At 42.9% G+C, this 62,738-nt stretch overlaps 1 protein-coding gene across 1 annotated transcript; it reads right to left on the reverse strand.

Moving 5' to 3' along the window:
* Positions 1 to 6,980: 6,980 nt before the first annotated feature.
* LOC310716607 (uncharacterized protein) lies at positions 6,981 to 56,431 on the reverse strand (the record flags this gene model as incomplete). Its single annotated transcript, XM_083523891.1, has 37 exons — positions 6,981 to 7,472; positions 8,629 to 8,731; positions 9,652 to 9,814; positions 9,977 to 10,222; positions 10,335 to 10,495; positions 10,602 to 10,786; positions 10,889 to 11,011; positions 15,041 to 15,067; positions 15,960 to 16,001; positions 16,119 to 16,142; positions 17,759 to 17,791; positions 19,079 to 19,120; positions 19,238 to 19,261; positions 20,878 to 20,910; positions 25,457 to 25,492; positions 26,783 to 26,818; positions 26,936 to 26,968; positions 27,692 to 27,727; positions 31,105 to 31,131; positions 31,855 to 31,890; positions 32,434 to 32,463; positions 33,181 to 33,216; positions 33,334 to 33,366; positions 34,090 to 34,125; positions 38,245 to 38,285; positions 40,487 to 40,522; positions 43,900 to 43,926; positions 45,976 to 46,009; positions 46,129 to 46,161; positions 46,885 to 46,917; positions 48,202 to 48,240; positions 48,358 to 48,384; positions 48,502 to 48,537; positions 50,018 to 50,047; positions 50,173 to 50,199; positions 51,785 to 51,856; positions 56,286 to 56,431. 31 exons carry the CDS (start codon positions 56,429 to 56,431, stop codon positions 11,002 to 11,004), a joined length of 1,155 nt encoding a protein of 384 aa, XP_083380017.1. The 3' UTR covers positions 6,981 to 7,472; positions 8,629 to 8,731; positions 9,652 to 9,814; positions 9,977 to 10,222; positions 10,335 to 10,495; positions 10,602 to 10,786; positions 10,889 to 11,001.
* Between the last annotated feature and the right edge of the window lie 6,307 nt (positions 56,432 to 62,738).

Below are 62,738 nucleotides of genomic sequence, written 5' to 3' on the forward strand. Positions count from 1 at the left end.
ATATATTTTTAATATTCTTAAATGTATTACTTTGATAGTTTTATTAGGCTGCTTTGGTTTTGATTAGTTCTAAGTATATTCTTTATTTCTTTTAGCTAGGTGAAAGTTCTCTACACCGTGCCAAACTCCCTGGCTTCCTGTGTTTCCTGCTGCAACCTCTACTTTTTCTGGAGACTTTGGTGTCAACTACACCTGCTCCAGATCCATGAATGTGGCCATCATATAGTCTTATGCATATTCCCCAAGTTGCCAATGCTTCTACCCAGACGGATATTTGCCATATCCTAGCCCTCTCTTGGATTGTGTTACTGTTTATGATGATAGTGATGGCGCAGCTTCTTGTGTCACAGTGAGTAGGTCTACTTCTACTGGTGGTGAAGTTGACAGTGGCAGTGATTGTTCTGGGGACGGGCAGATGCAGCCAAGGCCTACTCCAGCTGCAAGGAGGGGCGAATTTCACTGAAGATGTTTTATTCCATTTTATGTCATGTACTACTCACGACACTCCCCTAAATATTCGTGGAACCCAGGTAATGTCCTCCAGTGGAGTCAACATTGCCAAAATCAATATCTGCGCATCTCACCCCAACCATGACCTGTCCTACTTTTCCTTGCCTCTACTTAGATCGAAAGTCCTGAGACCCACAAAGGAGTGGCTATTTCTCCTGAGTATAAGTCCATCCAAGATGTGTTCAGTAAGCAGGCTGCCACTCGCCTGGCCCCGTCATCACCCATGAGATTGCGCAATTGACCTAATACCAGGTGCGAAATGACGTATCTATCCGCTGTCCATCCCAGAGCATTAGGCAATGGAGTCCTACATTCAGATTCAGACATTCAGCCTTAAAACAGAGCTTCATCACCCCATCATCTTCCCTCAGAGTGCATACAATCTACTGCGCATACGCAAGGGCGATGAATGGAAGACAGCCATCATCACCCCCTCGGGCACTACGAATACCGGGTCATGTCATATAGACTCTTTATTTCTCCAGAGGTGTTCCAGAACTTTTTGTCATCATTTTGTAATTTATCAGGATATCATCGATGTATACTATGGTATACATTCTATTCTATACATACTATTCAATTCAATTCAATTAATTTTTATCTGTATAGCGCTTTTAACAATGAACATTGTCTCAAAGCAGCTTTACACAGATAATGTGATGATTAAAAGTGAATATGTTCTTTATAAGTAAGTTTTTACCTGATGAGCAATCCGGCGGTGACTGTGGCAAGGAAAAACTCCCCAAGATGGCATAAGGAAGAAACCTTGAGAGGAACCAGACAATGATATCCTCATATATTCTCAAAGTCTGACCGAACATCAATGTTATGCCGCGTGTCTTCTATGTCAAGTTCTAGAATGATTACAGGAACACAACCTATACCTGAAGCTGGAGAAATGTGAGTTCCATCAGTCCTGTGTACAGTTCCTGGGGTAAGTTCTCAGCCGATGGGGGGTACAAATGGACCAGGGGAAAGTCAAAGCGGTCCTAGACTGGCCTTATCCAGACTCCACGAAAGAGCTCCAATAATATTTAGGATTTGCTAACTTCTATCAATGGTTCATCCTGTGCCATGTAAAAGACACCTCAACACTTACTAGTGGGTAAACTGGTTCCACTGCCGGGCCCACAAGGCCTTGGTCTCATATTGGTATCGATTTTGTCACTGATCTGCCGAACTCTGATGGTTACACCTGTATCCTGGGTGCTGTAGATCACTTCTCCAAGGCCTGCAGATTAGTTCCCCTCTGAGGTCTGCCTACAGCCCTAGAAATAGCTGATAGCTAATAGCTAATAACACTTACCAGCATGTATTTCATAATTATGGCCTTCCGAAACAAATAGTGTCTGGTCGGGGTTCTTAGTTTACCTCCTACATTTGGAAGGCGTTCTTTAAACTACTCGGTGTCACAGTTAACTTATCTTCTGGTTACCATCCACAGACCAACGGCCAGACTGAGTGGAAGATACAACAACTTGGACGCTACCTCCAATCATACTGCCACCAGGATCAGAACAGCTGGAACTGGTTCCTTCAGTGGGCCGAGTACGCACAAAACTCCCTGCGTCAAGAAACCACTGGCCTGACTCCATTCCAGTGTGTACTTGGTTTCCAAACTCCACTGTTCCCTTGGTCGAAGGAACCTTCCAATGTCCCCGTGGTAAATTACTGGTTCAAAGAAAGCAAGAGAGTCAGTGCATACCCAACTGAAGGAAGCTCAGCACTTGTTATATCGGACTGTTTACTATACAGAGGTGTATTAACGATGTGTCCTATGTGCATGACCTCCCTCCCAGGTACTGCAGTCACCCTATATTTCATGTGTCTTTCCTTAAGCACATGTCTTCCTCTACCACAGATAACCCCAGATCAGTAACCGATCCGCCTTCCCCTGAGGTGCTGGATCAACCCGTCGTTTATTTCATCCGAGAAATTCTGGACTTACGATGTCAGGGCCCCACGCTTGAATTACCTCATAGATTGGTAGGTGTATGGTCCAGAGAAACGCTCCTGGGTCCCTAGACAGGATGTCCTGGACCTGGCACTCCTAAAGGAGTTCCACCTCAATTAACCTGACCGCCCCGCCCCCAGATGCCCCTGGAGGAGGGGGTAATGTCAGAGAACCACCAGCTATGCCCCCCTCAAGCTCTCACTCCTCACGCTCAGCCGCTCCCTCCTATTAATCTCCCGCACCTGTTTTCCCTTATCAGCCCTCTTTAAAAGAGCTCTCTCTCCCGCAACTCGCCATCCAATCTACCGTACACTTACCCTTGATCACCCGGACTCATTACTGCTTCCCTGTGATCCTTGTTGCGCCCACTCCAGTTAATATCTTTGTTCTTTGCACTCCAGCTTTTATAGTTTCCTTTTGTTTGAATTGTAGGTTCAATAAAACTACACTTTATTTTACTCCCGGTTTCCGTTGCCTGTTGATATGTGACAGTAAAGCTGGCCTAAGACAATGTCCATTGTTAAACGTAATATACACATAAAAATGTATATGAGACTTTTGGTACAAACATTGAGGCAGTCACATAAATGAAAGCATTTCGATATTTCTTAACTTTTTTAGTATTGCTATAGTATTTGTTCTGTCCACTGTGTGCGTACTCTCCACAAAGTGACAGACAGCTAAACAGGTGTACTGGGCACTCAAAGATTAAAGATGACAAGGACGTGGAAGTAAAGTTCAATTCTTTTACTTGTTTGTCTTCATCACTTGTTTTTACAGTGCTTTTCCACTTACTTTGTAATACTAAAAACACAAGAAAACTTTCTTTCAGTTTACAGTTATATCGGTCACAAACACTCAATATCATAAGGTAAATATTGCATGTGAAAGCAGACGGCAGTTATATATCTTATCATACAATAAATCATGACAAAATATACAGCCCTAACCATTCACAATACATTAAATATGTCAGGTCTACTTACAAACATAGCTTCTTCAAGGCTCAACTCAGGCAGATGCTGCAGATTCACCAGAGGCCCAACTGAAGCCTCTTGCCATGCCAAACATACTTCTAAAATGGCTGGTCTCACCTAAGACTAGCCATGTGACCAACCCCAACCAATAGGAAAAAAGGAAGAATTAAGTGAGCTGTCTGCTTTCTCCACACAATCAACAGGTGGTGCTAAACACTCTACACATACATGAAACCAGTGACATCACACTCCCCGTCTGGTATTGCATACAATAGCATTATTAGGTATTAAATAAAACCTGACATCAGAAAACATGAAAATTCACTGTCCATGATAAACACTTACACAGACATAAGTACCACTACTTCTGTTATAGGCCTAAGAAAAGTCCTAAAAGTCCCACCCTTAGTGACTTTTAACTCAAGCTTCCTGACTTTTCCATCACCGTCAAGATATGCCTTAATGACGCGAGCCATAGGCCAGTAATTTCGTGTAACCAGAGTGTCTTTAAGCAACACCACGTCTCCTTCCTTGATGTTTGGATATGTGTCTTGCCACTTGCTGCGACTTAGAAGAACGGAGAGGTATTCTTTCTTCCATCTCTCCCAAAAAACATTCGCCAGGTGTTGGACACGTCCCCATTGTTGGCGATGCAGATCTGCATGTTCAAAAGATCCTGGCGGAGGAAGAGGGGTGCAGATCAACTTGATGGCCGCATTTGCAGATGACAGTGATTTGAAGTCCATCATCAACATAGAAGTTTCTGTGTATAAATCGCCTCGCATCTTCTCCAAATTCATCTTCTCCATATGTGGCTGCTTGGCGTAGACCATAAATTGCAACTGCTGGAGAAGGCCGATTGCCGAATACATGGACTTTCATCCTGTATTCCAAGACCCCTTTAGTTGGGTCATTGTCTTTGAACCATAAGAATCTGAGAAAGTTCCGATGGTCCTCCCTGACGACAAAGCTATGGAACATCTGTTCAATATCTGCTGTTAAGGCTACTGCCTCAGACCTAAACCGCATTAATACTCCTAGCAGGCTGTTGTTCAAGTCTGGGCCAGTCAACAGCACATCATTCAAGGAAACACCAAGGTGTGGGGCACTGGAATCAAACACAACCCGTATCTGACCAAGCTTACGTGGATGGTACACTCCAAAACTGGGAAGGTACCAGCATTCTTCTCCATCTTGCAGAGGAGGTGCCAATTCAGCATCATCTTGCTCAAAGATCTTTTGCATGAACGCCAAAAAGTGACTCTTCATTTCAGGCTTTCTATCCAGAGTTCGACAGAGATTGGTAAAGCGGATTAATGCAAGTTCTCTATTGTTAGGTAGGCGAGGCCTTGGCACACGAAAAGGAAGGGGGGCCACCCAACTGTTTCCATCATTTATGAACATCTCCTTTTCCATCAATCCAATGAACTGCTTGTCCTCAATGGATAGAGAAAATTTGTGGTCATCCTCTGTCCTTTCAAATATTTTCGCCCCTAAGGAATCATAATCAGTATGCTGGTGTAGGCTGTCAGCAAAGTCCGAGCTTTTTAGACTTGACCAACTAAGTGGCTTTGTTTTCGTCCCAACAGGAAATATCTCTTTTAAAATGAGATGGTTCGGACATGGACTTAGATAGGAATGCCGGCCATTTTCCAGGATATTGGTCCGGTAAGCACTAAGTTCTATCAGCTTGTGTGCTGCACCCAAACAGACATCTCCAATGATCACCCAGCCAAGATCCAATCTTTGCGCATAAGGAGCTTTATTTGGTCCATTACGCTGATCTCTCACCTTATGGACCTGTAGGATATCACGGCCGAGAAGAAGGAGAATCTGTGCATCATTGTCAAATTCAGGGATGAGATGAGCCATAGACTGAAGGTGAGGATGGTGTCTAGCAGCCTCAGGCGTAGGTATTTCTATCTTATCTTCTGGCATATAGTTACACTCTATGAGTGTGGGAAGAGGAACACTAATACTTCCATCCAGTGATTGAGCGATGAAGCCAGTCCCTCTTCTTCCTAACATCTCTGTAACTCCAGCACATGTGCGTAGAGTATAGGGAGACTCTACACCCTCATGATTGAACAAGTCGAAAAACTCAGACCGAGCAAGAGACCTATTACTCTGATCGTCAAGAACTGCATAGGTTTTTATTAATCGATCTGGTTGACCCACAGGATACACTTTTATAAGACAGATCTTAGAACAGGAACGAGAGCTGTTGGCCTCACCACAAACCGCAGTGCATTTGGAAGTTATACTCGGAGAGGCCTCTTCCCTTCTCTCCCCGCCATGCTCTATATCTGGCTCTTGTGTAGCCCATGGAGCTGGTCCTGGATGTAAAGCTGTAACATGTCTGTTACTGTCACACTCCTTACAGTGAATCACTATTTTACAGTCTTGAGCTCTATGATTGGTTGATGAGCAGCATTTGAAGCAAATCCCACTCTCCTTTAGAAATGCTTTGCGTTCTTCAAGTGTTTTGGCTCGGAAACCTCTGCATCAATTAAGGGGATGTGGCTTTTTTTGGATAGGACACAGCCTGTCAACATCCAACTTACTGGTGTTTAGTGTTGTTGTAATATCTGTTTTGTGGGCTGAAACATGGCCTTTTAAGTTTGTGTATGTTTTTGCCCAGTTGTCTGATTTCATTGTTGACAACCCAGTAGATAAACCAAGTGTGAAACTTGGATCATTACGGATATGGGCTTCTTTGCAAACAAAATCAACAAAGAATGAAAATGGTGGAAACTGAACGTTGTATTCCAACTTATACAAACTACCTTGTGTCATCCATTTCTCTTGAAGCCCATATGGCAGCTTCTCCACAATGGGGTTAACACCTCGAGAAGTATCCAGGATTGCGAGTCCAGACAAATAACCTTCAAGTTTAGCTGCCTCCAGCTCCCTCAATAAATCACCAAGCTGTCTCAGCTTTAGGGGGTCTTTGTTGCTGATCCTGGGAAATTTTTCGAGTTTCTCCTGAAGAGCCCTCTCAATTCTTTCAGGTGACCCATAGCACTCTTCCAAACGTATCCATGCCATGTTGAGCCCAGCTACGGGGTCATTCACATTAACAGATCTAATTCTCTTGACATGCTCCGATGACTGAGGGCCAAGCCACTTGATTAGAAGGTCAAGTTCTTCAGTGCAGGTGAGTTTTAATCCTTGTATGACGTTCATAAAGGTTGACTTCCAACTCCAATAATTTTCTGGAAGGTCATCAAATTTAATCATCCCAGAGGCCACAAGCTCACGGCGAGCCATATAAATAGCAAATTCACTGACAGTTGCATGGTCATGAGTAGATGATTGTGTTGCCTGTCGCATCCAAGGTGAAGGAGTAAGAGGCGGAGGTACCTTCATAGTTGAAAAACTGTGTGGATGGATGCTATTTATATGGCTCGCCGTGAGCTTGTGGCCTCTGGGATGATTAAATTTGATGGAATTGTTGTTACAAAAGTATTGTTGTTAGCCAAATGCATAGTGACACTAATTATGGGGAAAAAAGGGAACAGGAAACAATGCTACAATGATGACTTTTAAAGAGAGAACTTTATTGAAACAGTTGAAGAATACAGACATGAAAATTATATTTTTATAAATACTGTATAATCATTGTAGCCTGCAAAGTATGTAATTGATTTGAAACCCAACATCAAATTACCGCTTGACTTTACTTGCTTACTTGTTTACTTAATTGATTAATTACTTAATTAATTAAATTTATTAATTGGCTTATTAAATGAATTTATCTTCCATTTAATATAATCTATATTGATTCTGATTACAAATCCCCAAATTACATGAATCTAAAACTCCCCCATGGTTAACCAAATGTTAAATCATTGACAGAGAAGGATTCAACACTTTAAATAATAATTAGAAATAATTCAGAATCCAGAAATTAATCAATAGCTAAGTTAAAAGCAGAATAATAATTGCTCGTAATGTTTACACTCAGAGAATCATCTTGGTGCTCAGGAAATCCATGAAGGGAAGTTTTCATTTCTTTTGAGCCTAAAAGCCTGAAAACAGCAAAAAAAAAAAAAAACTCTGGTGTTAGAGGGCAGAATCTTTTTTTAAATGTATTTTTTTTTTTTATCTGACATAGTAAACTGCACCATTGTGGTCATTGCTGTCAGAGCTATATGAATACAATCTGATTTTCTTTTTATTCTACAGTAGTTTAAAGAAAATTCATACAGTATGTACAACATACAGTGACATCATTCCCTATGAAATTCTTTACCTTAGACACATTATGCCTTGGAAAATAAAATAAATTAGGTCTAACTTTATTGAGCTGTATATGCACACATTATAACCCTCATTATCAACTTCCAGATTAAACACCAGGCTAATTGCCCAACCTGATGTCAATTGTAGTGGTTTTGATTACTTCAGAATAAAACCAGTTGTTTCTTGTAGATTCCACTATTAGTAGTTAATTGTACTGCAAAGAATGCACCATGGTTGGGAAAATAAATTCAAAAGGTCACTGAAATAAAGTTGTTAAGGCACAAGTTAGTAAAATGGCTTTTTTACAAAGGTTTTTGCTATCCATCTGAGGATCATTTAAAATAAATGAGGTGGTATAACATACACAGTGGATAGAACAAGCTGGCCATCCAAACTGGATGATTGAGCAGTGAGGGAATGGATCATAGAAGCTACCAAGAGGCCAAAGGCAACTTTGAATAGCAGGGTGGCAGGAAAGAAATCTTTCCACAAAAAGTGCCAAACTCAATCTTATTTGTGCTATGCATCTGGCAAAAGGTGTAATGGTATAAAAAGACCAAAACTGACCTTTCTGAATTTCAAACGCTATGTTCAGCAAAATGCAAACACAGCACACCGCCCACAACACACCATACCTATTGTGAAGCAGCAGGGACTGGGGAAAATTGGTCAGGATTGTAGAGAAAACCCAAATTCTTAAATAAAATCTGCTTTCCTCTGCTGGGCAGCTGAAGATGGGAGGATGGGAAAGACCTTCCAATATGACAATGATCCTAAACATACCCCCAAAAGATCAATTTAATGTCCTAAGGATAGAAATGTGAATGTCCTTGACTGGACAAATCAGAGCCCTGACTTAAATGCGCTAGAACAATTAGATCTCACAATTAGATTTCAAGAAAAGTTAAATTTGAAAATATGTCTTTCTTTCTTTCTTTTTACCTTTGTTTTTAGTGGACCAGATAAAAGGCCCTATGGAGATGGAGGCACTATCATGGATGTTTGTAGATCTGCCTGGACGGCTATGTTTTCTAGCGGGACAAACCTGTACAAAACACACAAAAAAAAGAGATTATTTTATTATTTGTTCTTAAACAGTTTTATTTATATTACATTGTAATAAGCAAATGGATGAATTTATTGGCCCGTGCTTGTCTTCAGCACTGTTTACTGATTAATGCTTTAGGATCACTATCATTTGAATAAGATGCCTCCAGTTGGAGTTACCAGCCACATAGAGCCCTCTTTCCCTGTTTCATTAGTGGAAAAACAATAGCGCTTTCTGTGTCTGTGTGCATGTGTGTTAGTATGTGTGTGTGTGTGTGTGTGTGTGTGTGTGTGTGTGTATGTGTATGTGTGTGTGTGTGTCTTTGTGTGTGTGGTATCTGAAATTCAACTTGATTTCTGTACGGTTGGAAGTTGGCCAGATGTTTCCATTTAAGATAATGCACAAGGCCATAGTGTTTATATTAGAGTCAGGGCCATGGGAATGTAGAGGGTGTATGCGCTATTTTTGGAATCTGTACAAGTCGACGTATGGAACAAGGTTAAAGGTTGCATTTCGCTAGAAGGGGAGTTCTCTATGCTTATCTTTTCCTGAAAAAATTAACTCTGTTACATCTGTTATACATTAAGCTGTTGGCGATAACAACCCCTCTATTTAAGATGGATTGAGGACAGAAAGACGGGATTCGATTCCATCAGCTATGAATCGTCTCCGAGCAATCCTGGGTGCTTGTATTAAGATGCTGAACTTCTATGTAATAAACCTTTTTTAATATACAAGAAAGACGGTGTCATCGGAGATCTTTTCCTTCATCATCTACACATCATCACCACTAAATAAACAACATGTGAAATGAAGGTATTATTAGATGAGTGCTAATGCAGTTACTATTAGACAAACCTCACACTGAAGTCTTATCTTACATGCAAAGTTGCCTGTTCATCAAGTTCAAAACTCACCACTGCACAGTTGTGATCTTTCAGCAGGCATAGGTGAACACTGCAGTGAAGGAAGACCTTGGGTTCATCTTCATGGAAAGAAAACATCTTGAAAGAGAATCGTCCAGTTGTGGATAAACCATTCTTGAGAACCTTCACGGTGCGGTCTTTTGGATTAGGACACCTGAAAATATTACATTTACCAGTGGGTTTTATTGGTTTCATTTATGTGTAAAAGATATTAAACATTGCATGCTGAGTAGCTTCCACCTACATAATTCTACTAAGACCACAGGCAGCTTAAGATAAGCTTTTAAGGTATCTACAGAAGGAAAGATTTACTTACTTTTGAGAAATCAGGTCCCAGTGGATAGGGTAGTGCTTCTCATTTACAGGTGTGGCCCAACATGAATCAATCACCAGGGCAATCTGACGACTGTCCACTCCTTGAACAGAGACTTCTATGTAGATTGATTCACCCACCATTATATTCACACTGCCAGTGTAAGGGTGAGAGAATCCAGCATCCATATAGGGAATCATTGTGACCTGGCACATGCCCACTCCATCTGGAATATGCCTGTTAACAATGCTTCAAGAAAGTACAACCACAATAAATGTGTATACAAGTTTGGTGTTAATGCATGCAAAGTGTTACACTCTAATGCCTTGCATAAAGTTTTATTATTCAACAGAACTCCTACCTCTGAATAGGGTTGAGCTCGTTGTCCATGCTTAATGTCTTATTGAGCTGATACACACAGGAGAAAGAAAGCTCCAGTGTTTTCTTCCTGTTAATAATGCCCCCTGCTGTGTCCACCTCCCCTAGGATTCGGTTCTCATAGATGATATGGGTTCCATTGGCCTGTAAATATGGTTGAACGTTAAAGTTAAATTCATGTTTTTAACATCTCTGACTTCTTGATTTACAAATTTAAACCAATCCCAATTGCTTTGACAGCTGGGTGTACCGTGAGATGTGTGCCACAGATGTGGTTATCATTATCAAAGTGGAAAACCAGTCTGTCATTTTGGACTGTTCCTCTGCAGCTGGGGTCATTTAAGTGAAGTTCATTATTAGGAAATCCAGCTTCAAACAGCTGACAGCGGGAAAGAGACATGGTGCCGGAGCTGCCATCACAAATTTCAGTGGCATCTGATGGAAGAAAAAGTAGTTGGTCAGGGATGGTTTTGTGGGAATTAAAGCATTAATTATAGCGTTTGTTTCCACAGCAGTAACGTTTTAGAAAATTTGTACCGTAATAATCAGGGTTTGGTCTGGGATGGTCCACAATACAGAAGCAGCCATGGATGCCATTTTTCTCCCCACAATATTCATTCTCACTACAGTTCAGAAACTCACAGTGTTCATCATGGTCGTCTAAGTAAAAGAAAAAATAAATACATTTATTTTTTTATATTTTATATATAATTAAAAATATATGATTAGCATGTTACCTTTCAAGGTACATCCTTAGTTATACATCACACACATCAATATGGTTTAATATAATAATTTGATTAGTTTAGATACACAGGGTCAAAAAAGTTGTCCTGTATATGGCCAATTAACACGTTTGAGCAAAATGTCTTCTGAAAGTTTCATTTATATCTTATCAATAATAAATACATTCAATATCAATATCATAGTAATAAGCATAATAATTTATCTGCACTAATGCCCACAAATAGCATTTTAAAATTTCAGGTGCTTGTTTGGCCTCTCTTTATCTCAAGGCTTGAGTTCTTTAACTTGCACCAGGCAGATCTGCTTCTGACCAATAGACCTCTTTACTCTGATTCAGAATGGAACTGTTGTTTTCAAGGTTACTCATTTTTCAAAAATTACCTCATTGCTACAGACTTCCTGTACCTGCTTGTACACTCATGCTTGCTAACAAAGCCAAAAATGGACCAGTGCCTGTCTACCTCACAGAACTTCTCATCCTGGATTCAACTGTGGATTGAATATTGTGGTCAGTTGGTCCGTTTCTTGTCTGTCCACTTCGGCCAGGAGGGTTTAAGAACTTATTAAAAAATTATTCACCAAAACACTGGAGGAAAGATCAGGATAAATCCTTACTGAAACGTGTCTGTACAAGAAAATGTATTTACTTTTTGTTGTTTTTGTTGTTTCCTCTGCATTAAAACTAAATTTCCATGAATTAATCTTCCTCGTTTTAAGGTATTAAATGTATAAAAGTACCACATAAATTTGTTTATTGCATCAAGGTTTTCTGACAAAAGGCTTTTTTTTTTATAAAAAAAAAAAAAAAAAAAAAAGAAGTCATCATTGCTATGACAAACCTTGAAGGAAAAAATGTCCAAGGCATCATGTGGAATGACTATAAAGAATGCCTGAATGCTTATATTGATGCTCTTCTTGTTGGATTGTACAGATCTCTGGTATATTTTGACAGGCAAAACAATTTAAAAACAAAAAAACTCTTCAGACCTTTCGAATGATATCAAGAGTCCTCAGATTAGACAACAGAGAAATCTGACAAGCTTGCTCTCATCAAGAATATCTGGGAGAGATGGGTGCAGCTTCTTCCACTGATGTTCAACCCAGGGCCATAGGTGACAGTAGATTAATGTTTTGTCCCTTTCCGTAGAAAATGCCCCTTCTGGGAATACTTGCCCACTAAGACAGGCAAATATGGCATAAAAATCTGGGCAGCATGTGATGCAAAAAACCAGCTATGCATGAAATCTACAGATTTACACAGGCCTACCTGCGAGTGGCATCCCTGAAAAAAACAAGGAAAATGTGTAGTCCTCAATATGACGACTGGACTGTGAGGTCACAATATCATGTGTGACAATTATTTTAACTTCTCAGGATGAAACTTACAATGGTGGGCACAATAAAAAAAATAATAAACCTGAGCTGCCTGCTGGAATTTTGCAGGTAAAGGACAGGGCTCCACTTTCTCGAAATTTGCTTTAACTACCACTGTTGAGTCATATTGTCCAAAGAAAGTCTGGTACTTATGTCCTCTTTTCAAAAAGATGCAGCTATGTCATCAGGAAGTAAAAAAAAAGTCTATACTTATCCTAGACAATAGACAAAGGAGGAGTAGACAATCTGGACAAGCTGACTGCTACCTACACTTGACCAGGAGATGGCCAATAGTTGTGTTTATAACATCTTAGATGTGTCTGCATACAATGCATTTGTGTTGTGGACCGAAATCCACCTAGGGTTTAAAAACATATAATGTTTCTTGAGGAGCTAGGAATTTCCCTTGTCAAGGTGCACATTGAGCGAAAGGAACGAGTGCCCCGAGACCACAGCCTTGGTCAGACAGCTGCAGAGTTCAGCTAGCAGTCTATCCACGACATCAGCAACACAAAAAGAAACAGCATCCTCCTAAACCAGCCCTGAGGAGGATACTGAATAGAGTTCACTAGTGTTCCACTATAGCATTCTGACAGATGCTCTTATCCAGAGTGACTTACAATTATAACATTCAAACAACTGAGGGTTAAAGGCGTTCCTCAAGGGCCCAGGAGTGGCAGATTCATAGTGCTGGTATTTAAACTTGCAACCTTCTGATTAGAGGTCCAACAACTTAACCACAATGAAAATTTATTTTCATTGTGGTTTTTTATGTTGTTGTTGGTTCCTCTACAAAAAAAAAAAAACAATTTAAAATTAAAGAATCCATAGAATTCTTAGCATTTGAAAAATTACATTGTTGTGACGTGTTGTAAACTTATATGTGTAACCCTTTTTTCAAACCATGATTGAAACTCTGGTGCAGGAATGACATTTACTTCCCCAGGTCACCAGGTTTCACTAGTGTTTTATTACCGGTCTCTAAACTATGGTATGTACAACATATGCCATGAACGAAATAGGAAGTAATACACGTGACCCCCAGCTTTTCCATCTGTTAACTTTCTCTTCAGCAAGCCAGGGTATTGATCTACCCAGTGTCCCTCCAGGTCTAACTCACTTAGAGAGGAGCCATTGCAGCTGTGTCAGGCCGAAAACAGAAGACTGAATGAGACTGAATTCATATATTGTGGTCTGCCTGCTTCAGCCAGGATTCAACATAACTGAATCATGTTGGCATGGTCACTTCTCTTTGCCCAAATAATCTTCCTCCTCTCTCACCTGACCTTAAGCCAGACTTCCATCCTTAATATGGGAACAGATAAAGTAAGTTTTGATCTGCCCAACCTGGACCATTTTGTACAACGTCAGCCCGCTTTTCAGGTGTTCAATCATCTTGCTTTGTTTGTTCCCTCCTTTCCCATAGTACAAAAATTCCGTTTACTCTTACTGCCCGTTTAGAATTCATACATATTTCCTGGTGCGTACCTGCCTTCTAACGCAACATGAATACTGCCAGTCAAATGGATAGATCAATAGAGGGGCTGCCTTTAATGGTTCCAGCACTCTGGGTAATGTCCTATATTGCCAGGGATATCCATTTTGTTCACATCCATTTTCCTATATTTATATCACAAGCGTAATTAAACTTGGTATAGGCAGAATAAGACCTGTTATGACCACCTAGCTGTCTGGGAGACTAGATTACTATCTAGTAAAACAGAACCCCATTACTCTAGAGCAGGCTGTTAGGCTTCCTAAGCATTTATTCCCTTTTTTTGAGAATGAACCGCCTTCTAGATGACTGTTACCCAGTGTCTTATTCATTTGTCTTAGACAACTACCTAGCTCCCTTTAGTATAGTCACTCGACCTACTGTGATTCTTTCCCATGCTGATCATGACCATTAGCTACATAGTTGTGAATCTGCCTTTGAAACCCATTGTCTAGAAAGTGACTAAACCTGTTCTCCCTCTTTTCCTGTGTGTGGGGCAGACACAGTCTGCCCCACACACAGAATGATTTCTACTGGGTATGCGGTAATGTTGCATATTCTTCTCTTCCACCAGGCTGGATAGGTCATTGTGCTGTAGGTAGACTCATAGATATAATTAATTTAGCCATTACTGCTGATCTAGTACACCAAAAGGTCAAAGGAATACAGGTTATAACCATCACATACGAAACCTGTGGGCATTTGAATAACTCCGTTTTGAATGGCTTTTCTCAAAATTCCAACTTTGTTCCTCGCCAGTTCACTCATGTAAGCAATAGAAAACCTACTTTCCCTAATATTTTGGACACTGGAATGATGGCACTACAGGATGTTCCTGTTGAACATCGCCTTACATCCAAGGTCAATGCAGTTGTGTCAGACCCATAAAAAGATTTATTGAAGCTGAATTTATATATCGTGCTTAGTTCAGCCATTTTCTGCCCACTTCAGCCAAGAGGAATTAAGAGCTTATTTTAATTACAGAAGAAGTAATCCACCACAAAATACTGGAGGTATTATTAGTAAAATAAATTAATATTGAAACATATGTATGTAGATAATAATGTATTTACCTGTTGTTGTTGTTGTTGTTGGTTCCTCTGAAATAAAACCAATTTTAGGGAAATTAATGCTCAGAAGTCTTTGTATATGGAAAATAATGTACTAAGAGTTGTAAACGTATATGTGAAACCTCTCTTTACAACCCTGATCTATACCTGTTGTTGTTGTTGGTGGTGGTGGTGTTGTTGGTGGTGGTTCTTTTGCAATAAAACCAATTTTAAATTAATAAATTCACAAAGGTCTTAGCATTTGGAAAATAATGTAGTAAGAGTTGTAAACATATATGTGAATCACTTATTTCCAACCGTGATCCATACTCTGCTGACCTGGGGAAGTGAATGTCATTCTTGTGCCAGGGTTAATTAGGGTTTCACTAAACTTTCTTTCGGCTTCTCCCATTAGGGGTCGCCCAGCGGATCATCCGTATTCATGATCAGCATGTTCGATTTGACACATTTTTATGCTGAATGCCCTTCCTAATGCAACCCTCCCCATTTATCCTGGCTTGGGACCAGCACTAGGAGTGCACTGGCTTGGAGTTTACTAGGGTTCAACTACCGGCCACAATTCTATGGCTTGTGCAATGTAGGAGATAATCCATGTAACCCCTCGCTCAGAGGCCCAAAATATCTTCCTTATGCCATCTCGGGGAGTTTTTACTTGTCACATTTTCCACCGGCTTGCTAATCAGGGACAAATTTACACTTAAAAAGAACATCTTATTCATTTTTATCACCACATTATCTGTGTAAACCAATCCTGAAACATGCAGATCCCAGGGCCCCTTTGATGATGGAGGTAGATGTTTTCTTGCTACAGTGTTCCCCAGTGTTTCACTACTGGCCATGATTCACCACAAAACACTGGAGCAAAGATCAGGAAAATAAATCCTTACTGAAAACATGTGTCAATAGATGAAAAATGATTTACCTGTTGTTGTTGTTGTTGTTGTTGTTGTGGTTGTTGGTTCCTCTGCAATAAAACCAATTTCACATAAATTAATCCTCAGAAGTCTTAGTATATGGAAAATAATATAGTAAGAGTTGTAAACGTATATGTGAAACCCCTGTTTCCAACACTGATTCATACCTGTTGTTGTTGTTGTTGGTTCCTCTGCAATAAAAGCAATATTACATGAATGAATCCACAGAAGTCTTAGCATTGGAATATAATGTAGTAAGAGTTGTTAAGGTATACGTGAAATTTTAATTTTTGAACCGTGATCCATACTCTAGTGACCTGGGGAAGTGAATGTCATTTTTGTGCCAGCGTTTACTAGGATTCCACTACCGGCCACAATTCTATGGCATGCGCAATGTAAGAAGTAATCTATGTAACCCCTCGATTCTCCATCAGCTAACCTGTATTTCAGCCAGTCTTCCTCCAAGCTCACCCCACCCATAGAGGAGTCCATGCAGCTGTTTCAGGCCCATAAAATAAGAATGAGTGAGGCTGATTTCATATTTATGTATTTCTGGCAGACGTCCTTATCCAGAGAGGAGAAAATTAATATTAACTAATTTATACAACTGAGCAGTTGAGGTTTAATGGCCTTGCTCAAAGACCCATTGTAAAGCCCATTGTGTAAATTTTTGCAAAGACATAAGTGTTGGCGCCATGTCATATGAGCTTCACCTGTAACTAATAATGGATCAATTAGGTCTCAGGTGTGTATAAAAAGAACCCAAGTACACTAGACTTTAACATCAACTGCAACTAGACCTCTGCAAACAGGCCTAAGATTCACCCTGAGACTAAAGTTTTGATTATCAAGAGGCTGAAGACCAGATCCCCCGCTGACCTTTCTGTCTTGATTAAATGATAAATCTTTTCTTAATGAAACTAATTTATTTCAGTGCATTTAATATCATTTGGGAGGGTTTAAGCTTTTCATATGAGCTATTTCTAACACCAATTGATTAATTAAAAGTCAGGTTAATAGCAGGACATCTCCTGAAACATCTATTTCCAACCCAGATCCATACCTGTTGTTTTGGTTCCTCTGCAATAAAACCAATTCTACATGAATGAATCCTCAAAAGTCTTAGTATTTGGAAAATATTGTAAAGAGTTGTAAACGTATATGTGAAACCTCTATTTCCAACTGTGATCCATACTCTTCTGGCCTGGGGAAGTCAATGTCATTTCTGCACCAGCGTTTACTATGGTTGCATTACCGTCCTTAATTCTATGGCATGTGCAATGTAGGAAGTAATCCATGTAATCCCTCGCTTCTCCATCAGCTAACCTGCTCTTCAGCCAGTCAAGCCATTTACCATCTGCCCAGTCTCCCTCCAAGCCCACCCCACCCCACCCAGAGAGGAGTCCATGCAGCTGTGTCAGGCCCATAAAAGAAGAACGAATGAGGCTGAATTCATTTTCATGTCATTCTGGCAGACGTCCTTATTCAGAAAAGAGGAAATGAATATTAACTAATTCATACAACTGAGCAAATGAGGGTTAATGGCCTCGTTCAAAGACACAGCCCTGGAAGTGTCATGGTGCTGGGATTTGAACTCATGACATTCTGATCAGAATTGCCACATCATAAACAGTGAGCACGCCGTACCCATATATTGTGGTAAATTGAGCCATTTTCTTGCTGCCTGGCTGCTTCAGCTAGGAGGGCTTAAGTGCGTATTTTAACAAGATTTCCCACAAAATAGTGGAGGAAAGATCAGTAAAGTAATTTATTACTGAAACGTGTGTATAACTTAACACTGATTTACCTGTTGTTGTTGTTGTTGTTGTTGTTGGTTCCTCTGTAATAAAGATAATTTTACATGAAGTCCAGAAGTCGTAGCATTTGGAAAATAATGTACTAAAAGTTCTAATCATATATATATGATAAACCCCTGTTTCCAACCCTTATTTATAATCTGGTGACCTGGGGAAGTGTATATCATTCTTATGCCAGTGTTCATTAGTGTTCCAGTTCTGGCCACTATACTTTGGCATTTACAATGTGGGAAGTAATTCAAGTGACCCCTCATGTTACCATCACTTAAGCTGCTCTTTAAGCAGGCAGGCCATTGAGCATCTGCCCAGTTTCCCTCCAGGCCCACCTTATCCAGAAAGGAGCCAGTACAGTTGTGTCAGAATCATAAAATGATTAAATGAGGCTGAATTCATATATTGTGCTCAGTTGGGCATTTTTCTGATGTCTGCCCACTTCAGCCAAGAGTAATTAAGAAATTATTTTATTACAGAAGAAGTAAGTAATCCACCACAAAATACTGGAGGAAATATCAGTAAAATAAATTAATATTGGAACATATGTATGTAGATAATAATGTATTTACCTGTTGTTGTTGTTGTTGTTGTTGGTTCCTCTGCAATAAAAACAATTTTACATGAATTAATCCACAGACGTCTTAGCATTTGGAAACATCAGTGTTTGGCTGACACACAGAGGGCATTCGTGGAATTAAGGCAATGAGTCGGATTGGCCAACTTCATCTTGGCCTGCCTCTGGATAGTGTTCTACTCGATTGGAGACCATTCTGTGCAGATGGGAATGATTTCTCATCAACGCTCTGGGATTCCATGAAATTCTTTAGTAAGAACAGGAGCTTGAGGATGGATTTGGACTGTAGTTAATGTTAACAGTCTGTTCCACTGACTCAGGATATCATTTTGCTTCTGATCACCATCACTGCACACCTCAACATTGTTTATCTGTAATAAATGGACATTTGGTGCAACCCAGATAAGGATGGTTCTCTTGAGTCTGGTTCCTTTCAAAATATCTTCCTTATGCCATCTCGGGGAGTTTTTACTTGTCACATTTTCCACCGGCTTGCTAATCAGGGACAAATTTACACTTAAAAAGAACATCTTATTCATTTTTATCACCACATTATCTGTGTAAACCAATCCTGAAACATGCAGATCCCAGGGCCCCTTTGATGATGGAGGTAGATGTTTTCTTGCTACAGTGTTCCCCAGTGTTTCACTACTGGCCATGATTCACCACAAAACACTGGAGCAAAGATCAGGAAAATAAATCCTTACTGAAAACATGTGTCAATAGATGAAAAATGATTTACCTGTTGTTGTTGTTGTTGTTGTTGTTGTGGTTGTTGGTTCCTCTGCAATACAACCAATTTCACATAAATTAATCCTCAGAAGTCTTAGTATATGGAAAATAATATAGTAAGAGTTGTAAACGTATATGTGAAACCCCTGTTTCCAACACTGATTCATACCTGTTGTTGTTATTGTTGGTTCCTCTGCAATAAAAGCAATATTACATGAATGAATCCACAGAAGTCTTAGCATTGGAATATAATGTAGTAAGAGTTGTTAAGGTATACGTGAAATTTTAATTTTTGAACCGTGATCCATACTCTAGTGACCTGGGGAAGTGAATGTCATTTTTGTGCCAGCGTTTACTAGGATTCCACTACCGGCCACAATTCTATGGCATGCGCAATGTAAGAAGTAATCTATGTAACCCCTCGATTCTCCATCAGCTAACCTGTATTTCAGCCAGTCTTCCTCCAAGCTCACCCCACCCATAGAGGAGTCCATGCAGCTGTTTCAGGCCCATAAAATAAGAATGAGTGAGGCTGATTTCATATTTATGTATTTCTGGCAGACGTCCTTATCCAGAGAGGAGAAAATTAATATTAACTAATTTATACAACTGAGCAGTTGAGGTTTAATGGCCTTGCTCAAAGACCCATTGTAAAGCCCATTGTGTAAATTTTTGCAAAGACATAAGTGTTGGCGCCATGTCATATGAGCTTCACCTGTAACTAATAATGGATCAATTAGGTCTCAGGTGTGTATAAAAAGAACCCAAGTACACTAGACTTTAACATCAACTGCAACTAGACCTCTGCAAACAGGCCTAAGATTCACCCTGAGACTAAAGTTTTGATTATCAAGAGGCTGAAGACCAGATCCCCCGCTGACCTTTCTGTCTTGATTAAATGATAAATCTTTTCTTAATGAAACTAATTTATTTCAGTGCATTTAATATCATTTGGGAGGGTTTAAGCTTTTCATATGAGCTATTTCTAACACCAATTGATTAATTAAAAGTCAGGTTAATAGCAGGACATCTCCTGAAACATCTATTTCCAACCCAGATCCATACCTGTTGTTTTGGTTCCTCTGCAATAAAACCAATTCTACATGAATGAATCCTCAAAAGTCTTAGTATTTGGAAAATATTGTAAAGAGTTGTAAACGTATATGTGAAACCTCTAGTTCTAACTGTGATCCATACTCGTCTGGCCTGGGGAAGTCAATGTCATTTCTGCACCAGCGTTTACTATGGTTGCATTACCGTCCTTACTTCTATGGCATGTGCAATGTAGGAAGTAATCCATGTAACCCCTCGCTTCTCCATCAGCTAACCTGCTCTTCAGCCAGTCAAGCCATTAACCATCTGCCCAGTCTCCCTCCAAGCCCACCCCACCCCACCCAGAGAGGAGTCCATGCAGCTGTGTCAGGCCCATAAAAGAAGAACGAATGAGGCTGAATTCATATTCATGTCTTTCTGGCAGACGTCCTTATTCAGAAAAGAGGAAATGAATATTAACTAATTCATACAACTGAGCAAATGAGGGTTAATGGCCTCGTTCAAAGACACAGCCCTGGAAGTGTCATGGTGCTGGGATTTGAACTCATGACATTCTGATCAGAATTGCCACATCATAAACACTGAGCACGCCGTACCCATATATTGTGGTAAATTGAGCCATTTTCTTGCTGCCTGGCTGCTTCAGCTAGGAGGGCTTAAGTGTGTATTTTAACAAGATTCCCCACAAAACAGTGGAGGAAAGATCAGTAAAGTAATTTATTACTGAAACGTGTGTATAACTTAACACTGATTTACCTGTTGTTGTTGTTGTTGTTGTTGTTGGTTCCACTGCAATAAAACCAATTTTACATAACCAAATCTTTAGAGGTCTTAGTATTTGAAAAATAATATAGTAAGAGTTGTAAACGTATATGTGAAACCTCTATTTCCAACTGTGATCCATACTCTTCTGGCCTGGGGAAGTCAATGTCATTTCTGCACCAGCGTTTACTATGGTTGCATTACCATCCTTAATTCTATGGCATGTGCAATGTAGGAAGTAATCCATGTAACCCCTCGCTTCTCCATCAGCTAACCTGCTCTTCAGCCAGTCAAGCCATTTACCATCTGCCCAGTCTCCCTCCAAGCCCACCCCACCCAGAGAGGAGTCCATGCAGAGGAAAGATCAGTAAAGTAATTTATTACTGAAACGTGTGTATAACTTAACACTGATTTACCTGTTGTTGTTGTTGTTGTTGTTGGTTCCTCTGTAATAAAGATAATTTTACATGAAGTCCAGAAGTCGTAGCATTTGGAAAATAATGTACTAAAAGTTCTAATCATATATATATGATAAACCCCTGTTTCCAACCCTTATTTATAATCTGGTGACCTGGGGAAGTGTATATCATTCTTATGCCAGTGTTCATTAGTGTTCCAGTTCTGGCCACTATACTTTGGCATCTACAATGTGGGAAGTAATTCAAGTGACCCCTCATGTTTCCATCACTTAAGCTGCTCTTTAAGCAGGCAGGCCATTGAGCATCTGCCCAGTTTCCCTCCAGGCCCACCTCATCCAGAGAGGAGCCAGTACAGTTGTGTCAGAATCATAAAATGAACGCGCTCCGGTTTCCGGCTCGGCTCTGCTCTGCTCGCGCTGAACGCGCTGTATGCGCTCTGGCTTCCGTCTCGGCTCAGCTCGTGCTGAGCGCGCGTTTAGGTTTCCAGGTCGCGCTGAACGCGCCCCCACTTCCAGCTCGGCATCCTCGCCCTCCGCGTAGGATCGGCTCCCTGTATCGACTCCCTGTATCGACTCCCTGTATCGACTCCCTGTATCGACTCCCTGAATCGACTCCCTGAATCGGCTTTCCGATTCGGCTCTGCACAGCTTTTCTCTCCTGCTCCTTTTGCATCTGCCTTGGATCCTATAACCTGAAGTCTCTGACAGAACAATCTGGCCAACATGGATCCCGTGGATGTACCTGCCTCTAGCGCGGATGTAGCAGCCTTGTCTTGCCGACAAGCGACGCAGGAGCAACAAATCCAAAAGCTCTCTACTGGCGTGCAGGAAATCATGGGATTTTTGCGCACACGTTTTGGTGACCGAACCGGCCGGCCCCTGCTCGTCCTAACACCCCTTCGGCCATGCATGAGCCTCAGCTCGCGCAACCAGCCCGGTTTTCGGGCGACCCGGACTCCTGCCGATCGTTTGTTATGCAGTGTGACCTGATTTTTAGCATGCAGCCCTCCCAATTTGGTACAGAGCGCTCCAAGGTGGCCTACGTCATTTCCCTCCTGTCAGGCCTGGCTCTAAGGTGGGCCACTGCGGAGTGGGAAAGTCAATCAGCCAACTGCAGATCGTTCGCCGCCTTTTCTGCCGAACTCCGGAAGGTCTTCGGCACATCTACGCCATGCCAAGATGCCGCCCGCTCCCTGGTCTCGGCCGCACAGGGGCATCGCTCTGTTGCAGAGTTCGCGGCTGAGTTTCGGACCCAGGCCACTGACAGCGGATGGGATCGCATTGCGCTTTACGATACTTTCCTCCAGGGCCTCTCCTCTGCCGTTAAGGATGAACTTGCTGCTCGTGATCCGCCCCAGGATCTGGATTCACTGATCTCATTAGCTACACGCATCGATCAGCACATAAAGGAACGCCGCCGGGAGCGTGGTTACCCTGCTCAGAGCCTAGATCCTCACGGTCCTTTAACTGCGAGCTGTTCCCCACCTCGTGCCTCGGGTTCTGGCACCCGTTCTTTCTCTCCGCCGCCAGCCATGGAGATAGGACGCCACCACCTGACCCCCGCTGAGAAGGAAAAACGTCGGTCTCTAGGTCTATGCCTCTACTGCGGAGGTAAAGGGCACATGGCCGCCTCCTGCCCGGTAAAAAGGCAAGGCTCGTCGGTAAAGGGGGGAGCACCCACGAGCCACTCCTTCCCTGCTCCCTCCAAACCCACTATTTTGGTCCATCTTCAGGTTGGCCCCGGAGGCACAGAATTGGCTGCCTTCGTCGACTCTGGGGCTGATGCCGAATTCATCGACCTCAAGCTTGCCCAGCAACTGCTGGTTCCCATGGAACCCCTACCCGAAGCTCTGCTGATCAGAGCCCTGGACGGCAGCCTTTTAGGCCGGGCCACGCACCGCACTAAGCCTCTACTCATGTCAGTGGGGGAACAACTCCCTGTTCTTCTGTCACCCCGGTCAGCCTCACACCTTGTCTCTGGTCAAGGCACGCTTCTGGTGGCCTTCCATGGTCAAGGACACCCGGGACTTTGTCGCAGCCTGCCCCGACTGTGCCCAACACAAGAACCCTCGTGGCCGCCCCCAATGTCTTCTTCGGCCCCTTCCTATCCCGAAACGCCCGTGGTCGCACATCGCCATGGACTTTGTTACCAGGCTGCCCGTTTCCAATGGCAACACGGTCGTCATGACGGTCATTGATCGGTTTTCTAAGATGGGCCACTTCATCGCCTTACCCAAGCTGCCGTCTGCCAAGGAAACCGCCAAGCTGGCCCTCCAGCACATATTTCGCCTCCATGGCTTTCCCAGAGACATCGTCTCGGACCGCGGACCCCAATTCTCAGCGCTGTTTTGGAGGGAGTTCTGCCGCCTCCTGGGCGTCTCGACCAGCCTCTCATCTGGGTTTCACCCCCAGACGAACGGACAGACCGAGAGACTCAACCAGGATCTTGAAACTGGTCTCCGCCTCCTTTGCAGTCGGGAACCCTCCTCCTGGTCGGACAGACTTTTGTGGATCGAGTATGCCCATAACACTCTTTTCACTGCTGCCACGGGACTTGCGCCCTTCCAGGTGGTCCACTGTTTCCTGCCGCCAATTTTCTCCAATCAGGAACCACAGAGGGCATTCGTGGAATTAAGGCAATGAGTCGGATTGGCCAACTTCATCTTGGCCTGCCTCTGGATAGTGTTCTACTCGATTGGAGACCATTCTGTGCAGATGGGAATGATTTCTCATCAACGCTCTGGGATTCCATGAAATTCTATAGTAAGAACAGGAGCTTGAGGATGGATTTGGACTGTAGTTAATGTTAACAGTCTGTTCCACTGACTCAGGATATAATTTTGCTTCTGATCACCATCACTGCACACCTCAACATTGTTTATCTGTAATAAATGGACATTCGGTGCAACCCAGATAAGGATGGTTCTCTTGAGTCTGGTTCCTTTCAAAATATCTTCCTTATGCCATCTCTGGGAGTTTTTACTTGTCACATTTTCCACCGGCTTGCTAATCAGGGACAAATTTACACTTAAAAAGAACATCTTATTCATTTTTATCACCACATTATCTGTGTAAACCAATCCTGAAACATGCAGATCCCAGGGCCCCTTTGATGATGGAGGTAGATGTTTTCTTGCTACAGTGTTCCCAGTGTTTCACTACTGGACATGATTCACCACAAAACACTGGAGCAAAGATCAGGAAAATAAATCCTTACTGAAAACATGTGTCTATAGATGAAAAATTATTTACCTGTTGTTGTTGTTGTTGTTGTGGTTGTTGGTTCCTCTGCAATAAAACCAATTTCACATAAATTAATCCTCAGAAGTCTTAGTATATGGAAAATAATATAGTAAGAGTTGTAAACGTATATGTGAAACCTCTATTTCTAACCCTGGTCCATACCTGTTGCTGTTGTTGTTGTTGGTTCCTCTGCAATAAAACCAATTTTACAAAAAATAATGTTTAAAAGTCTTAGTATTTGAAAAATAATATAGTAAGAGTTGTAAACGTATATGTGAAACCTCTATTTCCAACTGTGATCCATACTCGTCTGGCCTGGGGAAGTCAATGTCATTTCTGCACCAGCGTTTACTATGGTTGCATTACCGTCCTTGATTCTATGGCATGTGCAATGTAGGAAGTAATCCATGTAACCCCTCGCTTCAGCTAACCTGCTCTTCAGCCAGTCAAGCCATTTACCATCTGCCCAGTCTCCCTCCAAGCCCACCCCACCCCACCCAGAGAGGAGTCCATGCAGCTGTGTCAGGCCCATAAAAGAAGAACGAATGAGGCTGAATTCATATTCATGTCATTCTGGCAGACGTCCTTATTCAGAAAAGAGGAAATGAATATTAACTAATTCATACAACTGAGCGAATGAGGGTTAATGGCCTCGTTCAAAGACACAACCCTGGAAGTGTCATGGTGCTGGGATTTTAACTCATGACATTCTAATCAGAATTGCCACATCAAAAACAGTGAGCACGCCGTACCCATATATTGTGGTAAATTGGGCCATTTTCTTGCTGCCTGGCTGCTTCAGCTAGGAGGGCTTAAGTGCGTATTTTAACAAGATTCCCCACAAAATAGTGGAGGAAAGATCAGTAAAGTAATTTATTACTGAAACGTGTGTATAACTTAACACTGATTTACCTGTTGTTGTTGTTGTTGTTGTTGTTGTTGGTTCCTCTGTAATAAAGATAATTTTACATGAAGTCCAGAAGTCGTAGCATTTGGAAAATAATGTACTAAAAGTTCTAATCATATATATATATGATAAACCCCTGTTTCCAACCCTTATTTATAATCTGGTGACCTGGGGAAGTGTATATCATTCTTATGCCAGTGTTCATTAGTGTTCCAGTTCTGGCCACTATACTTTGGCATTTACAATGTGGGAAGTAATTCAAGTGACCCCTCATGTTACCATCACTTAAGCTGCTCTTTAAGCAGGCAGGCCATTGAGCATCTGCCCAGTTTCCCTCCAGGCCCACCTTATCCAGAAAGGAGCCAGTACAGTTGTGTCAGAATCATAAAATGATTAAATGAGGCTGAATTCATATATTGTGCTCAGTTGGGCATTTTTCTGATGTCTGCCCACTTCAGCCAAGAGTAATTAAGAAATTATTTTAATTACAGAAGAAGTAAGTAATCCACCACAAAATACTGGAGGAAATATCAGTAAAATAAATTAATATTGCAACATATGTATGTAGATAATAATGTATTTACCTGTTGTTGTTGTTGTTGTTGTTGGTTCCTCTGCAATAAAAACAATTTTACATGAATTAATCCACAGACGTCTTAGCATTTGAAAACATCAGTGTTTGGTTGACACACAGAGGGCATTCGTGGAATTAAGGCAATGAGTCGGATTGGCCAACTTCATCTTGGCCTGCCTCTGGATAGTGTTCTACTCGATTGGAGACCATTCTGTGCAGATGGGAATGATTTCTCATCAACGCTCTGGGATTCCATGAAATTCTTTAGTAAGAACAGGAGCTTGAGGATGGATTTGGACTGTAGTTAATGTTAACAGTCTGTTCCACTGACTCAGGATATCATTTTGCTTCTGATCACCATCACTGCACACCTCAACATTGTTTATCTGTAATAAATGGACATTTGGTGCAACCCAGATAAGGATGGTTCTCTTGAGTCTGGTTCCTTTCAAAATATCTTCCTTATGCCATCTCTGGGAGTTTTTACTTGTCACATTTTCCACCAGCTTGCTAATCAGGGACAAATTTACACTTAAAAAGAACATCTTATTCATTTTTATCACCACATTATCTGTGTAAACCAATCCTGAAACATGCAGATCCCAGGGCCCCTTTGATGATGGAGGTAGATGTTTTCTTGTTACAGTGTTCCCCAGTGTTTCACTACTGGCCATGATTCACCACAAAACACTGGAGCAAAGATCAGGAAAATAAATCCTTACTGAAAACATGTGTCTATAGATGAAAAATTATTTACCTGTTGTTGTTGTTGTTGTTGTGGTTGTTGGTTCCTCTGCAATACAACCAATTTCACATAAATTAATCCTCAGAAGTCTTAGTATATGGAAAATAATATAGTAAGAGTTGTAAACGTATATGTGAAACCTCTATTTCTAACCCTGGTCCATACCTGTTGCTGTTGTTGTTGTTGTTGTTGGTTCCTCTGCAATAAAACCAATTTTACAAAAATTTATGTTTAAAAGTCTTTGTATGTGGAAAATAATATAGTAAGAGTTGTAAACGTATATGTGAAACCTCTATTTCTAACTGTGATCCATACTCTTCTGGCCTGGGGAAGTCAATGTCATTTCTGCACCAGCGTTTACTATGGTTGCATTACCGTCCTTAATTCTATTGCATGTGCAATGTAGGAAGTAATCCATGTAACCCCTCGCTTCAGCTAACCTGCTCTTCAGCCAGTCAAGCCATTTACCATCTGCCCAGTCTCCCTCCAAGCCCACCCCACCCCACCCAGAGAGGAGTCCATGCAGCTGTGTCAGGCCCATAAAAGAAGAACGAATGAGGCTGAATTCATATTCATGTCATTCTGGCAGACGTCCTTATCCAGAAAAGAGGAAATGAATATTATCTAATTCATACAACTGAGCAAATGAGGGTTAATGGCCTTGTACAAAGACACAGCCCTGGAAGTGTCATGGTGCTGGGATTTGAACTCATGACATTCTGATCAGAATTGCCACATCATAAACAGTGAGCATGCCGTACCCATATATTGTGGTAAATTGGGCCATTTTCTTGCTGCCTGGCTGCTTCAGCTAGGAGGGCTTAAGTGTGTATTTTAACAAGATTCCCCACAAAACAGTGGAGGAAAGATCAGTAAAGTAATTTATTACTGAAACGTGTGTATAACTTAACACTGATTTACCTGTTGTTGTTGTTGTTGTTGTTGTTGTTGGTTCCTCTGTAATAAAGATAATTTTACATGAAGTCCAGAAGTCGTAGCATTTGGAAAATAATGTACTAAAAGTTCTAATCATATATATATGATAAACCCCTGTTTCCAACCCTTATTTATAATCTGGTGACCTGGGGAAGTGTATATCATTCTTATGCCAGTGTTCATTAGTGTTCCAGTTCTGGCCACTATACTTTGGCATCTACAATGTGGGAAGTAATTCAAGTGACCCCTCATGTTTCCATCACTTAAGCTGCTCTTTAAGCAGGCAGGCCATTGAGCATCTGCCCAGTTTCCCTCCAGGCCCACCTCATCCAGAGAGGAGCCAGTACAGTTGTGTCAGAATCATAAAATGAACGCGCTCCGGTTTCCGGCTCGGCTCTGCTCTGCTCGCGCTGAACGCGCTGTATGCGCTCCGGCTTCCGTCTCGGCTCAGCTCGTGCTGAGCGCGCGTTTAGGTTTCCAGGTCGCGCTGAACGCGCCCCCACTTCCAGCTCGGCATCCTCGCCCTCCGCGTAGGATCGGCTCCCTGTATCGACTCCCTGTATCGACTCCCTGTATCGACTCCCTGTATCGACTCCCTGAATCGACTCCCTGAATCGGCTTTCCGATTCGGCTCTGCACAGCTTTTCTCTCCTGCTCCTTTTGCATCTGCCTTGGATCCTATAACCTGAAGTCTCTGACAGAACAATCTGGCCAACATGGATCCCGTGGATGTACCTGCCTCTAGCGCGGATGTAGCAGCCTTGTCTTGCCGACAAGCGACGCAGGAGCAACAAATCCAAAAGCTCTCTACTGGCGTGCAGGAAATCATGGGATTTTTGCGCACACGTTTTGGTGACCGAACCGGCCGGCCCCTGCTCGTCCTAACACCCCTTCGGCCATGCATGAGCCTCAGCTCGCGCAACCAGCCCGGTTTTCGGGCGACCCGGACTCCTGCCGATCGTTTGTTATGCAGTGTGACCTGATTTTTAGCATGCAGCCCTCCCAATTTGGTACAGAGCGCTCCAAGGTGGCCTACGTCATTTCCCTCCTGTCAGGCCTGGCTCTAAGGTGGGCCACTGCGGAGTGGGAAAGTCAATCAGCCAACTGCAGATCGTTCGCCGCCTTTTCTGCCGAACTCCGGAAGGTCTTCGGCACATCTACGCCATGCCAAGATGCCGCCCGCTCCCTGGTCTCGGCCGCACAGGGGCATCGCTCTGTTGCAGAGTTCGCGGCTGAGTTTCGGACCCAGGCCACTGACAGCGGATGGGATCGCATTGCGCTTTACGATACTTTCCTCCAGGGCCTCTCCTCTGCCGTTAAGGATGAACTTGCTGCTCGTGATCCGCTCCAGGATCTGGATTCACTGATCTCATTAGCTACACGCATCGATCAGCACATAAAGGAACGCCGCCGGGAGCGTGGTTACCCTGCTCAGAGCCTAGATCCTCACGGTCCTTTAACTGCGAGCTGTTCCCCACCTCGTGCCTCGGGTTCTGGCACCCGTTCTTTCTCTCCGCCGCCAGCCATGGAGATAGGACGCCACCACCTGACCCCCGCTGAGAAGGAAAAACGTCGGTCTCTAGGTCTATGCCTCTACTGCGGAGGTAAAGGGCACATGGCCGCCTCCTGCCCGGTAAAAAGGCAAGGCTCGTCGGTAAAGGGGGGAGCACCCACGAGCCACTCCTTCCCTGCTCCCTCCAAACCCACTATTTTGGTCCATCTTCAGGTTGGCCCCGGAGGCACAGAATTGGCTGCCTTCGTCGACTCTGGGGCTGATGCCGAATTCATCGACCTCAAGCTTGCCCAGCAACTGCTGGTTCCCATGGAACCCCTACCCGAAGCTCTGCTGATCAGAGCCCTGGACGGCAGCCTTTTAGGCCGGGCCACGCACCGCACTAAGCCTCTACTCATGTCAGTGGGGGAACAACTCCCTGTTCTTCTGTCACCCCGGTCAGCCTCACACCTTGTCTCTGGTCAAGGCACGCTTCTGGTGGCCTTCCATGGTCAAGGACACCCGGGACTTTGTCGCAGCCTGCCCCGACTGTGCCCAACACAAGAACCCTCGTGGCCGCCCCCAATGTCTTCTTCGGCCCCTTCCTATCCCGAAACGCCCGTGGTCGCACATCGCCATGGACTTTGTTACCAGGCTGCCCGTTTCCAATGGCAACACGGTCGTCATGACGGTCATTGATCGGTTTTCTAAGATGGGCCACTTCATCGCCTTACCCAAGCTGCCGTCTGCCAAGGAAACCGCCAAGCTGGCCCTCCAGCACATATTTCGCCTCCATGGCTTTCCCAGAGACATCGTCTCGGACCGCGGACCCCAATTCTCAGCGCTGTTTTGGAGGGAGTTCTGCCGCCTCCTGGGCGTCTCGACCAGCCTCTCATCTGGGTTTCACCCCCAGACGAACGGACAGACCGAGAGACTCAACCAGGATCTTGAAACTGGTCTCCGCCTCCTTTGCAGTCGGGAACCCTCCTCCTGGTCGGACAGACTTTTGTGGATCGAGTATGCCCATAACACTCTTTTCACTGCTGCCACGGGACTTGCGCCCTTCCAGGTGGTCCACTGTTTCCTGCCGCCAATTTTCTCCAATCAGGAACCACAGAGGGCATTCGTGGAATTAAGGCAATGAGTCGGATTGGCCAACTTCATCTTGGCCTGCCTCTGGATAGTGTTCTACTCGATTGGAGACCATTCTGTGCAGATGGGAATGATTTCTCATCAACGCTCTGGGATTCCATGAAATTCTATAGTAAGAACAGGAGCTTGAGGATGGATTTGGACTGTAGTTAATGTTAACAGTCTGTTCCACTGACTCAGGATATAATTTTGCTTCTGATCACCATCACTGCACACCTCAACATTGTTTATCTGTAATAAATGGACATTCGGTGCAACCCAGATAAGGATGGTTCTCTTGAGTCTGGTTCCTTTCAAAATATCTTCCTTATGCCATCTCTGGGAGTTTTTACTTGTCACATTTTCCACCGGCTTGCTAATCAGGGACAAATTTACACTTAAAAAGAACATCTTATTCATTTTTATCACCACATTATCTGTGTAAACCAATCCTGAAACATGCAGATCCCAGGGCCCCTTTGATGATGGAGGTAGATGTTTTCTTGCTACAGTGTTCCCAGTGTTTCACTACTGGACATGATTCACCACAAAACACTGGAGCAAAGATCAGGAAAATAAATCCTTACTGAAAACATGTGTCTATAGATGAAAAATTATTTACCTGTTGTTGTTGTTGTTGTTGTGGTTGTTGGTTCCTCTGCAATAAAACCAATTTCACATAAATTAATCCTCAGAAGTCTTAGTATATGGAAAATAATATAGTAAGAGTTGTAAACGTATATGTGAAACCTCTATTTCTAACCCTGGTCCATACCTGTTGCTGTTGTTGTTGTTGGTTCCTCTGCAATAAAACCAATTTTACAAAAAATAATGTTTAAAAGTCTTAGTATTTGAAAAATAATATAGTAAGAGTTGTAAACGTATATGTGAAACCTCTATTTCCAACTGTGATCCATACTCGTCTGGCCTGGGGAAGTCAATGTCATTTCTGCACCAGCGTTTACTATGGTTGCATTACCGTCCTTGATTCTATGGCATGTGCAATGTAGGAAGTAATCCATGTAACCCCTCGCTTCAGCTAACCTGCTCTTCAGCCAGTCAAGCCATTTACCATCTGCCCAGTCTCCCTCCAAGCCCACCCCACCCCACCCAGAGAGGAGTCCATGCAGCTGTGTCAGGCCCATAAAAGAAGAACGAATGAGGCTGAATTCATATTCATGTCATTCTGGCAGACGTCCTTATTCAGAAAAGAGGAAATGAATATTAACTAATTCATACAACTGAGCGAATGAGGGTTAATGGCCTCGTTCAAAGACACAACCCTGGAAGTGTCATGGTGCTGGGATTTTAACTCATGACATTCTAATCAGAATTGCCACATCAAAAACAGTGAGCACGCCGTACCCATATATTGTGGTAAATTGGGCCATTTTCTTGCTGCCTGGCTGCTTCAGCTAGGAGGGCTTAAGTGCGTATTTTAACAAGATTCCCCACAAAATAGTGGAGGAAAGATCAGTAAAGTAATTTATTACTGAAACGTGTGTATAACTTAACACTGATTTACCTGTTGTTGTTGTTGTTGTTGTTGTTGTTGGTTCCTCTGTAATAAAGATAATTTTACATGAAGTCCAGAAGTCGTAGCATTTGGAAAATAATGTACTAAAAGTTCTAATCATATATATATATGATAAACCCCTGTTTCCAACCCTTATTTATAATCTGGTGACCTGGGGAAGTGTATATCATTCTTATGCCAGTGTTCATTAGTGTTCCAGTTCTGGCCACTATACTTTGGCATTTACAATGTGGGAAGTAATTCAAGTGACCCCTCATGTTACCATCACTTAAGCTGCTCTTTAAGCAGGCAGGCCATTGAGCATCTGCCCAGTTTCCCTCCAGGCCCACCTTATCCAGAAAGGAGCCAGTACAGTTGTGTCAGAATCATAAAATGATTAAATGAGGCTGAATTCATATATTGTGCTCAGTTGGGCATTTTTCTGATGTCTGCCCACTTCAGCCAAGAGTAATTAAGAAATTATTTTAATTACAGAAGAAGTAAGTAATCCACCACAAAATACTGGAGGAAATATCAGTAAAATAAATTAATATTGCAACATATGTATGTAGATAATAATGTATTTACCTGTTGTTGTTGTTGTTGTTGTTGGTTCCTCTGCAATAAAAACAATTTTACATGAATTAATCCACAGACGTCTTAGCATTTGAAAACATCAGTGTTTGGTTGACACACAGAGGGCATTCGTGGAATTAAGGCAATGAGTCGGATTGGCCAACTTCATCTTGGCCTGCCTCTGGATAGTGTTCTACTCGATTGGAGACCATTCTGTGCAGATGGGAATGATTTCTCATCAACGCTCTGGGATTCCATGAAATTCTTTAGTAAGAACAGGAGCTTGAGGATGGATTTGGACTGTAGTTAATGTTAACAGTCTGTTCCACTGACTCAGGATATCATTTTGCTTCTGATCACCATCACTGCACACCTCAACATTGTTTATCTGTAATAAATGGACATTTGGTGCAACCCAGATAAGGATGGTTCTCTTGAGTCTGGTTCCTTTCAAAATATCTTCCTTATGCCATCTCTGGGAGTTTTTACTTGTCACATTTTCCACCAGCTTGCTAATCAGGGACAAATTTACACTTAAAAAGAACATCTTATTCATTTTTATCACCACATTATCTGTGTAAACCAATCCTGAAACATGCAGATCCCAGGGCCCCTTTGATGATGGAGGTAGATGTTTTCTTGTTACAGTGTTCCCCAGTGTTTCACTACTGGCCATGATTCACCACAAAACACTGGAGCAAAGATCAGGAAAATAAATCCTTACTGAAAACATGTGTCTATAGATGAAAAATTATTTACCTGTTGTTGTTGTTGTTGTTGTGGTTGTTGGTTCCTCTGCAATACAACCAATTTCACATAAATTAATCCTCAGAAGTCTTAGTATATGGAAAATAATATAGTAAGAGTTGTAAACGTATATGTGAAACCTCTATTTCTAACCCTGGTCCATACCTGTTGCTGTTGTTGTTGTTGTTGTTGGTTCCTCTGCAATAAAACCAATTTTACAAAAATTTATGTTTAAAAGTCTTTGTATGTGGAAAATAATATAGTAAGAGTTGTAAACGTATATGTGAAACCTCTATTTCTAACTGTGATCCATACTCTTCTGGCCTGGGGAAGTCAATGTCATTTCTGCACCAGCGTTTACTATGGTTGCATTACCGTCCTTAATTCTATTGCATGTGCAATGTAGGAAGTAATCCATGTAACCCCTCGCTTCAGCTAACCTGCTCTTCAGCCAGTCAAGCCATTTACCATCTGCCCAGTCTCCCTCCAAGCCCACCCCACCCCACCCAGAGAGGAGTCCATGCAGCTGTGTCAGGCCCATAAAAGAAGAACGAATGAGGCTGAATTCATATTCATGTCATTCTGGCAGACGTCCTTATCCAGAAAAGAGGAAATGAATATTATCTAATTCATACAACTGAGCAAATGAGGGTTAATGGCCTTGTACAAAGACACAGCCCTGGAAGTGTCATGGTGCTGGGATTTGAACTCATGACATTCTGATCAGAATTGCCACATCATAAACAGTGAGCATGCCGTACCCATATATTGTGGTAAATTGGGCCATTTTCTTGCTGCCTGGCTGCTTCAGCTAGGAGGGCTTAAGTGTGTATTTTAACAAGATTCCCCACAAAACAGTGGAGGAAAGATCAGTAAAGTAATTTATTACTGAAACGTGTGTATAACTTAACACTGATTTACCTGTTGTTGTTGTTGTTGTTGTTGTTGTTGGTTCCTCTGTAATAAAGATAATTTTACATGAAGTCCAGAAGTCGTAGCATTTGGAAAATAATGTACTAAAAGTTCTAATCATATATATATGATAAACCCCTGTTTCCAACCCTTATTTATAATCTGGTGACCTGGGGAAGTGTATATCATTCTTATGCCAGTGTTCATTAGTGTTCCAGTTCTGGCCACTATACTTTGGCATCTACAATGTGGGAAGTAATTCAAGTGACCCCTCATGTTTCCATCACTTAAGCTGCTCTTTAAGCAGGCAGGCCATTGAGCATCTGCCCAGTTTCCCTCCAGGCCCACCTCATCCAGAGAGGAGCCAGTACAGTTGTGTCAGAATCATAAAATGAACGCGCTCCGGTTTCCGGCTCGGCTCTGCTCTGCTCGCGCTGAACGCGCTGTATGCGCTCCGGCTTCCGTCTCGGCTCAGCTCGTGCTGAGCGCGCGTTTAGGTTTCCAGGTCGCGCTGAACGCGCCCCCACTTCCAGCTCGGCATCCTCGCCCTCCGCGTAGGATCGGCTCCCTGTATCGACTCCCTGTATCGACTCCCTGTATCGACTCCCTGTATCGACTCCCTGAATCGACTCCCTGAATCGGCTTTCCGATTCGGCTCTGCACAGCTTTTCTCTCCTGCTCCTTTTGCATCTGCCTTGGATCCTATAACCTGAAGTCTCTGACAGAACAATCTGGCCAACATGGATCCCGTGGATGTACCTGCCTCTAGCGCGGATGTAGCAGCCTTGTCTTGCCGACAAGCGACGCAGGAGCAACAAATCCAAAAGCTCTCTACTGGCGTGCAGGAAATCATGGGATTTTTGCGCACACGTTTTGGTGACCGAACCGGCCGGCCCCTGCTCGTCCTAACACCCCTTCGGCCATGCATGAGCCTCAGCTCGCGCAACCAGCCCGGTTTTCGGGCGACCCGGACTCCTGCCGATCGTTTGTTATGCAGTGTGACCTGATTTTTAGCATGCAGCCCTCCCAATTTGGTACAGAGCGCTCCAAGGTGGCCTACGTCATTTCCCTCCTGTCAGGCCTGGCTCTAAGGTGGGCCACTGCGGAGTGGGAAAGTCAATCAGCCAACTGCAGATCGTTCGCCGCCTTTTCTGCCGAACTCCGGAAGGTCTTCGGCACATCTACGCCATGCCAAGATGCCGCCCGCTCCCTGGTCTCGGCCGCACAGGGGCATCGCTCTGTTGCAGAGTTCGCGGCTGAGTTTCGGACCCAGGCCACTGACAGCGGATGGGATCGCATTGCGCTTTACGATACTTTCCTCCAGGGCCTCTCCTCTGCCGTTAAGGATGAACTTGCTGCTCGTGATCCGCTCTAGGATCTGGATTCACTGATCTCATTAGCTACACGCATCGATCAGCACATAAAGGAACGCCGCCGGGAGCGTGGTTACCCTGCTCAGAGCCTAGATCCTCACGGTCCTTTAACTGCGAGCTGTTCCCCACCTCGTGCCTCGGGTTCTGGCACCCGTTCTTTCTCTCCGCCGCCAGCCATGGAGATAGGACGCCACCACCTGACCCCCGCTGAGAAGGAAAAACGTCGGTCTCTAGGTCTATGCCTCTACTGCGGAGGTAAAGGGCACATGGCCGCCTCCTGCCCGGTAAAAAGGCAAGGCTCGTCGGTAAAGGGGGGAGCACCCACGAGCCACTCCTTCCCTGCTCCCTCCAAACCCACTATTTTGGTCCATCTTCAGGTTGGCCCCGGAGGCACAGAATTGGCTGCCTTCGTCGACTCTGGGGCTGATGCCGAATTCATCGACCTCAAGCTTGCCCAGCAACTGCTGGTTCCCATGGAACCCCTACCCGAAGCTCTGCTGATCAGAGCCCTGGACGGCAGCCTTTTAGGCCGGGCCACGCACCGCACTAAGCCTCTACTCATGTCAGTGGGGGAACAACTCCCTGTTCTTCTGTCACCCCGGTCAGCCTCACACCTTGTCTCTGGTCAAGGCACGCTTCTGGTGGCCTTCCATGGTCAAGGACACCCGGGACTTTGTCGCAGCCTGCCCCGACTGTGCCCAACACAAGAACCCTCGTGGCCGCCCCCAATGTCTTCTTCGGCCCCTTCCTATCCCGAAACGCCCGTGGTCGCACATCGCCATGGACTTTGTTACCAGGCTGCCCGTTTCCAATGGCAACACGGTCGTCATGACGGTCATTGATCGGTTTTCTAAGATGGGCCACTTCATCGCCTTACCCAAGCTGCCGTCTGCCAAGGAAACCGCCAAGCTGGCCCTCCAGCACATATTTCGCCTCCATGGCTTTCCCAGAGACATCGTCTCGGACCGCGGACCCCAATTCTCAGCGCTGTTTTGGAGGGAGTTCTGCCGCCTCCTGGGCGTCTCGACCAGCCTCTCATCTGGGTTTCACCCCCAGACGAACGGACAGACCGAGAGACTCAACCAGGATCTTGAAACTGGTCTCCGCCTCCTTTGCAGTCGGGAACCCTCCTCCTGGTCGGACAGACTTTTGTGGATCGAGTATGCCCATAACACTCTTTTCACTGCTGCCACGGGACTTGCGCCCTTCCAGGTGGTCCACTGTTTCCTGCCGCCAATTTTCTCCAATCAGGAACCACAGAGGGCATTCGTGGAATTAAGGCAATGAGTCGGATTGGCCAACTTCATCTTGGCCTGCCTCTGGATAGTGTTCTACTCGATTGGAGACCATTCTGTGCAGATGGGAATGATTTCTCATCAACGCTCTGGGATTCCATGAAATTCTATAGTAAGAACAGGAGCTTGAGGATGGATTTGGACTGTAGTTAATGTTAACAGTCTGTTCCACTGACTCAGGATATAATTTTGCTTCTGATCACCATCACTGCACACCTCAACATTGTTTATCTGTAATAAATGGACATTCGGTGCAACCCAGATAAGGATGGTTCTCTTGAGTCTGGTTCCTTTCAAAATATCTTCCTTATGCCATCTCTGGGAGTTTTTACTTGTCACATTTTCCACCGGCTTGCTAATCAGGGACAAATTTACACTTAAAAAGAACATCTTATTCATTTTTATCACCACATTATCTGTGTAAACCAATCCTGAAACATGCAGATCCCAGGGCCCCTTTGATGATGGAGGTAGATGTTTTCTTGCTACAGTGTTCCCAGTGTTTCACTACTGGACATGATTCACCACAAAACACTGGAGCAAAGATCAGGAAAATAAATCCTTACTGAAAACATGTGTCTATAGATGAAAAATTATTTACCTGTTGTTGTTGTTGTTGTTGTGGTTGTTGGTTCCTCTGCAATAAAACCAATTTCACATAAATTAATCCTCAGAAGTCTTAGTATATGGAAAATAATATAGTAAGAGTTGTAAACGTATATGTGAAACCTCTATTTCTAACCCTGGTCCATACCTGTTGCTGTTGTTGTTGTTGGTTCCTCTGCAATAAAACCAATTTTACAAAAAATAATGTTTAAAAGTCTTAGTATTTGAAAAATAATATAGTAAGAGTTGTAAACGTATATGTGAAACCTCTATTTCCAACTGTGATCCATACTCTTCTGGCCTGGGGAAGTCAATGTCATTTCTGCACCAGCGTTTACTATGGTTGCATTACCGTCCTTGATTCTATGGCATGTGCAATGTAGGAAGTAATCCATGTAACCCCTCGCTTCAGCTAACCTGCTCTTCAGCCAGTCAAGCCATTTACCATCTGCCCAGTCTCCCTCCAAGCCCACCCCACCCCACCCAGAGAGGAGTCCATGCAGCTGTGTCAGGCCCATAAAAGAAGAACGAATGAGGCTGAATTCATATTCATGTCATTCTGGCAGACGTCCTTATTCAGAAAAGAGGAAATGAATATTAACTAATTCATACAACTGAGCGAATGAGGGTTAATGGCCTCGTTCAAAGACACAACCCTGGAAGTGTCATGGTGCTGGGATTTTAACTCATGACATTCTAATCAGAATTGCCACATCAAAAACAGTGAGCACGCCGTACCCATATATTGTGGTAAATTGGGCCATTTTCTTGCTGCCTGGCTGCTTCAGCTAGGAGGGCTTAAGTGCGTATTTTAACAAGATTCCCCACAAAATAGTGGAGGAAAGATCAGTAAAGTAATTTATTACTGAAACGTGTGTATAACTTAACACTGATTTACCTGTTGTTGTTGTTGTTGTTGTTGTTGGTTCCTCTGTAATAAAGATAATTTTACATGAAGTCCAGAAGTCGTAGCATTTGGAAAATAATGTACTAAAAGTTCTAATCATATATATATATGATAAACCCCTGTTTCCAACCCTTATTTATAATCTGGTGACCTGAGGAAGTGTATATCATTCTTATGCCAGTGTTCATTAGTGTTCCAGTTCTGGCCACTATACTTTGGCATTTACAATGTGGGAAGTAATTCAAGTGACCCCTCATGTTACCATCACTTAAGCTGCTCTTTAAGCAGGCAGGCCATTGAGCATCTGCCCAGTTTCCCTCCAGGCCCACCTTATCCAGAAAGGAGCCAGTACAGTTGTGTCAGAATCATAAAATGATTAAATGAGGCTGAATTCATATATTGTGCTCAGTTGGGCATTTTTCTGATGTCTGCCCACTTCAGCCAAGAGTAATTAAGAAATTATTTTAATTACAGAAGAAGTAAGTAATCCACCACAAAATACTGGAGGAAATATCAGTAAAATAAATTAATATTGCAACATATGTATGTAGATAATAATGTATTTACCTGTTGTTGTTGTTGTTGTTGTTGTTGGTTCCTCTGCAATAAAAACAATTTTACATGAATTAATCCACAGACGTCTTAGCATTTGAAAACATCAGTGTTTGGTTGACACACAGAGGGCATTCGTGGAATTAAGGCAATGAGTCGGATTGGCCAACTTCATCTTGGCCTGCCTCTGGATAGTGTTCTACTCGATTGGAGACCATTCTGTGCAGATGGGAATGATTTCTCATCAACGCTCTGGGATTCCATGAAATTCTTTAGTAAGAACAGGAGCTTGAGGATGGATTTGGACTGTAGTTAATGTTAACAGTCTGTTCCACTGACTCAGGATATCATTTTGCTTCTGATCACCATCACTGCACACCTCAACATTGTTTATCTGTAATAAATGGACATTCGGTGCAACCCAGATAAGGATGGTTCTCTTGAGTCTGGTTCCTTTCAAAATATCTTCCTTATGCCATCTCTGGGAGTTTTTACTTGTCACATTTTCCACCGGCTTGCTAATCAGGGACAAATTTACACTTAAAAAGAACATCTTATTCATTTTTATCACCACATTATCTGTGTAAACCAATCCTGAAACATGCAGATCCCAGGGCCCCTTTGATGATGGAGGTAGATGTTTTCTTGCTACAGTGTTCCCAGTGTTTCACTACTGGACATGATTCACCACAAAACACTGGAGCAAAGATCAGGAAAATAAATCCTTACTGAAAACATGTGTCTATAGATGAAAAATTATTTACCTGTTGTTGTTGTTGTTGTTGTGGTTGTTGGTTCCTCTGCAATAAAACCAATTTCACATAAATTAATCCTCAGAAGTCTTAGTATATGGAAAATAATATAGTAAGAGTTGTAAACGTATATGTGAAACCTCTATTTCTAACCCTGGTCCATACCTGTTGCTGTTGTTGTTGTTGTTGTTGGTTCCTCTGCAATAAAACCAATTTTACAAAAATTTATGTTTAAAAGTCTTTGTATGTGGAAAATAATATAGTAAGAGTTGTAAACGTATATGTGAAACCTCTATTTCTAACTGTGATCCATACTCTTCTGGCCTGGGGAAGTCAATGTCATTTCTGCACCAGCGTTTACTATGGTTGCATTACCGTCCTTAATTCTATTGCATGTGCAATGTAGGAAGTAATCCATGTAACCCCTCGCTTCAGCTAACCTGCTCTTCAGCCAGTCAAGCCATTTACCATCTGCCCAGTCTCCCTCCAAGCCCACCCCACCCCACCCAGAGAGGAGTCCATGCAGCTGTGTCAGGCCCATAAAAGAAGAACGAATGAGGCTGAATTCATATTCATGTCATTCTGGCAGACGTCCTTATCCAGAAAAGAGGAAATGAATATTATCTAATTCATACAACTGAGCAAATGAGGGTTAATGGCCTTGTACAAAGACACAGCCCTGGAAGTGTCATGGTGCTGGGATTTGAACTCATGACATTCTGATCAGAATTGCCACATCATAAACAGTGAGCATGCCGTACCCATATATTGTGGTAAATTGGGCCATTTTCTTGCTGCCTGGCTGCTTCAGCTAGGAGGGCTTAAGTGTGTATTTTAACAAGATTCCCCACAAAACAGTGGAGGAAAGATCAGTAAAGTAATTTATTACTGAAACGTGTGTATAACTTAACACTGATTTACCTGTTGTTGTTGTTGTTGTTGTTGTTGTTGGTTCCTCTGTAATAAAGATAATTTTACATGAAGTCCAGAAGTCGTAGCATTTGGAAAATAATGTACTAAAAGTTCTAATCATATATATATGATAAACCCCTGTTTCCAACCCTTATTTATAATCTGGTGACCTGGGGAAGTGTATATCATTCTTATGCCAGTGTTCATTAGTGTTCCAGTTCTGGCCACTATACTTTGGCATCTACAATGTGGGAAGTAATTCAAGTGACCCCTCATGTTTCCATCACTTAAGCTGCTCTTTAAGCAGGCAGGCCATTGAGCATCTGCCCAGTTTCCCTCCAGGCCCACCTCATCCAGAGAGGAGCCAGTACAGTTGTGTCAGAATCATAAAATGAACGCGCTCCGGTTTCCGGCTCGGCTCTGCTCTGCTCGCGCTGAACGCGCTGTATGCGCTCCGGCTTCCGTCTCGGCTCAGCTCGTGCTGAGCGCGCGTTTAGGTTTCCAGGTCGCGCTGAACGCGCCCCCACTTCCAGCTCGGCATCCTCGCCCTCCGCGTAGGATCGGCTCCCTGTATCGACTCCCTGTATCGACTCCCTGTATCGACTCCCTGTATCGACTCCCTGAATCGACTCCCTGAATCGGCTTTCCGATTCGGCTCTGCACAGCTTTTCTCTCCTGCTCCTTTTGCATCTGCCTTGGATCCTATAACCTGAAGTCTCTGACAGAACAATCTGGCCAACATGGATCCCGTGGATGTACCTGCCTCTAGCGCGGATGTAGCAGCCTTGTCTTGCCGACAAGCGACGCAGGAGCAACAAATCCAAAAGCTCTCTACTGGCGTGCAGGAAATCATGGGATTTTTGCGCACACGTTTTGGTGACCGAACCGGCCGGCCCCTGCTCGTCCTAACACCCCTTCGGCCATGCATGAGCCTCAGCTCGCGCAACCAGCCCGGTTTTCGGGCGACCCGGACTCCTGCCGATCGTTTGTTATGCAGTGTGACCTGATTTTTAGCATGCAGCCCTCCCAATTTGGTACAGAGCGCTCCAAGGTGGCCTACGTCATTTCCCTCCTGTCAGGCCTGGCTCTAAGGTGGGCCACTGCGGAGTGGGAAAGTCAATCAGCCAACTGCAGATCGTTCGCCGCCTTTTCTGCCGAACTCCGGAAGGTCTTCGGCACATCTACGCCATGCCAAGATGCCGCCCGCTCCCTGGTCTCGGCCGCACAGGGGCATCGCTCTGTTGCAGAGTTCGCGGCTGAGTTTCGGACCCAGGCCACTGACAGCGGATGGGATCGCATTGCGCTTTACGATACTTTCCTCCAGGGCCTCTCCTCTGCCGTTAAGGATGAACTTGCTGCTTGTGATCCGCCCCAGGATCTGGATTCACTGATCTCATTAGCTACACGCATCGATCAGCACATAAAGGAACGCCGCCGGGAGCGTGGTTACCCTGCTCAGAGCCTAGATCCTCACGGTCCTTTAACTGCGAGCTGTTCCCCACCTCGTGCCTCGGGTTCTGGCACCCGTTCTTTCTCTCTGCCGCCAGCCATGGAGATAGGACGCCACCACCTGACCCCCGCTGAGAAGGAAAAACGTCGGTCTCTAGGTCTATGCCTCTACTGCGGAGGTAAAGGGCACATGGCCGCCTCCTGCCCGGTAAAAAGGCAAGGCTCGTCGGTAAAGGGGGGAGCACCCACGAGCCACTCCTTCCCTGCTCCCTCCAAACCCACTATTTTGGTCCATCTTCAGGTTGGCCCCGGAGGCACAGAATTGGCTGCCTTCGTCGACTCTGGGGCTGATGCCGAATTCATCGACCTCAAGCTTGCCCAGCAACTGCTGGTTCCCATGGAACCCCTACCCGAAGCTCTGCTGATCAGAGCCCTGGACGGCAGCCTTTTAGGCCGGGCCACGCACCGCACTAAGCCTCTACTCATGTCAGTGGGGGAACAACTCCCTGTTCTTCTGTCACCCCGGTCAGCCTCACACCTTGTCTCTGGTCAAGGCACGCTTCTGGTGGCCTTCCATGGTCAAGGACACCCGGGACTTTGTCGCAGCCTGCCCCGACTGTGCCCAACACAAGAACCCTCGTGGCCGCCCCCAATGTCTTCTTCGGCCCCTTCCTATCCCGAAACGCCCGTGGTCGCACATCGCCATGGACTTTGTTACCAGGCTGCCCGTTTCCAATGGCAACACGGTCGTCATGACGGTCATTGATCGGTTTTCTAAGATGGGCCACTTCATCGCCTTACCCAAGCTGCCGTCTGCCAAGGAAACCGCCAAGCTGGCCCTCCAGCACATATTTCGCCTCCATGGCTTTCCCAGAGACATCGTCTCGGACCGCGGACCCCAATTCTCAGCGCTGTTTTGGAGGGAGTTCTGCCGCCTCCTGGGCGTCTCGACCAGCCTCTCATCTGGGTTTCACCCCCAGACGAACGGACAGACCGAGAGACTCAACCAGGATCTTGAAACTGGTCTCCGCCTCCTTTGCAGTCGGGAACCCTCCTCCTGGTCGGACAGACTTTTGTGGATCGAGTATGCCCATAACACTCTTTTCACTGCTGCCACGGGACTTGCGCCCTTCCAGGTGGTCCACTGTTTCCTGCCGCCAATTTTCTCCAATCAGGAACCACAGAGGGCATTCGTGGAATTAAGGCAATGAGTCGGATTGGCCAACTTCATCTTGGCCTGCCTCTGGATAGTGTTCTACTCGATTGGAGACCATTCTGTGCAGATGGGAATGATTTCTCATCAACGCTCTGGGATTCCATGAAATTCTATAGTAAGAACAGGAGCTTGAGGATGGATTTGGACTGTAGTTAATGTTAACAGTCTGTTCCACTGACTCAGGATATAATTTTGCTTCTGATCACCATCACTGCACACCTCAACATTGTTTATCTGTAATAAATGGACATTCGGTGCAACCCAGATAAGGATGGTTCTCTTGAGTCTGGTTCCTTTCAAAATATCTTCCTTATGCCATCTCTGGGAGTTTTTACTTGTCACATTTTCCACCGGCTTGCTAATCAGGGACAAATTTACACTTAAAAAGAACATCTTATTCATTTTTATCACCACATTATCTGTGTAAACCAATCCTGAAACATGCAGATCCCAGGGCCCCTTTGATGATGGAGGTAGATGTTTTCTTGCTACAGTGTTCCCAGTGTTTCACTACTGGACATGATTCACCACAAAACACTGGAGCAAAGATCAGGAAAATAAATCCTTACTGAAAACATGTGTCTATAGATGAAAAATTATTTACCTGTTGTTGTTGTTGTTGTTGTGGTTGTTGGTTCCTCTGCAATAAAACCAATTTCACATAAATTAATCCTCAGAAGTCTTAGTATATGGAAAATAATATAGTAAGAGTTGTAAACGTATATGTGAAACCTCTATTTCTAACCCTGGTCCATACCTGTTGCTGTTGTTGTTGTTGGTTCCTCTGCAATAAAACCAATTTTACAAAAAATAATGTTTAAAAGTCTTAGTATTTGAAAAATAATATAGTAAGAGTTGTAAACGTATATGTGAAACCTCTATTTCCAACTGTGATCCATACTCTTCTGGCCTGGGGAAGTCAATGTCATTTCTGCACCAGCGTTTACTATGGTTGCATTACCGTCCTTGATTCTATGGCATGTGCAATGTAGGAAGTAATCCATGTAACCCCTCGCTTCAGCTAACCTGCTCTTCAGCCAGTCAAGCCATTTACCATCTGCCCAGTCTCCCTCCAAGCCCACCCCACCCCACCCAGAGAGGAGTCCATGCAGCTGTGTCAGGCCCATAAAAGAAGAACGAATGAGGCTGAATTCATATTCATGTCATTCTGGCAGACGTCCTTATTCAGAAAAGAGGAAATGAATATTAACTAATTCATACAACTGAGCGAATGAGGGTTAATGGCCTCGTTCAAAGACACAACCCTGGAAGTGTCATGGTGCTGGGATTTTAACTCATGACATTCTAATCAGAATTGCCACATCAAAAACAGTGAGCACGCCGTACCCATATATTGTGGTAAATTGGGCCATTTTCTTGCTGCCTGGCTGCTTCAGCTAGGAGGGCTTAAGTGCGTATTTTAACAAGATTCCCCACAAAATAGTGGAGGAAAGATCAGTAAAGTAATTTATTACTGAAACGTGTGTATAACTTAACACTGATTTACCTGTTGTTGTTGTTGTTGTTGTTGTTGGTTCCTCTGTAATAAAGATAATTTTACATGAAGTCCAGAAGTCGTAGCATTTGGAAAATAATGTACTAAAAGTTCTAATCATATATATATATGATAAACCCCTGTTTCCAACCCTTATTTATAATCTGGTGACCTGGGGAAGTGTATATCATTCTTATGCCAGTGTTCATTAGTGTTCCAGTTCTGGCCACTATACTTTGGCATTTACAATGTGGGAAGTAATTCAAGTGACCCCTCATGTTACCATCACTTAAGCTGCTCTTTAAGCAGGCAGGCCATTGAGCATCTGCCCAGTTTCCCTCCAGGCCCACCTTATCCAGAAAGGAGCCAGTACAGTTGTGTCAGAATCATAAAATGATTAAATGAGGCTGAATTCATATATTGTGCTCAGTTGGGCATTTTTCTGATGTCTGCCCACTTCAGCCAAGAGTAATTAAGAAATTATTTTAATTACAGAAGAAGTAAGTAATCCACCACAAAATACTGGAGGAAATATCAGTAAAATAAATTAATATTGCAACATATGTATGTAGATAATAATGTATTTACCTGTTGTTGTTGTTGTTGTTGTTGTTGGTTCCTCTGCAATAAAAACAATTTTACATGAATTAATCCACAGACGTCTTAGCATTTGAAAACATCAGTGTTTGGTTGACACACAGAGGGCATTCGTGGAATTAAGGCAATGAGTCGGATTGGCCAACTTCATCTTGGCCTGCCTCTGGATAGTGTTCTACTCGATTGGAGACCATTCTGTGCAGATGGGAATGATTTCTCATCAACGCTCTGGGATTCCATGAAATTCTTTAGTAAGAACAGGAGCTTGAGGATGGATTTGGACTGTAGTTAATGTTAACAGTCTGTTCCACTGACTCAGGATATCATTTTGCTTCTGATCACCATCACTGCACACCTCAACATTGTTTATCTGTAATAAATGGACATTTGGTGCAACCCAGATAAGGATGGTTCTCTTGAGTCTGGTTCCTTTCAAAATATCTTCCTTATGCCATCTCGGGGAGTTTTTACTTGTCACATTTTCCACCAGCTTGCTAATCAGGGACAAATTTACACTTAAAAAGAACATCTTATTCATTTTTATCACCACATTATCTGTGTAAACCAATCCTGAAACATGCAGATCCCAGGGCCCCTTTGATGATGGAGGTAGATGTTTTCTTGTTACAGTGTTCCCCAGTGTTTCACTACTGGCCATGATTCACCACAAAACACTGGAGCAAAGATCAGGAAAATAAATCCTTACTGAAAACATGTGTCTATAGATGAAAAATTATTTACCTGTTGTTGTTGTTGTTGTTGTGGTTGTTGGTTCCTCTGCAATACAACCAATTTTACATAAATTAATCCTCAGAAGTCTTAGTATATGGAAAATAATATAGTAAGAGTTGTAAACGTATATGTGAAACCTCTATTTCTAACCCTGGTCCATACCTGTTGCTGTTGTTGTTGTTGTTGTTGGTTCCTCTGCAATAAAACCAATTTTACAAAAATTTATGTTTAAAAGTCTTTGTATGTGGAAAATAATATAGTAAGAGTTGTAAACGTATATGTGAAACCTCTATTTCTAACTGTGATCCATACTCTTCTGGCCTGGGGAAGTCAATGTCATTTCTGCACCAGCGTTTACTATGGTTGCATTACCGTCCTTAATTCTATTGCATGTGCAATGTAGGAAGTAATCCATGTAACCCCTCGCTTCAGCTAACCTGCTCTTCAGCCAGTCAAGCCATTTACCATCTGCCCAGTCTCCCTCCAAGCCCACCCCACCCCACCCAGAGAGGAGTCCATGCAGCTGTGTCAGGCCCATAAAAGAAGAACGAATGAGGCTGAATTCATATTCATGTCATTCTGGCAGACGTCCTTATCCAGAAAAGAGGAAATGAATATTATCTAATTCATACAACTGAGCAAATGAGGGTTAATGGCCTTGTACAAAGACACAGCCCTGGAAGTGTCATGGTGCTGGGATTTGAACTCATGACATTCTGATCAGAATTGCCACATCATAAACAGTGAGCATGCCGTACCCATATATTGTGGTAAATTGGGCCATTTTCTTGCTGCCTGGCTGCTTCAGCTAGGAGGGCTTAAGTGTGTATTTTAACAAGATTCCCCACAAAACAGTGGAGGAAAGATCAGTAAAGTAATTTATTACTGAAACGTGTGTATAACTTAACACTGATTTACCTGTTGTTGTTGTTGTTGTTGTTGTTGGTTCCTCTGTAATAAAGATAATTTTACATGAAGTCCAGAAGTCGTAGCATTTGGAAAATAATGTACTAAAAGTTCTAATCATATATATATGATAAACCCCGGTTACCAACCCTTATTTATAATCTGGTGACCTGGGGAAGTGTATATCATTCTTATGCCAGTGTTCATTAGTGTTCCAGTTCTGGCCACTATACTTTGCCATTTACAATGTGGGAAGTAATTCAAGTGACCCCTCATGTTACCATCACTTAAGCTGCTCTTTAAGCAGGCAGGCCATTGAGCATCTGCCCAGTTTCCCTCCAGGCCCACCTTATCCAGAAAGGAGCCAGTACAGTTGTGTCAGAATCATAAAATGATTAAATGAGGCTGAATTCATATATTGTGCTCAGTTGGGCATTTTTCTGATGTCTGCCCACTTCAGCCAAGAGTAATTAAGAAATTATTTTAATTACAGAAGAAGTAAGTAATCCACCACAAAATACTGGAGGAAATATCAGTAAAATAAATTAATATTGCAACATATGTATGTAGATAATAATGTATTTACCTGTTGTTGTTGTTGTTGTTGTTGGTTCCTCTGCAATAAAAACAACTTTACATGAATTAATCCACAGACGTCTTAGCATTTGGAAACATCAGTGTTTGGCTGACACACAGAGGGCATTCGTGGAATTAAGGCAATGAGTCGGATTGGCCAACTTCATCTTGGCCTGCCTCTGGATAGTGTTCTACTCGATTGGAGACCATTCTGTGCAGATGGGAATGATTTCTCATCAACGCTCTGGGATTCCATGAAATTCTTTAGTAAGAACAGGAGCTTGAGGATGGATTTGGACTGTAGTTAATGTTAACAGTCTGTTCCACTGACTCAGGATATCATTTTGCTTCTGATCACCATCACTGCACACCTCAACATTGTTTATCTGTAATAAATGGACATTTGGTGCAACCCAGATAAGGATGGTTCTCTTGAGTCTGGTTCCTTTCAAAATATCTTCCTTATGCCATCTCGGGGAGTTTTTACTTGTCACATTTTCCACCGGCTTGCTAATCAGGGACAAATTTACACTTAAAAAGAACATCTTATTCATTTTTATCACCACATTATCTGTGTAAACCAATCCTGAAACATGCAGATCCCAGGGCCCCTTTGATGATGGAGGTAGATGTTTTCTTGCTACAGTGTTCCCCAGTGTTTCACTACTGGCCATGATTCACCACAAAACACTGGAGCAAAGATCAAATAAATCCTTACTGAAAACATGTGTCAATAGATGAAAAATGATTTACCTGTTGTTGTTGTTGTTGTTGTTGTGGTTGTTGGTTCCTCTGCAATAAAACCAATTTCACATAAATTAATCCTCAGAAGTCTTAGTATATGGAAAATAATATAGTAAGAGTTGTAAACGTATATGTGAAACCTCTATTTCTAACCCTGGTCCATACCTGTTGCTGTTGTTGTTGTTGGTTCCTCTGCAATAAAAACAATTTTACAAAAATTAATGTTTAAAAGTCTTTGTATGTGGAAAATAATGTAGTAGGAGTTGTAAACGTATATGTGAAACCTCTAGTTCCAACCCTGATCCATACCCGTTGTTGTTGTTGTTGTTGTTGTTGTTGGTTCCACTGCAATAAAACCAATTTTACATAACCAAATCTTTAGAGGTCTTAGTATTTGAAAAATAATATAGTAAGAGTTGTAAACGTATATGTGAAACCTCTATTTCTAACTGTGATCCATACTCTTCTGGCCTGGGGAAGTCAATGTCATTTCTGCACCAGCGTTTACTATGGTTGCATTACCATCCTTAATTCTATGGCATGTGCAATGTAGGAAGTAATCCATGTAACCCCTCGCTTCAGCTAACCTGCTCTTCAGCCAGTCAAGCCATTTACCATCTGCCCAGTCTCCCTCCAAGCCCACCCCACCCCACCCAGAGAGGAGTCCATGCAGCTGTGTCAGGCCCATAAAAGAAGAACGAATGAGGCTGAATTCATATTCATGTCATTCTGGCAGACGTCCTTATTCAGAAAAGAGGAAATGAATATTAACTAATTCATATGACTAAACAATTGAGGGTTAATGGCCTTGTACAACACTGCATGAAAAGGAATCTTACTCTACCTGTAGAGTGGGTAAATGTGGCATAGCCTTTTAAGGAGTAGGCGTGGTTTCGGGGATAAGGCGAGACATAGACAGAAGCAGACAAGCAGAGAGAAACAAGAAGGAGAAAAAAAAAAACGTGTTCTATCTAAATGTGGTCTTGGTGTCGTTTCTGTCCTTGACACAATCTACTCGTGCTACATCTGTAGAAAGCCCAGAACCCCCGCACCAGTGTTCATCAACAAAGATTCGCAGGACTCAGCAGAAGTGTTTAATAAGATTGTTGCCATGTCCCTACAGCCATGAGACTGTAAAATTTACCTTCTTCCTATTTTGTCTCCACCCAGAATCCACGTATATCCCTAAACAGCACCAGAAACCCAAGCCATGGAGGACTATATCAAAGAAGGGCTTGCAGTGGTATTTATGCAACCTTCCACGTCACTCACAGCCAAAATATTTTCTTTGTGGAAAAAGAATGGGGGTCTGAAACCCTGCATTAATAAATGGAGTTTATTTGGCGTAATAGTTTGTTATCCATATCCTCTCCCCCTCACTTACAGGCACGTTTCTTCACCTAACTAGACCTCCGCAGTGCATACAACCTGGTTATGTTCAAAAAAGGGGTTGAATGGAAAACGGATTTCCACACCACTTGGGGTCTTTATGAATACAGGGTCATACCTTAGGGCCTCACGAACGCGCTGGCAATATTCCAAGCTTTTATGAATAAGTTCTTTTTGGATCTTGTGAACTTGTGTCATAGTCTACATAGATGAAACACAGAGGACATTCGTGGAATTAAGGCAACAAATCACTACGGCACCAATCCTGAGACACGCAGATCCCAGGGCCCCTTTGATGGTGAAGGTAGATTTAATCTTGTGCCAGCGTTGCCTAGTGTTTGACTGCTTGCCATGATACACCACAAAACACTGGAGCAAAGATCAGAAATAATAAATCCCTACTGAAATATGTGTTGGAAGATGAAAAAGTATTTACCTGTTGTTGTGGTTGTTGTTGTTGGTTCCCCTGCAATAAAACCAATTTTACTTTAATACTTGAATTAATCACCAAAAGTCTTACTATTTGGAAAATAATGTAGTAAGAGTTGTAAAGGTATATGTGAAACCTCTATTTCCAACACTGATCTATACCTGTTGTTGTTGTTGTTGTTGGTTTCCCTGCAATAAAACCAATTTTACATGAATTAATCCACATAAGTAATAACACACAAAAAACAATGGGCAGATGCTCAGTCTCCCTCTAAGCCCACACCACCCAGAGAGGAGCCTATGCAGCTGTGTCAGGCCCATAAAAGAAGAACAAATAAGGCTGAATTCATATTTATGGCATCCTTTTCCAGAGAAGAGCAAATTAACCTTTCAGCTTCTCCCACTAGGGGTCACCACAGCAGATCTTTCGTATTCATGATCTCCATGTTTGGTTTGTTTTTTACACTGGATGCCCTTCCTAACGCAACCCTCCTCATTTATCCGAGCTTGGGACCGGCACAAAGAGTGCACTGGCTTGTGCAACCCTAATGGCTGGGGTAGGTTCCCTGACTGGGGATCGAACCCGGGCCACTGCGGTGAGAGTGCCACATCCTAACCACTAGACCACTAGGGAACCTTCAGAGAAGAGCAAATTAATGTTAACTAATTCATACAACTGAGCATTAAAGGGTATTGGCTGTGCTCAAACGCCCAGCAGTGGCAGCTTCATGGTGCTGGGATTTGAACTAATGACCTTCTAATCCAAATTGCCATATCATAAACACTGAGCTACGCCGTACCCATATATTGTGATCAATTGGGCCATTTCCTTGCTGTCTAACTGCTTCAGCCAGGAGGGCTTTAGTGTGTATTTTAACAAGATTCCCGAAAAAACACCGGGCTCAGTAAAGTACTGAAAACATGTATAAATATAAATTTGTTTTATCTGTTGTTGCTATTGTTGCTGTTTTTGGTTCCACTGTAATGGAAAATATTTACATGAATGAATCTCCACAAGTCTTAGCATTAGGAAAAGAATATAGTAAGAGTTGTAAATGTATAAATTAAACCTCTATTTCAAACCCTGATCCATACCTGTTGTTGTTGATTTTCTTGTTGTTGTATTAGTTGTTGTTGGGCACTCTGCAATAAAACCAATTTTATGAATGAATCCACAGAAGTCTGGCAGATGCCCTTATCCAGAGCAACTTAACATTCAACTAATTAATTCAACTGATCAATTGAGGGTTAAGGGCTGTGCTAAAGGGCCCAGCAGTGACAGCTTAATGGTGCTGAGATTCAAATTTATGACCTTTTGATCAGTAATCAATCATAAACACTGAGCTATGCCTTTCCCATATATTGTGGATGATCAGGCCATTTTCTTTCTGCTTCAGCCAAGAGGGATTAATTCTTTATTTGTACAGGATTCCCTAAACACTGGGGGAAAAATCAGTAAAGTAAATCATTTCTCAAACGTGCATAAATGAAAATGTTATTACTTGTTGTTGTTTTTGTTGGTTTCTCTGTAATGAAAACAATTTTACATGAATTAATCCGGAGAAGTCTTAGCATTTGGAATAATGTAGTAAGAGTTGTAAACATATATATGTGAAAACCCCTATTTCCAACCGTTTTCCATACTCTTGTGACCTGGGGAAGTGTATGTCATTCTTGTGCCAGCATTTACTAGTGTTCCACTACCAGCCACTATTCTATGGCATGTACCATGTAGGATGTAATCCAAGTGACCCCAACTTTTCTATAATTTTACCTGCTCTTTAGCCATTTAGCATCTGACAAATCTTCCTCTAAGCCCACCCCATTTTGAGAGGAGGCTATGCAGCTGTGTCAGGCCCATAAAAGAGAATTGAAGGGAGTTGAATTTCTATTCATGGAATTCTGGTACCCTATATATGTCGAACAACCTCAAATTATCTTATTCATACAACTAAGGGTTAATCAGCTTGCTCAAGGGCACAGCAGTGGTAGCCTTATTGTCCTGGGATTTGAACCTGTGACCTTCTGATCAGAATTCTATCATAAACACATGTCTTACCTATATGGTGAGGTCAATTGGGCCATTTTCTTTCTGTCTGCCTGCTTCAGCCAGGAGGACTTAAGTGTTTATTTTAACATGATTTACCACAATATGGAGTAATGAACACTGGAGTAAGGATCAGTAAAGTAAATTATTACTGAAACATGTGTATACATGAAAATTAATTTACTTGTTGTTGTTGTTGTTGTTGTTGTTGTTGTTGTTTTTGTTCTTGTTGGTTGTGGTGGTCTGTCCTCTGTGATAAAACCAATTTTACATGAATTAATCCTCAGAAGTCTTAGCATTTGGAAAGTAATGTACTACAAGTACTAAGCGAGTAAAAATACGCCTATTTCTAATCCTGATCTATATTCTGGTGGCCTGGGAAACTGAATTTCATTGTAGTGCTAATGTTCACTAGTGTTCCACTACCAGCCACTATATGAATGAACTTGAATTCATAATTATAATCATCTAATTCATACAACTAAGCAGTTGAGGGATTAGGGCAGCTTTGTGGTGCTGGCATCTGAAATTATGAATTTTTGATCAGAAATCCAACGTCTTAACCACTAAACCCCTTTCCCATTTATTATAGTCAGTTTGGCTATTTTCTTCCTGTCTCTTAAGAGTTTATTTTAATTTGATTCACTACAAAACACTGGAGGAAAGATCAGTAAATAGATCATTCCTGAAACATGTGTCTGAACATTGATTTAGTTGTTGTGAATGAATCCTCAGAAGTCTTAGCATAAGGAAAATAATTTACTTTACTAAGAGTTATGAGCGTATATGTTAAACCTGTATTTTTAAACCCTGATGGTGACCTGGGAAGTGTATGTCATTCTTGCACCAATGTTCACTAGTGTTCCACTACGGCCATAATACTATGGAATGTACAATGTAGGAAGTAAATCAAATGACTCTTTGTTTCATCATCAGCTAACCTGCTCTTCAACCGGCCAGTTCATTTACATCTTCTCAGTCTCCCTCCCTGTTTTTGCTTAAAACTCGCCATGTCTGTCAGACCTCTCAATACACATGTACAAGCTGGATAGATACACAGAAATGTATTGCATTCATCATAAATAAAATGTAATTACCTGATTTATAGCCTGTGGTTATTCCCACTGCAAAAGAAAAAAGGAAAAACATTGTTAAGAACATTATTACAGTATTCAAATTATGAAGTTTTAACATTTGGAAAAACGTTGTCCTCAGAGTCTCCAAACATTGGGAAAATTAAAACATTTTAGGAAAGTGTCTTCCGATTAGTTTATTTTATTTTATATAAACCTTGTATAAAACTAAGTATAGGTAGCCTTCAAGAACACATGTTATAAAATAAGAACACAAGGACATCTTTCTCATGGCTGTATTAGGAAATTGTAGTGAATTAAACAGTATGAATGGGAACATCAAACTTGGAACTGATGTCAAACTGCGAGCCAAAGTTGGGAAAGCACAAGGAAATAGTCTTCTGAATTCTGCATTGTAATTTTGTGGAGGTCTTGTTATTGAAATTGTCAATTTAAATGTTACATTTAGTTAAAAAATTCTTTTCCCCAGTATATGGAGAGATTTTAGAAAACTAGAATCTTACCATAAATGATCAGCACACAGAGTAGTATTTGGTACCTCATCATGTATGAATGTATTAAAAACACCTACTAGTTGAAAAAAAAAAAACATTACACATGCATTATTATTTGTGAATTATTATTAACTACTATGATTACTATAATACTATAATACTATAATACTATGATATTTATATATATATATATAAATAAATCATAATTTTCTAACATAAATGACATTTTCATTCAAATTATTACAATTATTTTAATAATATAAGTACAAGTTACCCTCATGCATAAAAAACTCCTAACGATAAAAATATTTTATTTACTTACCTGCAGTCAATGCAAAGAAAAGAAAACTCAGAAGTCTCTCTCTCTCTCTCTCTCTCTCTCTCTCTCTTTCTCTCTCTCTCTCTCTCTCTTTCTCTCTCTCTCTCTCTCTCTCTCTCTCTCTCTCTCTCTCTCTCTCTGTGAGTGTACTGAAACCTTTCCTACTCAACCTGTACCTCTGCTGTAGCAACATCTTTATGCTCAGCATCATTATTTATATGTTCTTAAAATGAATGTGGGTGGGCTATCATTAATAAGGAATCCAGAAACAATGTTCTCAACCAGGTTTTGGGCAGGTTTAAAATTTTCACTTCCTGGAACCTTTAGTTACTTAACTAACTTCCAAATTAGTTATTAATAGTATGAGGTAACTTTTGCATATCCAGATAAATAGAGATAATGGTGTGTATTTTATATATATATATATATATATATATATATATATATATATATATATATATATATATATATATATATAGTGAAATCATTCTGTGAAGATGTTTTCTTGAATATCTTTCTTTACTGTGTCATACTTAATCTACATAAAATTAAGAAACATTCTCTAATGGCATGATACACTGTCATTTGTCATATTGAAATATATTGTGACATGTATCCACATGTAGAAAATGAATGCTTGTCTCACATTTGCTACCTGCTTGTGTCAACATACCTTTTAAAAGAAATTTTTTATGTCATCAATATTTTAAGTCTTTTCTGAGACGGATTTCTATAGTTGGAATTAAAGTGTGTGAGATGAACTCTATGAAAGCTCTGTAGAATTCTATATTGTATTGTATCACCTATGTGACTTAGCTCTGCAGAGATTCAATGCTTTAAAAATCTCTCTGTAGAGATTAAATGCTTTCATTTTTAGAGTTATAATGAATTATTCATATTTAACTTCAGGAATGAAGCTCTGATTAACACCCACCAGCAGCATGTTATTCCTTCTAACTCCATAGTCTCTCTTCCCTCTTGTCTGTAAACTATGTTTATGCTTATTAAAATATTATTTATTGTAAATACAATTTGGAGGTGAATAAATTGCATACTGAATATGAAATTCTTCTTTTTTGTCTCACTATATGTGGTGCTAAAAAATTAATATGTTCTTTTTTAAGTGTAAGTTTGTCCCTGATGAACAAGACGGTGGCAACTTTGGCAAGGAAAAACTCCCCGAGATGGCATAAGGACGAAGCCTTGAAAGAAACCAGACTCAAAAGGGAGCCTCATCCTCATCTGGGTTACACCGAATGTCCATTTATTACAGATAAACGATGTTGCGGGGTGCAGTGATGGTGATCAGAAGCAAACTGTATCCCTAAGTCAGTGTAGCAGACTAAAACTACAGTTCAAATTTTTTACACTAAAATATGTTTGTTTGTTAATAAATCTGTTCACTAAGTTCAATACAGCCCTCATGATTAATTTTGTAATCGAATTTCAGTACACAGTTGGACACAGACACTGTGTGAGAAGATTTTCATGAACGATCTGTAAATGTATTTATTGTATTGTATCATTTATGTGACTCAGCCCTGCTCTTAAGCCACTGCACTTATAATTTTGGTTGCCTTGGAATAAGCTTTTAAAACCCTTTCACAGTCTCTGTCTCTGAGTAACATTAAATTGAATCATTGAAAATAATGTTTTATTTTACTTTCTGTTTACATTACATATTTTAGAAGTACTAAGTGTGGTCACAAATATTCATTCCACCAAGACAGGATCCACACCTTATATTCTATTCAAAGTGAAGATCATTCAGTATAAATAGGCGTGTCTCCTGATCGTTGAGATATAAACCTGCACTCCCACCGGTTTTTTGTGAATAACACAGATTTACAGCCTTTTTTCCACAGTATTGAACAGGCTAAAAAGTAGTTGAGCGAATGATTATAAATACATATACTAAAAAAAACCTATAAAGGATCATAAGGTTTATATTTGAACAAGGCATGTTTTTTTTGCATGTATGTTTCTCTTATGACACTAAAGTTTCCTCATCAGAACTGCTGTGACTCATTTCACACTCATCTCTGAATATCATCATTAAAGGGAGCAAAATTTATTACATGCAGACATTTTGAAGAACAAATATTCTACATGTTCCAAATGTTCTTCACAGTGTTAAAAAAAAAATATATAACAAAATTATTTGTTAAAAACAACAATGTCTTATTGTCCTGTTGTCACGCGGCGAATGCGGAGACGGAGGCGGAAGTAGAAGCAGGCGTGTTTAATGAAAACAAAAAGGCAGAGCCAACACAAAACACCCGCAGCGCGGGATAATCCGGTAAACGGCAGTTCGTAAATACTAGATCCACGGCGCGTGAGGAAGGAAGCGCGGCGAGGAGGCATCGACGGGAAAGCGTCGGTAATCCAAGGTGCGCTGGGGAAGAGGCACGCTATCGTGTAGAGAACGCGGAGTCCGGGAAGGGACGGAGCGTAGCAGGAGAAGCATACGCGAAGAGAAGCACCACCGGGAACCTGCACAGAAGTACACACACACATACACACACGTACATGCACAATAACGGACCGCGTGAGGGTGTGAGTGTGGGGTTTATATAGGTGGTGTGATGGCCACGGAAATGAGCCTCAGCTGCTCGTCATGAAGCCCGATTGCGAGCAGCTCCGAGCGGGCGGGGCACGCACGCGAGCAGAAGCGCGATGCGTACGGGAATCCCGGGATATGACAGCCTCCGAAGGGGGCGTGGCAGAGGGATTCCGGACACCCCCCCCCCCGAAGGGGTGGCACCAGACGCGCCCAACCCACAGAACGCCCGGAGGGCCGGGGCACTCGGAGGAGGGCCTCCCTGCTCGTCCAGGACCCGAAGGGACCCGGCTAGAACTGCCCTGGAGCCGGGGAAAGCCGGGAAGGACCCGAAGCTGAGGGACCACCCCTGTGGACAGCCGGAAGTTGACCACGGACACAGCAGGACCCAGGACCGAAACACAGCTCGACGCGGCGGCCAGGAACGGAGTACAGCCCTTGACTACGACCGGAAGTGGGGAGACTTTACCCACGGAGGCCAGGAGCCGAACCGAGCCCACCGTGGAGGTCAGGAGCAGGACTACGCCTTCCGTGGAGCCCGGAGGCGGGGCGACGCTCTCGGCGGAGACCGGAAAGGGGAGGACATCCACCACGGAGACCGGGGACTGACCAACAACACCCTCATGGGAGACTGGGGGCGGAGAGACACCCTCTGTGAAGACCGGAAGCTGCGAGACGTCCTTGCCGGAGGTCTGGACCAGAGCCTTCTTACCCACGGGGATCTGGAAAAGACAGACAGCCGGAGGCGGGGGTGAGCAGTTTGCGAGGCTTACCGGCTGGCAGGCCGGAGACGGGGCGATGTACCCGGTGGTCTTCTGAGGCTGAGCGACCCCCACGGCGGGGAACCGGAACTGGACGGTGCTTACGCCCCGACTGGAGGTTGGAGGACGTCTTTGGGGGAGTCAAGAGGCTGAGCGAGACCCTTGGTGGACCCCTGGAGTGCTATGTCCTTCTTTGAGGAATCCGTCAGACCGACTTCACCTTCTGTGAGTCTGTGGGGAGAGACGTCGCCGTTGGAGGAGCTCGGGAGCGGGACGTCGCAGTGGGAGGAGCTCGGGCACATGGCGTGGTCCGGAGAGAAGCCCTGGGGAGTCGCTTTGTCTTCTGCAGGACTGTGGGGTGAGCTGGGGCGCTCCTTGGGACCCTCGGGAGCATATTGGAGCCTGCTGGGCAGCCTGGGAGCGGAGAGGAGCTCGCCAGGAGAGCCATGAACGAAGCCGAGCACTCAAGGAGGTCCGGAGGCAGAGCCAAACCCTGATGGAGGTCCTGGAACCCGGCGGTGCTCTCCTCGGGACTCTGGAGCGGGGCATTGCACTCCTCGGGGACTCTCTGGAGCGGAACCGAGCTCTCGGGGACTCTCTGGAGCGGAACCGAGCTCTCGGGGACTCTCTGGAGCGGAACCGAGCTCTCGGGGACTCTCTGGAACAGGGAGGAGCTCACGGGTTCGCTCGGAGGCAGAGAGGGGCTCACGGGTTTGCTCGGAGGCAGAGAGGAGCTCACGGGTTTGCTCGGAGGCAGAGAGGAGCTCACTAGCGAGACATTGTCTTCTGAGTGATCGTGGGGCGAGCCTCAGCTGCTCGTCATGAAGCCCGATTGCGAGCAGCTCTGAGCGGGCGGGGCACGCACGCTAGCAGGAGCGCGATGCGTACGGGAATCCCAGGATATGACAGCCTCCGAAGGGGGCGTGGCAGGGGGATTCCTGACACCTGTCTATCACCCTGACTGTCCTGCCTCTCTCACTCTTTCATACAGTGTTTATCAGGAAAGGTCGATTTGGGAAGATTTATTAGTGATAGTATTTTAAAAAAGGAAGCAGGAAACAATGCTACAATGACTGACTTTAAAGAGAGAAATTTATTGAAACTGTGAAAGAATACAGACATAAAAAATATTTTTCCAAGTTTACCACAGAATCATCCTATAGGCCAAACTACATTAACTAAATAAAACCCCTAAAATTTTATTACAATTATTACTTCATAAAATAATTAATTTGAAGCTTTAATTAAATCAATGAATTAATTAATCATAAATTCTGATTAATCCCCAAATTTCAGTCACCTCAAACTCACTCATTTAATAATAATAGAAATAAATATAATCATAAATACAGACATATGATTTGAATAATGATTATATAGATACTTTATGATTCAGAAGTCAGAAATGTATTAACAGATAAATTAAAAGCAGTAAATCGTTGCTCTTAATGTTTGCTTTCAGAGAACGGTTCCTATGCTCAGGAAATCAAGGAAAGGAAAGTTCCCTTTAGAGAACTCGAGCTGCATCAGAACGCTTCCGCATTGCTTATACATAAATCACTTGTGAAATACAACTAACGGCATGAAATTGAGGCATGCAACAGAACAATGATCTCAAACATAACAGCAAAAAGGCTAAAAAGAACATAGAATCAAGGTGTTTTAATGGCTCAGTCAAAGTCAAGACTTAAACGCAACAAAAAAATGCTGTGGCAAGACCTTAAATGAGCTGTGTATAATCAAAACCTAATGAACTGACGCAACGTTACAAGGAAATAAGAGCTAAAATTCCTCCACAATGATGTCAGTGACTAATAGTCATACATAAGATGATTATTTATTGCTGCTAAAGGTGGTTCAAGGTGTTGAATCATGAGATGTATTTAGTTTTTCACACATGACTTTTTTAATTTTTTTGCTATTGTAAAATAATGTCATGTTTTGTTATATGTGAGACTGTATTCAATGTACCTAATTCTAAGGACCAGATGATTTTAATATGTCTTGATTTTAAGAAGTTCAATTTAAAGAGAGTGTATTTTTTTAATGTGACTGGAATAAGAAACAGAAAAATCTCTTAAAACAAATATTTTGATGTGTTTAAGTAAAGTCAGATATCAGACAACAGCTGAAGCAGCTTGAGATAGCAATACATTAAACATTAAATGTTATTTAGTGTATAATTCTACTAGGACAGGGGGGGCCAACCAGTCAGAGACCGAGAGCCACATTTTTTACTGTGTTACCGCAAAGAGCCACATCATACACATGGGCACACATGAACATCACCCATCCCTTCCTCTTACACACACACACACACACACACACACACACACACACACACACACACACAGACACACACACACACACCTCTGCTCAGCCAGATTTATTGTAAATGTCACACACCAACATAATGACAGAAATTGACTCCTACAGTTCTAAGACCACAGGACAGTCATTTTCAACAATGAACATTATGTGCACTGTCTCACACACACAAACTCTGTTTAACCAAGTCCACAAACAAAAATATAATCATTTACAATAGCGTTTATCTTTTACTATGCATGTTACTTAGTGGGACTTTTGGCATTCCTTGCCTTGAACAATCCCCTTCAAATCTGGCACATATTCCGTTGTTGCCACTCGAAGCAATTCTTTCACATGGGTGTCAGTCAGAACAGATCGATGCTTTGATTTCATGTGTTTCAGGGTAGAAAACACAGACTTTGTTTGTGTGGTTTTTTTATGTGCGTGTTCACTTCGCTTGAGTTCAATACGGTATTTTCGTCAAATGCGCATGTGCGTGAGATGCATATACTGAAGGGGTGGGCAATTAATTTTTACAAGGGGCCACATGAGAAACCTGAATTGTGTCAGAGGGCCACACCAACGATAATATTTTAGGGATGCACCGAAATGAAAATTAAATTCAAAAGGCAATGAAATCCATAATTTTTTGTGTTATGCCTTTTGCCTTGGCACCATCACTGGAAAACTTTCCTGCCTTTTCAAAAACGTCCTCTACAGACGGAGTGCGCATGCTCGGATTGACTTTACTTTTCTGCGCCGCGTTCTTCTCATATTTAGAATGGCAATCGGGATGTTTGGATTTCAGGTGATAAATTAAACCCGACTTGGAGAAACTCTTTGCAGATACACCCCCTCTTGAAATTTCAGCATTGCATGTTTTGCAAATCGCTATCCGCACACCGCAGACATGTTGCTCTTATCCAGATAACCGTGTGCTGCTGCGCTTTTTTATTGCATCATTAAAATTGTGTTTCTGCCGTGTTGTTTTGGTAATTTAGGTATTTCGGCCGAAAATCTTCGGTGCATCCCTGTAATTTATGATTGGCCTCACGCGGGCCGGACAGGGACGTACAAAGGGCCGGATGTGGCCCGCGGGCCGTAGTTTGCCCAGGTCTGATATACCACAAAGTTTCCCAGTAGGGGCTAAGCTCATTTAAGTCTTAAAAATACTGCATTGAACTCAAGCGAAGCGAACACGCACATTAAAAAACAAACAAACACAAACTTCGATATGAACGTAAGAGAACCAGCCAAAGAGCCGCATGAGGCTCGCGAGCCGCGGGTTGGCCACCCCTGTACTAGGACCACAGGAAGCTTGAGAGAAGCTTTTAAAGTAGAAGGAGGGAGTTATTATTCAACAGAACTCATAGCTCTGAATAGGGTTGAGCTTTGTGTCAATGCTACAGTAGATGTCTTACGATTCTGGTACACACAGGAGAAAGAAATCTTTTCTTTCTGTAAATAATGTCCGCTGCTGTGTTCTCCCCTAGGATTTAGTTCTCGTAGATGATATGGGTGCCGTTGGCCTGTAAATATGGTTGAAAGTTGAGGTTAAATTCATGTTTTTAACATCTCTGACTTCTTGATTAACAAATTTAAACCAATCCTAGTTGCTTTGACAGCTGGGTGTACCATGGGATGTGTGCCACATATGTGACTATTATTCTCAAAGTGGAAAACCAGTCTGTCATTTTGGACTGTTCCTCTGCATATGGGGTTCATATTAGGAAATACATCTTCAAACAGCTGACAGCGGGACAGAGACATGCTGCCAGAGCTGCCATCACACATTTAAGTGGGATCTGATGAAAAAAAAAAAGTAGTTGGTCATGGATGGTATTGTGGGAATTAAAGCTTCCTTTCAGGAACTCGAGTTGCGTCACAATGATTTGGGAATGCTTCCGAGTTGTCCACGCTCTGAATCAATCTGTTATCTGTCCAATGGAAGGCGTGACCGGCGGGGTGATGTCATGACCAGGAAGCTATAAAAAGCACATGGAATGAAGTTGGCACCAGCTTTTGTTTGTTTATTAAGTGCTCTTTGTCACACAGCCTTTGTGTGGCTTGCCTGGAAGCCGAGCACACTAAGTCGGTTCTTGAGGAAGCAGACTGTGAGCACTGCGCAAGCATGTAAATGTGATTAATACCGCTCCCGGTGAGCACTCTTCGAGGAGAGTGCTCTCACTCCTCATGGTTCTGGTCCCACTTTATTTTTCATCAGTACCTCCAATGCTGCTCTCATGGGGCTGTTTGGTGGGTGCAGCCCCTAACCCAACCCAGCACCTCCCCTTAGGGGTGCAGAAATAGAGCGTCACGATGCGCTCGCCCCGACCAGAATTATGAAGGCTGTGGCCCCTGAGGGCCACCAAGGTGGTAAAGACCATTCTCCAGTCCAGAACTCCCTCCACAAGAAGGTCATATGCCGCGAGATGGCGTTTGTTCACTGTGTGGTGCGTTCAGCGCAGGTTTAGTGCTTGGAGTTCCTTAGGAACAGTTTGCAAAAGGGTTGGCTGGGTCCACCTTCAAAGTCTATGCGTCTGCTGCTTTGGTGTATTATGCCCCGTAGTGGGGCATTCACTTGGCAGAGACACGCTTTTGACGCATTTTCTCCATGGCACCCAGAGGCTGGGGCTTCCGGTGCAACCTAGAGTGCCTGGGTGGGACCTGGCTTTTGTGTTGGAGGCTCTATTTGAGCCCCCCCTTCAAGCCCCTGGCCGAGGTTTTATGGAGGCATCTCACAGTCAGGACTGTGTTTCTGCTGGATATCTGCTCTGTGAGGAAAGTAGGTGATCTTCAGGCCCTCTTAGTGGCCCCCTTTTTTCTGGAGTTCACTCCAGGCATGGTCAGTGCCTTCCTGCTTCGTAGAGTGGGTTATATGCCCAAGGTCCCCTCGGTCATTAGGCTTCAGGCATTCTATCCTCCTCCATTTCAGACCCCAGAGAAGGAAACTGGCTGTATCCGGTGCGAACACTGGACACTTACGTCCATAGGACAAGTCTCTAGAGGAAGTCGGAACAACTGCTTGTCTGCTAAGTCTCTAGAGGAAGTCGGAACAACTGCTTGTCTGCTACGGTCCTCCGAGGAGAGGCCTCCCTGCTAATAAGCAGACTCTCAGCAGGTGGATTATTGGTGATATCGCA

The sequence above is a fragment of the Silurus aristotelis genome (assembly GCF_946808225.1).
Source record: "Silurus aristotelis genome assembly, chromosome: 21".
NCBI classification, from domain to species: domain Eukaryota; kingdom Metazoa; phylum Chordata; class Actinopteri; order Siluriformes; family Siluridae; genus Silurus; species Silurus aristotelis.